The sequence below is a fragment of the Primulina eburnea genome, unplaced genomic scaffold (assembly GCF_022965805.1).
Source record: "Primulina eburnea isolate SZY01 unplaced genomic scaffold, ASM2296580v1 ctg870_ERROPOS947806, whole genome shotgun sequence".
Taxonomy (NCBI): Eukaryota; Viridiplantae; Streptophyta; class Magnoliopsida; order Lamiales; family Gesneriaceae; genus Primulina; species Primulina eburnea.
Window position 1 is genome coordinate 75995 of NW_027331639.1, and position 72089 is coordinate 148083.

At 40.1% G+C, this 72089-nt stretch overlaps 1 protein-coding gene and 1 non-coding gene across 2 annotated transcripts; both read left to right on the forward strand.

Moving 5' to 3' along the window:
- The first annotated feature begins 30890 nt into the window (after positions 1–30890).
- LOC140822491 (small nucleolar RNA R71) lies at positions 30891–30996 on the forward strand. The gene has a single exon (XR_012115971.1). It is a non-coding gene; the product is annotated as a small nucleolar RNA R71 (small nucleolar RNA).
- A 6044-nt stretch (positions 30997–37040) lies between these two features.
- On the forward strand, positions 37041–49891 carry LOC140822490 (uncharacterized). The gene is given in 11 exon segments (XM_073183257.1): positions 37041–37373; positions 37376–37884; positions 37918–38197; positions 38349–38654; positions 38733–40303; positions 40663–41012; positions 41070–41166; positions 48556–48751; positions 48876–48940; positions 49027–49432; positions 49808–49891. Coding segments are annotated over 11 exon segments (4164 nt in total). The 5' UTR covers positions 37041–37073.
- The last annotated feature ends 22198 nt before the right edge of the window (positions 49892–72089 follow it).

Genomic DNA, 72089 nt, shown 5'->3' on the forward strand with positions numbered 1-72089 from the left:
TACGACACCGACTATTCGACAAGAAAGGTATAATTCATGTGGTCTTGGGATTGCACAACTCGATTCAGATTTGATACGAGTTTCCCTAAATCACATACTAGATTGTTATTACATTTGATTATGTAATGTCTTGTTTATTGATTTATATTCGAGTCCTGAGATAGGAGATATTGGCAGATTGGTCAAAACTAGACGTTTCGGTGTATCGACGCATAGGAGTAGATTTGCTCTAAGTGTAGACCCTCGATACAGAGTTGACCGAAGTCTAGGAATAAGACGTACCGTCGCCCCGAGTGGTTGGGTAGGTGACAGACCGTCTTATTCACACCGGGATCCCTAGATTAGAAATGAGTCGAGTCAAGATTTAAATGTTGAATACAGATTTGTATTCTTCTACATGTTTAGATTTTTATTCATGTTACTTGATATATGCTATGCTTTTGTACATGATTATTACATTGCATGCATCCATGTTTTATACTGGGATATGTTCTCACCGGAGTTATCCGGTTGTTGTCGTGTCTGTATGTGTGCATGGCAACAGGTGGGGCAGGCTGGGTCACGAGGAAGGTGAGAGATTGTTGATAGCGTGGAGATCTCGGGCGTTGCAGCTTACTAGTTGTTTGTACTAGACTTGTACCGAAACTTTTAAACACTAGTGTATGATTGTATAAAACAGACATGTATTTCCATTATGTCGTTTATTTAATATAAAGACATGATATGTTTTAATTATACATTTGAATTAATGTTAAAAGCAAAATTTTGACCCACATTTTCGAACAAAGATCCAATTAAATCCCAAAAGAATTGAGTTAGAGCCCAGGTCCCCACGACAGGTGGTATCAGAGCAGTAGGTTCTGTAGACTGAGATAGAAGAGAATGAGCTGGGTAGATCGAGTCATCTTCCTTGCTTTTGAGATGCTAGCATGATTTATTGCTTTCCCTATTATATGTTGTTGTATTATCTGAATTGATTTACAGCATATACTTGTCAAGCCTGAATCAGAACCGATTCTCGATCACAGTCTATGATCAGAGGAGGGCTGAGACAGATGATATTGATTGTATACTAATCAGTTTGATAATCAGATTTATGCCGCCTAGACGTATACCACAGCCAGAGCAGGGTAGCACATCAGGTGCACAGATGGATGTTACCGCTACGCCGATGGAGACCTTATTGAAGAGATTTCAGTCTTTCCATCCGCCTACCCTGAAGGGTACAGAGAGTGCAGTAGAGTGCGAGAGCTGGCTTGATGATATCGAGATGTTGTTTGAGTCTTTGGCATATACTGATGAGCGACGTGTGAAACTGATAGGGCATCAGATGCAAGAGGTAGCAAAGAGCTGGTGGTTGACTACGAAGAGAGCCTTGGAGCACCGAGGTATTGACATCACGTGGAAAGTCTTCAAAGATGAGTTCTATCAGCGCTTCTTCCCCGTCTCCTACGGAAAGATAAAGGAGCTGAATTTGCGAATCTGAAGCAGGGACAGTGGAACATCGAGGAGTATGTGGCTAAAATTTGTGCGTTGCTTCGATTTGCACCGCATGTGGCCGGGAACGACGAGGCAGTGGCCGATCAGTTCATCAACGGATTGAATCCGGATGTCTTTACTTTGGTTAACACGGGACGGCCTAACACTTTTTCAGAGGCACTGAACCGAGCAAAGGGAGCAGAGGCTGGCTTGATCAGGCAGCGAGGAGCTTCCTACGGTGTTCAGGGGCAGAGACCTCCACAGTCCACGACAGTACAGTTTCCACCACCTCCTCCTCGTTTTGACAGTGGAGCTAGTGGTAGTGGCAAGAAGGAATTTTTTAAGGCTAAGGGCAAACAGTTTAAGAAATCCGGGAGTAGTTCATCGAGCTCGAGTGGATCTCGACAGAGAGGTCAGAGTTTAGATTACAGTGGCGTGTATTGTAGCTCGTGTGGAGGACGACATGCGACGGAGCAGTGTCAAGGAGTTATGGGACGCTGCAACATCTGTAGGCAACAGGGACACTTCGCCAGAGTTTGTCCCCAGAGAGGTGCACCACGATTCCAGAGTGCAGGGTCATCAGCACCAGTGCCACAGATGGAGAGACAGGCATCCTCTGTACACTCCTTCCAGCCACCATCTACACAGACCCAGCAGAGACCAGGAGGTAGTCAGACAGTGAGTCAGCCTCCCAGACAGCAGGCACGTGTTTTTGCCCTGACAGAGGAGCAGGCGCAGGAGGCGCCAGATGACGTCATTGCAGGTAACTGTTTTCTTTGCGGTTATCCTGCATATGTGTTGATAGACACAGGGGCATCTTATACATTCATATCTGAACATTTTGCATTGAGACATTCATTGCCTGTTGAGTCTTTGTCTACGGTAATGTCTATAGCTTCTCCGTTGGGAAGTGGTTTGATATCTGTGACTACTGTTAGACACTGTATGCTTCAGTTTGAGGGGCATGAGATTGATCTTGATTGTGTCGTACTTGGTTTAGCTGATTTTGATTGTATATTTGGTATAGATATGTTAACCAAGTACAGGGCCACTGTAGATTGTTTCCACAAGATTGTCAGATTCAGACCCGACATGACAGAGGAGTGGAAATTCTACGGCAAGGGTTCCAGATCTCGGATTCCCTTAGTATCTGCTCTGACTATGAGTAGATTGCTTCAGAGAGGAGCAGAGGGCTTTCTCGTATATTCAGTAGATCTACTGAAGTCGAGCCCAGCATTGGCAGATCTGCCAGTGGTGTGCGAGTTTGCAGATGTTTTTCCTGACGAGATTCCAGGGTTGCCTCCAGTTCGAGAGGTTGATTTTAGCATAGATCTTGTGCCAGGCAGTGTTCCTATCTCGAGAGCTCCGTATAGGATGACACCGATGGAGCTGAAAGAGTTGAAAGTACAGTTGGAAGATCTTCTGTCCAAGGGATATATCAGACCCAGTGTATCTTCTTGGGGTGCTCCGGTGCTTTTCGCTCGAAAGAAAGATGGTTCGATGCGATTGTGTATTGATTACAGACAGTTGAACAAGGCAACAGTGAAGAACAAGTATCCTCTGCCTCGCATCGACGATTTGTTTGATCAGTTACAGGGATCTTCGGTATACTCGAAGATTGATTTGAGATCAGGGTATCATCAGCTCAGAGTTAGAGACGTTGTTATTCCGAAGACTGCATTCCGAACCAGGTATGGGCACTACGAGTTTATTGTTATGCCTTTTGGTTTGACGAATGCGCCAGCGGTTTTTATGAGTTTGATGAACCGTATTTTTCAGAGATATTTAGATGATTTTGTGATTGTGTTCATTGATGATATTTTGGTGTATTCGAAGAGTCTGACTGAGCATGCAGATCATCTGAGGATTGTATTGAAGACTTTGAGAAAAGAACAGTTGTATGCCAAACTGTCCAAGTGTGAATTCTGGCTGCGACATGTTGTCTTCTTAGGGCATATTATATCTGGAGAGGGTATTGCGGTAGATCCGAGTAAAGTTGAGGCTGTGATCAGTTGGTCGAGACCGACTTCTGTGCCTGAGATACGTAGATTCATGGGTCTAGCCAAGTATTATCGTCGTTTTATCCGAGATTTCTCTAGTATAGCGAAGCCTATCACCCAGTTGACACAGAAGAATATGCCATTTGTGTGGTCCGAAGATTGTGAAGCCAGTTTTGTAGAGCTGAAGAAGAGGCTGACTAGTGCGCCTGTCTTGACGATTCCTTCAGGTACAGGTGAGTTCGTTGTATACTGTGACGCATCTCACAGAGGGTTAGGATGTGTTCTTATGCAGCGAGGGCACGTGATAGCGTACGCCTCTAGACAGCTGAAGCCGCACGAGACTCGTTATCCGATTCATGATCTTGAATTGGCGGCGATTGTTTTTGCACTCAAGATCTGGCGCCATTATCTGTATGGCGAGAAATTTGAGATCTATTCCGATCATAAGAGCTTGAAGTATCTCTTTTCTCAGTCAGAGTTGAACATGAGGCAGCGACGATGGCTTGATCTGCTGAAAGATTTTGATTGTGAGATCAAGTACCATCCAGGGAAGTCGAATGCAGCGGCAGACGCCTTGAGTCGAAAGGTATGTGCTCTTTCCTTGTCGACTGTAGGTGTATCGAATTTAGTAGAGGACTGTTGCTTGTCTGGATTGACATTTGATACAGATAGTAGACCGTTGCGACTTACTGAGATTCAGATTGAGCCAGATCTGATTTTGAGGATCAAAGAGGCGCAGAAAACTGATCCGAGCATTCAGAGATCGATTGATATGGTCAGAGCTGGTCATATATCAGAGTATCAGGTTAGAGATTCTGTTCTGTATGTGAATAACCGCTTAGTAGTGCCAGAGATTTCAGATTTGAGACGACAGATCATGTCAGAGGCACACTGTAGTCGGTTCAGCATTCATCCTGGAGGCAGGAAGATGTACAATGATTTGAAGACACAATTCTGGTGGAAGCAGATAAAGACAGATATTGCAGAATTTGTGTCTAGATGTTTGAATTGCCAGCAGGTGAAGGCAGAAAGAAAGAAGCCCGGAGGTTTACTTCAGAGTTTGTCTGTTCCTGAATGGAAATGGGATCACATTTCCATGGATTTCGTGACGAAGTTACCTCGATCTTCGCGGGGCTGTGACGCGATTTGGGTCGTGATAGACAGACTGACCAAATCAGCGTGCTTCATTCCGTACAGAATGACCTATCGACACGATCAGATGGCAGAGTTGTATGTCAGAGAGGTCGTCAGATTGCACGGTGTGCCGAAGTCGATCGTATCAGATCGTGATCCACGATTCACTTCTCACTTTTGGCACAGCTTGCAGCAGGCGTTGGGTACGACTTTACACCTGAGCACTGCTTATCATCCTCAGACAGACGGACAGTCAGAGCGGACTATCCAGACTTTAGAGGACATGCTGAGAGCTGTAGTACTAGACTTTGGTACTAGTTGGCAAGATTCATTGTCGTTGTGTGAGTTTTCATACAACAACAACTATCAGACTAGCATTGAGATGACACCATTCGAAGCTTTATACGGAAAGAAGTGCAGATCTCCGTTGTACTGGGATGATATCTCTGAAGTACCAGAGTTGGGGCCTGATATGATTCGTGAGATGACCGAGAAAGTGAAGATCATTCAGAAGCGAATGAAGACAGCGCATTATAGGCAAGCGAAGTACGCCAATGTCAGACGCAGACCGTTGGTATTTGAGCAGGGAGACAGAGTATTTCTGAAGATTTCACCTTTCAGAGGCGTTGTCAGATTTGTCAAGCGAGGAAAGTTGTCTCCTAGATACGTCGGTCCGTATGAGATCCTTGAGAAGATTGGCGATCGAGCTTACAGACTTGCTCTTCCTCCTTCACTGTCTGGTATACATGACGTTTTTCATGTATCGATGTTACGCAGATATATGCCAGATAGTTCTCATGTCATTCAGCCTGATGAAGCCGAGTTAGATCAGACTTTGAGCTATGTTGAACGATCGATTCAGATTCTTGATCGGAAAGAGAAACAACTCAGAACCAAGACCATTCCGCTTGTGAAAGTTCAGTGGACTCGTCATGGAATTGAAGAAGCAACTTGGGAGACAGAGTCTGAAATGAGACAGAGGCATCCCGAGCTATTCAGTTGATGTAAGTATTTTGTTAGTTTGATTTTACTGCTTTTGTATATACTTGCATAATTACTTGCGTACGAGTTCGAGGACGAACTCTTGTCTAAGAGGGGGAGAAATGTAAGGCTCGAGAATTATCAGCTGTTATGGATGTGAGATTCACAAGTTGGAGAATGCATGACATTTAAATTGAAATTGTGAGGTTTGGGCCGAAGCCATACCGCACCCGCGGTGTTAGAGATACAGCACCCGCGGTGCATTGAGAAGAAATTGGTGAATTTGTGCGAAGCCACACCGCACCCGCGGTGCTAACAGGACCGCACCCGCGGTCATGCAGGGACCGCACCCGCGGTCTAAGAATTTCGGAAAATGCAAGATGTGCCGTGGGCACAGCGCACCCGCGCTACTAGTGTACCGCACCCGCGGTCTTGCGTGCCAAGTGAAAAATAAACCACTTGTCCTTTGTCATGCATATATGATATGTATCTTCTTCCTCTTTCATTTCAGAACCTGAGAGCCGAGGGAATGCTTGGGAGAAAGCTCATGTCCTTTTTGATTTTCAACTTGTGCTTTTGAATGATTTTGTGTTCCGATTTTAATTCCGAGTGTAGAATTGTGATCCTTGCAACAAGAGCTATTCAAGGATGTAATTTTCTTCTATTTTCAACATGTTTCAGATTTTAGATGTTGGGGGAAATTATGGTTTGATTTGTGAAAGGTGTTCTTGATATGTTGCACACTATAGAAATGCGATCGGAACGATTTTTGGATACCATATGATGCTATTTCGAATTTTCAGAATGTATTATTGAAGAGTATATAGATTTTCAGAGTTTGAGAAGATTATGTCATTGATATGATGATGTTGATGAGATTATGTTATTGATATGTGAGTTGTGAATTGGCCAATATCGAAGAATTACGCTGTTATGCCGTCGATTTGTACCGAGATTTATTATTGATTGGAATATGTATTGCTTTGAGTTAGAGATTGATATTGTGTGTATCCACATTGCCATTTCAGAGTTGTATTGGCTACATTGGACTCGAGATTTCGATTACGACACCGACTATTCGACAAGAAAGGTATAATTCATGTGGTCTTGGGATTGCACAACTCGATTCAGATTTGATACGAGTTTCCCTAAATCACATACTAGATTGTTATTACATTTGATTATGTAATGTCTTGTTTATTGATTTATATTCGAGTCCTGAGATAGGAGATATTGGCAGATTGGCCAAAACTAGACGTTTCGGTGTATCGACGCATAGGAGTAGATTTGCTCTATGTGTAGACCCTCGATACAGAGTTGACCGAAGTCTAGGAATAAGACGTACCGTCGCCCCGAGTGGTTGGGTAGGTGACAGACCGTCTTATTCACACCGGGATCCCTAGATTAGAAATGAGTCGAGTCAAGATTTAAATGTTGAATACAGATTTGTATTCTTCTACATGTTTAGATTTTTATTCATGTTACTTGATATATGCTATGCTTTTGTACATGATTATTACATTGCATGCATCCATGTTTTATACTGGGATATGTTCTCACCGGAGTTATCCGGTTGTTGTCGTGTCTGTATGTGTGCATGGCAACAGGTGGGGCAGGCTGGGTCACGAGGAAGGTGAGAGATTGTTGATAGCGTGGAGATCTCGGGCGTTGCAGCTTACTAGTTGTTTGTACTAGACTTGTACCGAAACTTTTAAACACTAGTGTATGATTGTATAAAACAGACATGTATTTCCATTATGTCGTTTATTTAATATAAAGACATGATATGTTTTAATTATACATTTGAATTAATGTTAAAAGCAAAATTTTGACCCACATTTTCGAACAAAGATCCAATTAAATCCCAAAAGAATTGAGTTAGAGCCCAGGTCCCCACAACAGGTGGTATCAGAGCAGTAGGTTCTGTAGACTGAGATAGAAGAGAATGAGCTGGGTAGATCGAGTCATCTTCCTTGCTTTTGAGATGCTAGCATGATTTATTGCTTTCCCTATTATATGTTGTTGTATTATCTGAATTGATTTACAGCATATACTTGTCAAGCCTGAATCAGAACCGATTCTCGATCACAGTCTATGATCAGAGGAGGGCTGAGACAGATGATATTGATTGTATACTAATCAGTTTGATAATCAGATAGTCACATCATAATCTTTGACAAGCTCTAACCACCTCCTCTGTCGCATGTTGAGCTCTTTCTGGGAAAACAGATACTTCAAACTCTTGTGGTCTGTGAAGATCTCACACTTTTCGCCATACAAGTAATGTCTCCAAATCTTTAAGGCGAAAACCACAGCTGCTAGCTCCAAATCGTGCGTCGGATAATTCTTCTCATAATCTTTCAACTGGCGAGAAGCATAGGCGATAACCTTACCTCGCTGCATCAGCACTGCACCAAGGCGTCTCTTCGACGCATCGGTATACACAACGAAATCCTCTGAACCACTCGGCAAAGAAAGAACAGGAGCTGTCGTCAACCTGTCCTTCAACTCTTGGAATGAACTTTGGCAATCAATGGACCACTCGAACTTCACAGCCTTCCTCGTCAGATTGGTCAATGGCAGGGCAATCTTGGAAAAATCTGAAATGAAACGACGATAATAACCCGCCAAACCAAGGAAACTGCGTACCTCTGATACAGTAGTAGGAATAGGCCACTTCTGAACTGCCTCTATCTCCACTGGATCAACTGCTATGCCATCTCTCGAAACAACATGGCCTAGAAAAGATTTCCGATCCAACCAAAATTCACACTTCTTCAACTTGGCAAACAACCTCTTCTCTCTCAACAATCGAAGAACAACTCTGAGATGCTCTGCATGAAGCTCTCTGGTCTTGGAATAGATCAAGATGTCATCGATTAAGACAATGACGAAACTATTCAAATAAGGCTTGAACACGCGGTTCATCAAGTCCATAAAGACTGAAGGAGCATTGGTCAGACCAAAAGACATCACAAGAAACTCATAATGACCATACCTGGTACGGAACGCTGTCTTAGGGATATCAGACTCCCTAACATTCAACTGATAATAGCCAGACTGAAGATCAATCTTCGAAAATACAGTGGCACCATGAAGCTGATCAAACAATTCATCTATCCGTGGCAACGAATACTTATTCTTGACAGTCACTTTGTTGAGCTCTCTGTAGTCGATACACAGCCGCAAAGAACCATTTTTATTCTTGACAAAAAGAACCGGAGCTCCCCAAGGCGAAGAACTCGGACGAATAAATCCATTGTCCAATAAATCCTGCAACTGCGTCTTCAACTCCTTCATCTCGGTAGGAGCCATCCTATATGGAGCCTTAGAAATAGGAACCGTACCTGGAGCTAAATCAATCACAAACTCCACATCTCTATCCGGCGGCAAACCCGGCACATCATCCTCAAACACATTGGCAAACTCGCTCACAACATCGATATCATCAATATTCAACTTAATCATTCTATCAACATCCACAATAGAAGCCAGAAATACATCGCAACCTCTACACATCAACTTCTCAGCCTCAAGACATGAAATAAAAGGAAGGACCAGCGAAGTACCTGCACTGGCGAGAACTCCTCCCTTGCTATCATCTGCAAAAGCCACTGTCTTAGCAACACAATTGATAACTGCACGGTAAGTCGAAAGCCAATCCATGCCAAGAATAACATCAAAGGCAACCATTGGGATGACAATCAAATCAGCAAAAACAACTCGCTCCTCAATAAGAACAGGGCAAGCAAAAACAATAGACGTCGGGCACAACACGTCCCCCGAAGGCAAAACAACACTAAGCTGAAGGGGAAGAACAGAAGGAACTATACCCAAAGATCTCAAAAACAATTCAGACATAAAGGAATGAGTAGCACCAGTATCTATCAATGTCGTAGCTACTCTGTCTGAAATTAAAATGGTACTAGAGATCACAGAAGATTCATGGTTAATACCTTCTTTGGTCATCGTAAAGATACGACCCTGCACCTTCCCTTGGCTAGCTCCTCGTGGACAATCTCTGGCAATGTGGCCTGCAGTGCCACAACGGTAACAAGAATGAGTGCCATATCTGCACTCTCCTCGATGATGTCTGCTGCATTTAGGACACAGCGGCTTCTCGGGATCAACTGGAACTGGCGGTGGTCTAGGACTCGATTCCATCTTGCCCTTCCCTTTGAAACGATCCTTGCCTCTCTGATTCGAGCCCTGGCCTCTCTGAACAACAACTTGGTGCCTCTCTTGCCTCTCTCTGGTGATGTCCTTCTCATCCTGCTCGGCCAACAACGCCTTAGACACAATCTCCTTGAAAGTCACAACCTTGGACATGTTGATATCTCTCCTGATCTCTGCACGAAGGCCTCGAATGAAGTGAGCGCCTTTATCCTTGTTGTTAGAAGCAACATACGGAGAAAAAAGACAACCCTCCTCAAACTTGAGAATATACTCATCAACGTTCATGCCTCCCTGACGAAGCTCCAAGAACTCCGTAACCTTCCTCGCTCGAAGTGCGTCGGGAAAATACTTGTCATAGAACAAAACTGTGAACTCTGATCACTTCAAAGCTGAAATATCGACACCAACCTTAGTAGCATTCCACCAGATACGTGCAGCCTTTACCAACATGAATACTGCACAGCTGATCCTGTCTCTATCCTCATACTGGAGATGGTCGAATATTGCTTCAAGCGCCTTGACCCACTCGACAGCCACTAACGGATCAGTGCTACCTGCGAATTCCGGTGAATCCATCCTCTTGAAAGCAGAAAAGACGGCATCAGTGCCAACTGCCTGAGCTACTTGGCCTCTCACTTGGCCTCTACCCTGTCCTGTTCCTTGCAATCGAAGCAGCTGCTGAATCTGCTCGCTATGAACTTTAGCCTGCTCTTTAAGCAACTTGCCGAACTCATCGACAACTCTCGAGGAAGAACTATCCTCACCCTCTACGGCTTTCCTCTTAGGAGGCATACTCTACAATGTGCTCACAAAACACCAATCAATAGATAACAATGGATAGATGCAAAGAAAACATACCAGGACAGTCGAAAGTAGACGAAGTCATATGCATTGGTCCGAAGAACACTGCTCTGATACCACTAAATGTGACACCCTGACCCGTTACAATTAAAATAATACAGCGGAATTTAAAATTTTCTTGCAAATGGAAGGAGTTTCAAAATACATTTTCATAAAATGAATTAAATGTAAATACATGATCATTCAAATGACATAACAAAAATACAAAATATCATTCGTGTGATCATGTTACAAAATGCTAGCAAAATAACATCTTCCTTCCAACTTCGTATGCATATGACTCCCATCCACAGTCAACGTCCTGGCCCGTCGCTCTTATCTGCATCACATGAAAATAACTGATATGAGTATAAAACTCAGCAAGTGGAATTCTTACATAGCAATGATACATATTATACTCTGTAAAACATGACTTTGAAATCATAAATACCATCAACTCTCAAACATGAATACTGTCGCAATAACATAGCAATAAGATGGTAATTCTCTTTACTCTGGTTGGATTGATATCAATAGTATCTCTGTCTGTGGTGCTCGTATCCCAAATCGATATAAACCGATAACTCTGAGGGATATAAGCCTATGGGCGTTGATCAACTAATTGCATGCAATTCTCTGACTATGTTTCTATCAATCCAATAAAACATTTGAACTCTCTATAGCATTTAAACAATCACTTTGGAAACTCTTTCTTTTCTCTTGTATTCCCTTTTCAAAAATTGAGACATACAATGCCTCCAATAGATAACAAGTGAATCAATACATAACTATGAATCAAATGAAGGGAATAACACTTTGAAATCATTAGAACACCATACATATATCATCATGTGAGCAAAAAGGATGAAATTCCACTTACAAACCACAATAACACCTTGAATCTTACTCTTGGTACACCACCTACAACAATAATCCATAAATAATACCCTCAATAACCAAGAACTCAAGCCAATAAATCCATAAATCCATAAACACAACCAACCTACAATATCTCTTTTCCAAAATCATGAAATAACACAACCAAAAACTTATCTTAGCTTCCTAGAGCAACCAAGAACCTCGATCTCAACTCGAAAATCGAACTAGATCCAAGAATCAAATATGGGAAGTGAAAGAAATGGAGGAAAACCCTTGCTTGAAGAGAGAAAAATCGAGTTTGAAGGGGAAAGAAGAAGGGAAATGAAGTCAACTCATCCAACAAGGTACTTAAAATCTCGCCCATACCTCAATAATGCATGACCGCGGGTGCGCTCCAACCAGCACCGCGGGTGCGCTCTGATCTCGGCAATCCAAACAGTTCTCTGAAAAAGACGATAGCGGGTGCGGTCCTACAAACACCGCGGGTGCGGCACTAACATCACCGCGGGTGCGGTGCCCTCACGGCCAAACCATCAAAATCCAACAATTATGACCGCGGGTGCGGTCCTTACCAAGAGTGCGGGTGGGGTGAAGCCTCGACCAAGAAACAAACCAAAGCAACTACAATCGAACCGAAACGCTGAAACAACGCAACCACCAATAACTAACAATATCAACCAAGCCACAAAACAATAATACCAACTAAACTATAACCCAAAACACAACTCTAAACATCTAAATCATAAAACCCAATAAACAAACAAAGCTTAAACCGTACCGTATACCGGGCTCGACTATTACAGCGCAGATATGCGCGAGTTGCTGAAACGCCGGACAGGAAGCCAGGCGCATATGCGCGGGCCTTGGGCGAGCATATGCGGGACGCATTCATTTTGAAAATCAGCCACGTTTTAATTGCGTGCAAGTTCAGTGTATAAATATATATACATATATATATATATCTATATATATATATATATATATATATATATATATATATATACGATTCTTTCTTCAGAAATAAGAAAGAAAGGAGAAAGCGAAGAAATCCTTACGCCTTTATATTTTGATCCGCCCGTCTGATTTTGAATCTGACTACAGCACCGAGTTCCTAGCGACGACAGCGTCAACAGGACGTAAGTGTTGTTACGTTCAGATATCGTTGAAAAATATGATATTGTCAGAATTGAATAGAAATCATGTATGGTGTTTCTGATACAGTAGACATCGTATATTTGAATTCAGAATAAAGAACAGACTGTTTATGTAATTTTTATGATTTTCGGAGTCGATTTGATTGAGAATCGATATCAGATTTATTATAGTTGAGATTATGATTTTTACCGATATGGATTATGAGTTCTAGTACTATATCTGTGATGTTGGTACTGACGGGGTTATCGATATTATATTATTATGCCGTCGAAACATCCGTAAATTGATATTGATTAGATTCGGTATTGGTTGAGATTGTATTGTGGTACCATATGTCGATTGACATTGATCAGAGTATGTTTTGATTTGAGTATTGATCAGAACGGGTTTTGAACTAAGTTATATACTGATATTGTATCTATTCGATTGTCATTATCAGATTGAGTATGGACAGAGTTGGATAATGTTGAGTTGGGATTGCACAACTCGAGTGAGGTTTGACTCGAGTTTCCCTAAATCACATACTTTATTTTAATTGGATTGTTATTTGCAATTGAATACTATTGATATCTTTGGTCTATGGATTTATAGACAATGTATGTCTTACTCATAGGCGGATGTGCCTAGTCGTAGACATTTGATCTTGTGACAGAAGGGCCGGATAGCGAGGACTCGTCACTGGCCCATTGCACTTTGTCACAGGATAGTGTATTGGTGAAAATGCCAAAGTCTGTGACGGATAGGTCAAGACACCGGACGTTTGGCTATATCGGAGTGGATAGAACTGGAAACGGTATGTTCTATATTGAAGTAAACATTTCAATTAACTCTACTTCTTGGGTATTGGATACCGGCTGTGGCTCACATCTCTGTAATGATTTGCAGGAGATGGGAAGAAGTAGGAGGCTCAGGGAAGGTGAGACCTTCTTGAGGATGGGCAATGGAGCAAGGGTTGCTGCTAAGGCCGTAAGAGATGTTTGCTTGTATTTGAACAATGATTTTAAGTTAATGTTAAGAGACGTTTTGTTTGTACCTGAATTGGTGAAAAACATTATTTCCATTTTTATACTTGATAAAGATGGATTTTCTTGTTTATTTAGCAAAGGTGTTTGATCGAGCAAAACTTGCACTGTGATATCCTCAATAAAAATATGATTTTGTATGCTCAAAATTAATCGCAAGTGCACGATGTCAAGTAATAATATAGTGTACAAGAGTACGAGTATCGTTCCACTGAAGACTGTGTTTAACAATTATTATTTTCAGTTATTTAACATTTAGCAACGAAAATTGAGTTGTGTGATTATTCCTACTATGCTCAAATAATTATGCAATTAAAATGATTCAACAAGTAATGAATGAGAATTTAATCTAAAATGTTGAGTAAAATTCAATGAGAGATGGATTTGTTGGGAATCTCGGTTCACCTACCCCTCGTTACTTAATTAATTCGTTCGATCGTGATCTACGCTTCCGACAGGATTTCCTAATCTATTGAACACACTCTCTCGAGCTATGCCAAACTAATTCTACTCAATGAAGTAATTAAATGTCTTTAATTATTTATCAAGAGCAAATCGCATTTCGATCTATGAAATCCCCTAGTTTTCGACCCTAAGGACTATGACTATCGGCACGTATCCAATTTCATATACCTATGTAAATTGTAGATCCGTGGATTATACTACTCGATCCTATCACTCGTTATTCTCTCGAACTCACTCGTGATATGAAAACGTCGTTAAAGTTAGCTACGCTTTAATGACACGATAAAACAGTAGTAAAATCAAGAATAACGCACAACCGAAATATAAATTAATTCAAACCAACGTTCGGGGTAGGATCCCCTTTAATCCCAATAAATAATAAAGTTAGCTACTAGAATTCATAATTCAACTAAGCAAAACAATGTTTAAAAGATAAAAACTAAGGCAGAAATACTAGAAGTGACGAAAAACGCGAAGAACGGTGCCCGGAAAATGTCGAATCTTCAATCCAAGCGCCACGTGCTCTCCAAAACTCTTGCCGGCTCAAGAATCAATTCTGAATAATCCTCTAATTCGTGCCTCCCCCTTGCCATATCAGCCACCCTCTCCAAATAAGGTAAATAATCGGCTGCAAAAATCTTGCCAAAAATAGGTGGCGCTCGGGCGGTAGAAAAGTACCGCTCGAGCGCCACACCTTCTGTAAACTTCCTTGGGGTGTGCGGCATTCGCGCTCGGGCGGTAGAAAACTACCGCTCGAGCGCCGACTCTTCTGTACATTGGCCATTCTAAACCATCTCCCGCACTCGGGCGGAAGAAAAGTACCGCTCGAGCGCCGACTCTTCTGTCGAGTTTGTGGACTTGATCACCTTTCGCGCCCGGGCAGTAGAAAATTACCGCTCGGGCGTCGCTCATTCTGTCCGTTGCCTTCTCTTTTGTATGCTTTGCTCCATTTTTTGGTTTTCCGGCCACTTTTCCTGCAAATTCGTCATGCCCGAGTGAGATATGATAAAATACAAATGTTTACTCTAAAATGAACAGAATGTGATTGAAACAAACGTATGCGCAATGCAAAAAACACACAGACTAATGCAATAAAACACGTAAAAACGACACACATCAACCCCCTCATACTAACCTTTTGCTTGCCCTTAAGCAAAATAGGTTACAAACCACAATCAAACTACGAAACAAACACCAAATGAGAGAATTAAAATATCGAAACTGATGGTGAAGTAGCAAACTGACATCTCCGCCTTAGCGGGTGTTTGAACCACATCCAATTAGCAAAATCACAACATTCATCAACACCCCTTTTAAAGCACCTTATATCAATTTTGATTTGACTAGAAAATGTGGTCGTGTGTGTACTGTGGGTCTCACTAGCTCGTGCTTCAGACAGTTTTTGTTTGCAAATCATGTGAGTCACCAAATCAACAATTCAATGCAGGTCTTCCTATCCTGAGTTCTGTTTCTAGTTGCGACCAACAAGTGAACACAAAGCGGCAAAATTTCGAGGTTGTATCACGGAAAGTAGGGAGTCAGTATCATGAGGTGTCAAACGGCTCAACAAATGGGATGTACACTGATCATTTTCATTATGCACTTGTCAGAATTTCTTTCTGACATTCCTCAACGCCTTACATCTCCATCTGTTTAGCCTTGGGATAGGATTTCATCCCTTTTTGGCTCCCCCACACCTTACATCCCCTTTTTTCATTCACAACACTATTATTTTTTTTAGTGCATAATTTTCTCAAGTGTACTCCCTAGGTTTTGAGTATATGGAACATTTGTTTATTTGGCTTAGGGATAACTCTTGAGGTATTGTGCATAATTGGGACGAAAATTATTTCGGTGGGTTCAAATGATCTACGCTATTTCATGTCACTGGTCGGTCGCGACTGTCAACAAAATTCATTCAAGTTCGACTTGCATCTCATGTTATTCTAGTTCCTCCCACAGAATCTTAAACTCGACTATCGTGTACACTACTAATAATACCCACAATGTACGCATATACAATAAACATTTCATTTCACTGGGGTATTCATGACGTGTGATAAAACTAAGTAACATGAATTTCATTCACCCCACAATCATCATCGGCTACCAATTCACTAGTTTCACCATCTACGGACACTCATGCACGACAACAAATACGAATATGCAAGACGACCCCCTCATACTAGAAGTGTGCAATGTCCCCATTGCACAAAAGAGTCAAACACAGAAATGCAAACACAAATGCAGACTAATAAACATGAAAGTTAAAACATGCTAGAAATAAACAACGGTGAGAAAGAAAAACAGAAAACAGCGAAAAAATTAAATATGCAAAGGAGGGAAAACAGTAAACTCCCCTGATCAAGTGTCATCCTCATCATGCTCCGGCGGTGGCACTTCTGCGGCCTCCCCCTGCTGAGAATAATCATACTGGAACTGGAATGGGGGAGGAGGTAACAGAGTCGGTGGAATGGTCGACGGGTCAACGCCCTCGTGCACAAGCAAAGTGCGCATCATGGAGTCAATGTGCGATAAATGGTCCGCGACATAGGAGTTGAACTGACTCTGATGTGCTTGGAAGGATAGACTTTCATCCATCTTATCATTCTGAGTTCGCCTGCGGGGTTGTGGTGGGAGGCGGCGTGGGATGGTAGTGCTAGATCCACCGGCTTCCCCCTCCTGAGTGGGGAAGTCCGCCCGTCGTTTCGCTCTTTTTCTCTGCTCATCCTCCTGACAAATCGGCTTCATCGGTTGAAGCCACTCCTCGTCGTCCCGAAACAGTACCCCAGCCCGTGAACACAGTTCGGATATGATCGTCGGAAAGAAAAGCCCGATGTGGCTGTTGTGGGCACTCAACATGATCTGAGAGGTTTTAAGTCTGCCCACATTGATGTTGTACCCTCGGGTCAACGCAAACAGCAGCACCGCTCTTTCCTTCTGAACCTCGCTCTTATGCGAGACTGGCATCATCCGCCAGGCCACAAATAAATACCACATGGCAGCAGTGGTGCGCAAATACTTCTCGTCGAAACAACTCGGGGGTCCCCCTAGTGGTTTCCATGTCGCACCAGGAAGACACAAAGTCTCGATAATCTCAGTGTAGTTGGGCTCCGCAATCAATGCCTGGTAGTTGGAGTCGTCAACCTCAGCTGTTTCTAGGAGGGCGTTAATCGTCGCCGAATCAAACGGCACAAGCTTGCCTCTAACAAAAGCTCTCCCATCAGTTCGCTCACAAGCATTTGCATAAAACTCCCTAACTACCGACACCACTGCAGCTTGAGGGTGCTCACTAAATTTGTCCCATCCCCTTCGACCCAAGTCCACAAGGGGCTCTAAATATCTATCCTCAAATTGGCGACGAAATCCTCTTTCGGGAATGGGGTTTCGGTGAATTTTAGCATGGTTGTATCTAGCACGAGCTTCCGCACCCACGAAACATGTTCTATCAAATGAGGATGAAGAGGAGGAACTGGGATTACCTCTTTGCCTCTTGGGAGCCATTGTGTTGGAAGAGTGGAAAATGATGCCTTGAATTGGAGAAGGGTGTTCTTGCTTCCTGAAGGAGAGTGTGCCTTGCCGCCGGAAAAATGAGTGGAGATGGTGGTGCCTGCACAAGAAAATCGAAAAGGGGGTAGGGGAGAGTTAGGGATTTGGGGAGGATATTTGGGTTGATTTCATGCAGAATGAAGAAAGGGGGAAGGGATTCCGCGTTTTAAAAGCTGTCGTGCTCGAGCGGTAGAAAACTACCGCTCGAGCGCGAACCTCACTGGAATTTATTTTCCATAGGTACGCGCGCGCGCTCGGGCGGTACAAAAATACCGCTCGAGCGCCAACCTCTCGGGAAATTTTTTCACGAGGTAGACGTTCGCGCTCGGGCGGTAAAGAATTACCGCTCGAGCGCGAACCTCTCTGCCTATTTCAAAACTAATATTTTTTTTATTTTTTTTTTAAAAAAACAAGAATAAAATAAAACAAAAACAAGAGAAAATAACTAAATTGACACGAAAGAAAATCTAAATCAAATGCGAGAGAAGGGGAAGAAAATAGTTCTCAATTTATAGTTGAGAGCTTGACTGTCGGTCTGTCTCAGTTCGGCATGTCTTGGGACCGGGTGATTGTGGCTCAATTGTGCCACCCATGTAGTGCTTCAAGCGCTGGGCATTGACCGTAAATGTCCCATCCTTCCCATCTTTCAATTCTACAGCTCCCGATTGATAAACTTTCGAGATCACGAATGGACCAGACCATCGCGACTTCAATTTTCCGGGAAATAGTCGCAACCGGGAGTTGTAGAGTAGGACACTTTCACCTTCTTTGAGTTCTCTTTCGATGATCCGCCTATCATGAGCCTTCTTTGTCTTTTCTTTTTATGACAGTGCTAGATCATAGGCCAGATTCCGGAATTCCTCCAACTGATCTAGTTGAAGCAAACGTCGTTCACCTGCATTAGCAAAGTTAAAGTTTAGTGCTTTTGTTGTCCAATATGCCCGATGCTCTAACTCTATAGGTAGATGACATGCTTTACCAAACAAAAGCCTATACGGTGTAGTGCCTATAGGTGTTTTAAAAGCAGTCCTATATGCCCAAAGAGCATCGTCTAACCTCACCGACCAATCTTACCTATTGACACCTACCACTTTTTCCAAAATCCGCTTAATCTCTCGGTTAGACACTTCCACTTGACCACTCGTCTGGGGGTGATAAGGGGTAGATATCTTATGTGTGACACCGTATTTGCTCAAAAGTTTTTCAAAAAGTTTGTTGCAAAAATGAGTGCCACCATCACTAATGATTGCTCGGGGTGTTCCAAATCGGTTAAAAATGTTTTTCTTCAAAAATTTTAAGACCACTTGAGCATCATTAGTGGCGTACGCTTCCGCCTCTACCCACTTAGACACATAATCCACCGCAACCAAGATGTATTTTTTTGTGAAAGAACTGGGAAACGGTCCCATAAAGTCTATTGATAAACATAAAAATTGTACATTAATTAAATGTTTTATAATATAAATATATAGTTTTTGTTTTATTAAATTTTTAAATATTATATGTTTTATAATAAATTGTATAAAATATAAGTTGTTGTGTAATTATAAGTTTTTACTATTTTTACAGGTTCGATAAAACAAGAATAACCTTGGCGTTGCAAATGGGATTAAGATGATTCTTGGACCTGTAGAAAGTTGATGTTAATATCTACAATATTGGTGGCAAGCATGAGATAAAAATCCTCTCACAATTGGGATCAAATTAAGCAACAATTAAAGTTACCGAAGGAGTGGCAGTTTTACCATGCTCTAGTATTTTGACCATATCTCTCAAACTACTTGGTCAAATATTCTGAAAAAAATACCACAACTAGACAACTCAATTATCCACATGTTTCATTTTATGTGAAGAAGAAAATTCGGAGAAGATGCTTGTCAAAAGTGATGTGCAATATAATATTAATTTCTTGGAACACCAATGAAGACTTATGTGTAAAAAATAATATTTTATTTGTGGTTGTCTCCCCAAATTTGGCTATAAATAGGGGTGCATTGTAATGTATTGAGATATCCCTCATTCTATGAACAAATCTTTGAGTTCATAATATTTCTCTCTATATTTTATTTCTTCATTTAAATATAATTAGCATGTTAATTTCATATTCAAAGTTTTACACTTTGAATAATGAATAGCTAACTTCCTAAAGTTGAGATGATAAGGTGAAGCTCTTGGCATGATAATAAGGTTATTATAAGGTAAGAATCTATGTTTTATATTATTTAATCATTATTTATTGTTTATGTTATATTTATTTCTTTAAGCATTTTTATACCCTACTTATAAGTGGGAGTTTTGATTTATTGTTGCTATATGTTACACTAAATTCTTGGAACCATTTAAATGTTAGTTTGGTATTACCAACCATTTAAAATGGATGCCTTGAGTTATTATATATAAATATATTATAATATTAAATTCTTGGAACCATTTAAATGTTAGTTTGGTTTTACCAACCATTTAACTTGGATTCCTTGATTTATTATATATGAATATATTATAGTATTAATTTATTGGTACCATTTAAATGTTTGTTTGGTTTTACCAACCATTTAAAGTGGGAACCTTGATTTAGTGTTTACAAATATATATAGCACAATAAATACTTGACCACATTTATAAGTTTTGGTATATATTATGTACTTATAAGATTATAATTTATAACATAATATAAATATGATTATTTAATATATTGGAACCATTTTATTAAGTGGATTTCAATATTGTTCGTTAATGTTAACTTTATTAAAATACCAAGAGTGGATCCTTTAATCTCAACTACTTAAATTTAAATTTGAACAATTAAAATTTACCCATTAAAGATTCAATTAAAATTAAAAAGAAACAAAAACAAAAACAAAAAGACATTGTAGTGGACTTGTAATTACCTTAGCTTCCCTGTGGATACGATATTCGGACTCACCGAATTATACTACTTGTGGACAACCTGCTCTTGGGAGTGCAACAATCAAAGTCGCAACATCTATCCCCCACACATCAAAAACCTCACACTCAATGATATTATTTAAAGGCATTTCATGACGGTTAGAGATGTTACCTGACCGCTGGCATTTATCACAATGTAGCACATAAGAACGAGCATCTTTAAAGAGAGTTGGCCAATAAAAGCCACATTCAAGTACCTTGGATGCCGTCCTTGTTGGTCCGAAGTGACCACCTACCTCACGGTCATGGCAATGGTTGAGAATTTGATCAAACTCTTCCTCCGCGACACACCGTCTTATCATGGAATCTGCACAAATTTTAAACAAAAACGGTTCCTCCCACAAATAGTATTTCACGTCAGAAAAGAATTTATTTCGTTGGTGAAACGATAGGTTTGGTGGAGGTGTGCCTGTGACAAGAAAGTTAGCGAAATTTGCATACCATGGACAATCTTTTATCTCAAACAGTTGCTCGTCAGGAAACCAATCATTAATAGCTTGATCTACACAGTCATTACTAACAAGCTCTAGTCTAGATAAATGATCCGCCACCACATTCTCAACACCTTTCTTATCTCTTATTTCCAAATCAAACTCTTGTAACAGTAAGATCCACCGAAGTAAGCGTGGCTTTGCATCTTTCTTAGCAAGCAAATATTTCAGTGCAGAGTGGTCTGTGTAAATAATGACCTTTGACAAAACAAGATATGCATAAATTTATCAAGTGCAAACACTACTGCAACTCTTTTTCAGTGGTGGCATAATTTAATTGCGCTTCATCTAAAGTCTTACTTGCATAGTATATAGTGTGGAATACCTTGTTCCGTCTTTGGCCGAGGACAGCACCAACCGCAGCATCACTGGCATCGCACATGATCTCGAAGGGCAGGTCCCAATCCGGTGCCACCAAGACAGGAGCCGTCACCAAGCGCTCCTTTAAATCCTCGTATGCTTGCAAACAGTTAGAATTAAAATCAAAGGGCATATCTTTCATAAGTAGAGAAGATAGAGGTTTGGCAACTTTAGAAAAATCTTTGATGAACCGGCGATAGAAGCCGGCGTGGCCTAAAAAACTTCTAACTCCCTTACTGAGGCTGGTGGTGGTAGGTTCTTTATGAATTCAATTTTTGCTTTGTCCACCTCAATTCCTTGCTCCGAAATCTTGTGCCCTAAAACAATTCCCTCTTGTACCATGAAATGGCACTTTTCCCAATTGAGCACCAAGTTTGTCTCCTCGCATCTTCTCAACACGGATCTCAAATTCTGCAAGCACTCATCAAACGTTGCACCAAAGATAGAAAAATAATCCTTAAATATTTCAAGAAAGGTTTCAATCATATAATGGAATATAGCAGTCATACAGCGCTGAAATGTAGCAGGTGCATTACAAAGACCAAAAGGCATTCGGCGAAAAGCAAACGTGCCATAAGGACAAGTGAAAGTGGTTTTCTCTTGGTCCTCAGGTGCAATTGTGATTTGATTATACCCCGAATACCCATCTAGAAAACAATAAAATTCATGCCCCGCTAATCTCTCCAACATTTGATCAATAAAGGGAAGGGGAAAATGGTCCTTACGGGTGGCATCATTCAACTTCCTATAGTCAATACACACTCTCCACCCCGTAACAGTTCTCGTGGGAATAAGTTCATTCTTTTCATTGGTGATCACCGTAATCCCACATTTCTTAGGCACACATTGAACCGGACTTACCCAAGCACTATCGGAAATAGGGTAGATAATACCTGAATCGAGAAGCTTAATAGTTTCCGCTTTCACTACCTCTTGCATCTTTGGATTTAGTCGTCTTTGAGGTTGCACGAGAGGTGAGTACTTCTCTTCCATCAAGATTTTATGCATGCATATCGATGGACTGATTCCCTTGATGTCTGCCACCTTCCAAGCGAATGCCCTTTTGTGCTCTTTGAGAACTTGCAACAATTTGTCCTCCATAGCATCTGTCAAAGCAGCAGAAATAATGACAGGCAATGTGTTATTCTCACCTAGGAATACGTACTTTAAGTGCGGAGGTAAGGGTTTGAGTTCAAGAGTCGGTAGCTCCTCGATGCTCGACTTTGGAGGGATCAAATCTCTGCGTTCTCCTAGGTCCTCCAGTCGCATCTTCATTGGCTTTCTCCATGGATGGTTGGCATTGAGATGTGCCACAATTTCAGTTTTTTCATCATCCAATTCCTCTTCTCCCAAATCAGTAGTGATAGTGGCCTCCAAAGGGTCCCTAAAAGCATCCAGCACATAGTGAGACACAAGAGAGTCAAAAGCATCAATTCTAAAACAGCTATCAGAATGCAGTGTGTGCTTAAGTGCATTAAAGACATCAAAAGTAATCTCCTCCTCGCCCACTCGCAATCTCAACTTCCCTTCTTGTACATCAATCAGTGCCTTGCCAGTCGCAAGGAATGGTCTCCCCAAAATGAGAGGCATCTATGTATCCTCCTCCATGTCGAGCACCACGAAATCTGCAGGAAAAATGAATTTGTCCACTTTCACTAGCACATCCTCAATCACTCCGCGGGGGTACTGAAAGCGGACCGGTTACGGTGGCCGGAAGCGCAACGGAAGTCAAAAATTTTTATTTTTATACACAAATTTCGGCCACCACTAGTTTGTGCAATATTTACAAAAACTTCATACATAGGGTGTTTGAAGAAGGTTACCTATCAACCTCTTGAGGTTGATGTTTGGCTCCAACTTTGTTGTTAAACAACAAAGCTCTTGAATGGATGAAGATCTTCAAGCCTCCTCCTTACTCCAAAATTAAGCCCACCACCAACTAGGTAAATCCCCTCAAATATTGCACTAGAAATATTTGAGGATTTATCAAAGAGAAGTGAGTATTCTCCAATAATTGAAGAACACAAGAGAGAAGAATTTTTGGGAGAAAATTGTCACACAAATTTCGGCCAACCTAGGAGAATGAGGAGGGAAAGTTGAGTCTTGGTAGTCCAAAAAGTGATCCACATGCCATGCATTATTTTATTAAAAAGTATTCAAGACTCTTGATCTCCCAAGCATGCAAACCCTAGTGGGCTTGCAACTTTTGCAAGGCCCATGGACTCTTTTCTAATTGTCTCAAACATATTTGAGCCCAATTATATTTTACTTGATTTTACTCAAGCCCACTAGTTAAATAATTAATTCCAATTGGGCTCTACAAGGCCCATTGTAATTTAATTAATCCAACACTTGAATTAATTTAATTATTTGGACTCTACTAGGCCCACTAGTGTTTAATTAATTCAACACTTGAATTATTTTAATTTAGTCCATAATAATGTTTATGAAAATCACAATTTTCAAATACATTATTCACTTGGCCAAATTTTAATCTAGGAACACTTCCATAAATTAAAATTTATATTTCTCTCATAGAAGTCATACTTCTATTTTTCTTTACGCTTATAAACTCCTTTATAAGCCGTTCAACACATTGAACTATTTTTACTTCTCATCGGGATTTACAAAGCTAGTACTTGTGTGGCCCTCAATGGTTCATTGATACAACTAGCCGTGGGTTCACATCTTTATGTGATTCGGACTAAACATGTCCTTATTCGAGCATACCCCAAGTGCTCCATTCTTACTTATCAACTCCTTGATAGTAAGAACGTCAGAACTCAAGTCTGATAGTACCCAACCAATTACGTTAAACGCCTAGCAGCATCGCTTACGTGATTCCCTAGGTATCACATGATAGTGCCTGCAAGAACCATTCAATTATGGTTAGCGTACAGTACGGTCCCTTCAACTCATATATCCCGACCGATTCGACAACTATTGGTTTATCGAGAGTTGTCAATGAATCGATACTATGTGTCATGTTGTGGTTGCATCGATGGTGTAATCTATGAAACCCCTTTCATAATTACCACCATACTCTGATCAGAGATTTCAACCCACAAATACATGAAAAACACATAGGATATCCATACCCATAGGTAAGCGGTGAATCCCCGGCTACAATGCATCGACTCCTATGTGTTTCGACAGAACACCCAACCTTGCCACCTGATGACCCCATGAGAGTCGGTAAACAAGTCAAAGTGTAATTCTAGCACATAGAGTCTCAATGTTGTCCCGGGTCATAAGGACTAATTCTGTACAACCATAAACCAGGACTTTTCCACTCGATAAGTGAGAACCACTTGGAAAGTCCTTTTATGGAGGGTTGTTCAATGCACTCTACAAGGAGCACCTATCTGCATGTTCGGACATCACAATGTCCCATACCAATGAAACATGGTACTCACATCGCAGATACTAGTCTCTAACTCGAGCGGCCTATATCTTTCTTAGTGGCGGCTGAATCGACTAGGAACCGTTTAGAATATACAGTATTACAAATATGAGTTTCATGATACTCATCATATGAGAATCTCATATTCTTTCTACTATTTGTATATTCAAGGGCTTTATCTATGCAACTAGCATGGGTATACAGATAAAGATTTGCCAAAATAATAATTTCAAATATTATTAAAATAAAGATTGCTTATACATAGAGTTTCATTGTGAACACTCGGCCAACACTTGGCTCGACGGGCACCTACTCTAACAATCTCCCACTTGCACTAGAGCCAACTACCCATATGCTTAAAACCCATTGATTCGCGATGCTTGTCGAATAATGGTCCAGGTAAAGGCCTAATTAGTGGATCAACAACATAATCTGCGGAGCCGACTTTGTCAATAGACACTTCTCTTCTTTCCACAATCTCTCCGAGGATGTGGTACTTTCTCAATACTAGTTTGGATTTCTGATGAGACCTTGGCTCCTTTGCTTGAGCTAAAGCTCCCGTGTTGTCACACAACACCGGGATAGGAGCAACTCCATTAGGAATGACGCCCAACTCTTGGACGAAATTCCTTATCCAAACAGCCTCCCTTGCTGCATCCGATGCAGCAATGTATTCGGCGTCTGTACTGGAATCCGCAGTATTGTCTTGCTTAGAACTCTTCCAAGAGACAGCAGCACCATTGAGCATGAATACAAACCTAGAGGTTGACCTCGAGTCATCGATATCGTTTTGGAAGCTAGAGTCGGTATAGCCTTCCAATTTTAGTTCTCCACCCCATAGACCAAGAACAATTTATTGGTCCTTCTCAACTACTTGAGGATGTCTTTCACAGCTTTCCAGTGTGAAAGACCAGGGTTCGATTGATATCTACTCACTACACTTAGTGCGAAAGCCACGTCAAGACGTGTAGATATCATCCCATACATGATGCTACCAATTGCCGAAGCATACGGAATGCGTGTCATCGCCACTATCTCTGCATCAGTCTTGGGAGACAGACTTGGATAGGGACACGCCATGACACATTGGTAGGTGTCCTCCCTTGGACTCATCCATCGAGAACGGCTTCACGATGGTATCAATGTATGTGGACTGGGTGAGACCAAGCAATCTTCTCGATCTATCTCTATAGATCTGTATTCCCAATACAAAAGATGCTTCACCCAAGTCCTGCATCGAGAACTTACTCGCTAGCCATATCTTAGTTGATTGCAACATTCCTACATCATTTCCAATGAGTAGAATGTCATCAACATACAATACCAGGAATGTCACAACACTCCCACTGACCCTCTTATACACATAGGGTTCCTCAGGATTCTTAGTAAATCAAACTATTTGATTGTACTCTCGAATCTGAGGTTCCAACTCCTAGATGCCTGCTTTAGATCATAAATAGATCTCTGAAGTTTGCATACCATATGCTCACTTCCGATAGATGTAAACCCTTCAGGTTAAGACATGTAAATAACTTTCTTAAAATTCCCATTAAGAAAATCCGTCTTGACATCTATCTGCCATATCTCATAGTCATACCATGCAGCTATGGCTAGCAAAATCCTTATGGACTTGAACATTGCGACTGGGGAAAAGGTTTCCTCAAAGTCAACTCCTTGTCTTTGAGTACATCCTTTTGCCACCAATCGCGCCTTGAAGGTCAACACCTTCCCATCCGCCCCAAGTCCCTATGGGAATAGTTCCCCAGGTGGATCCACAAGATCCTACACTTGGTTCGAATGCATGGAATTCAACTCAGATTCCATTGCTTCAAGTCACTTGGATGAATCGGTATCAGATAACGCTTCCTTGAAGGTCCTTGGATCACATCCATGGTTAGGCTCATCATGGCCCTCTTCAAGAAGCTGACCATACCTCATAGGTGGTCTCGAGACTTTCTCGTATCTTCTAGGAGCTTGTATCTCCTCTCTTGGCTCTTCGGGTGTGGGTTCTTCAATTGTGGGTGTGTCTCGAACCTCTTTGAGTTCTATTATCTCCCATTTTCTATCCAATAGAAATTCCTTTTCCAAAAAGGTCGCATTCCTAGAAACAAACACTTTTGTCTCTTGGGGATGATAGAAGTAGTATCCAATTGAATTCATTGGATATCCCACGAAGTAGCATAAAATGGATCAACTATCCAATTTATCTCTCACTACCTGCTCCATAAGCAGGGCACCCCCATATTCTAAGATAAGAATATTTGGGAGGCTTACCCATCCATATCTCATATGGTGTTTGCCTTTGAATGGACATTTAGTGGAATATCTTTTAATTTTAAGTTATAGATATCGTTTTCAAGTTTACCAGTACCAATCAAACATTCATTCATGTAAATGTTGCAAACACCTTTGCAAAATAAACAAGAATATCCATTTTTATCACCATAGAAATGGAAACAATGTTTTTAAACAAATTCGGTACAAACAAAACATCTCTTAAAATAACTTAAAATCACTGTTCAACAATAAGTAAACATCTCTTAAGGTCTTGGCAGCAACTCTTGCTCCATTGCCATTCCCAAGAAGGTCTCACCTTCTCTAATCCTCTAACTTCTTCCCATCTCCTGCAACACATTACAGAGATGTGATCCACATTAGGTATCCAATACCCAAGAAGTAGAGTTAATTGAAATGTTTACTTAAATTTAGAACATACCATTTCCAGAACTTTTCTGGGCCAGATATTCCTTGCAATTTCGCCTCCAATGTCCAGGCTTCTTGCAGTGATGACAAACATCACTAGTCTTGTCAGCCCTAACTGGTGTGGCTGCCACAACGTGATTCGGAGATTGCCTCAACAAGGGCACGTTCTTCTTGGGACGTTGGAAAGAACGCTTCTTTTCATTCCCATGTGGATCAATCTTCGTACCAGATGAAGAACCCACATAAAGAACCAACTTCTCTTTCTTGATGGTGGACTCAAACGTAACAAGCATATTCACCAACTCCTCAAGGGTCGGCTCTAGCTTGTTCATGTTGAAGTTCACCACAAAAGGATCAAATGAGCTAGGCAGCGATAAGAGCAACACGTCGGTGGTCAACTCCGAAGGCAAGATCAGATCCATGCCAACGAGCTTGTCCACGAGCCCGATCACCTTTAGGCCATGCTCATGGACCGAGGCCCCATCTCGCATGCGCAAAGTGATCAGCTCCTTGATGGTAGCATGCCCTAGAGGTCGTGTTTGCTCACCAAAGAGCTCCTTGAGGTGCAAATGAATTTCAGCAGCACTCTTTGCACCCTCAAAACGCCTCTGCAGCTCATCATTCATAGAAGTCAGCATATAACACCTGGTTATCAAGTCATGGTCACACCATTCCTTGTAAGCCTGCAATTCCTCAGGAGTGCAGTCAGTCGGAGCCTCAACAGGGGGCGACTGAGTCAGTGTATATGTTACCCTTTCCGAATTCAAGACGATTTTTAGGTTTCTTAGCCAAGTGAGGTAATTTGGTCCAGTTAATATGTTTTTGTCGAGTATTACGGATATTGGATTGCGCATCGAAGACATTGTCGATTTGTACTGAAAAGTAAAAACAGATAAATGTTGATGACTATTTTAAATATTTAGTAAGATATGAAGTTTGGACTTTTACTTCATAAATATTTGCTCCCACTGTTTTGACATCTTTCACTACCCTCTAGTGAAAACGGGAAACTCCTTTCCTCAGTAGGTACGTAAGGTCCAATTAGCGAATTATGATCCCGAATAATATCAGCCAATCACAATTCCTAAAAGGTAGTTTCCAATTGCATCACAATGCAACCCTCTACGTAAATTTTTGTCTCACGTTTGATTAGGACCCAATAATATGACGTCGTTCATCTTCACGTGTCAAGCCTTATCCATCGATGTTGAACCTTAATGGACGGTCGCCATGAGTTCCCTCAATAATATGAGCCGAAATCATGGGAGTTCCACGTAGTTCACATCACCATGTCAATGGATGTCACAGCTTTCCGGCACCCAAAGCTCCCCCAATAATATGAGCCGAGCCCCGAGTACGGGTAGCGTTCATCATGCACCCATTGTCGATGGAAGACAAGGAAATTATAAACAAATTTATAATTCCCCTTTTCGGGCTTGATATTAATTTTGAATCTTATTCAAAATGAGGGTTTTTAATTTTGAAAGGTCTCATCATTAATTTTTATTTTAAAAGCTCGCCATGTTTGATCGTATGTTTGCCGGATTCATGCAACTTTGTTATTATCATAATAATAACGCACATACTCATTATTTATAACATATCATGCATATATTATAAATAGAAAACAGTACAAGGATGATCAATTGCCCCAATACTAATGGCCCGTGTGAGCGAAACACGGGCCTAGGTCCAATCCTAGGGTAAATGCAAGGGATGCAAATGCAACTACATTATTACATTAGCATCCAATATTACATGTTTTCGATCTTCATAATCACCAAGGCCACCATCTTCCAATCTTGATCTTCCACTATTCTAATATTTACAATTAAATATCCATGACACATAGGGATACATCTCATGGGGTGGGAACGGGCCATAAACCAAGCCCACTTTAAATTGATAATTATTACAATCATTCAACACAAATATCCTAGCATACACCTAGCAAATTGGGCTTGGGCTTTTGATCATCCTTCATGCATAATATCACATATCATACACCATCAATTAATTATCACAATAATTAATTGATCCAATATTATATATCTTGATCCAATCACTAACCGCCACAATTATAAATTAAATTAACAAAGTATACAAACTCCTTTGTCTACTTTCAAATTAATTTATTTATAATCGAATTTCTTGTAAATCACAATTTACTATAAATAATTAAAGTCCTACTTCAATTATTTATTTTATGAGAAAATATGTGCAACAATTGTAAATTTAAACTTAAGGGCCCAAAAACCATTTTTTCACCAAAAATATTTTGGCCCATTTAAATTTCACAAATTATGTTGGCCATCCAATGGCCCAACATCTCAAGGCCCATGACACTAAGATTGTCCAAAACACTTTTGGAAACCCTAGTCGTCATTGCCGTCGCCGGAGCTCCGTCGCCGGATTCCGGGCACAACAATTTTTTTTTTTTTTATTTAAAAACTGGAACTTTCGGGCAGCCCCTCGGGCTGCCCCTTGCTGCCCGAAATTCTCGGGCAGCCCCCGAAAATTTTTTTTTTTTTTTGTTTTTGCTTCAAAAATTTCGGCCTTCTCATATCCTCGCACCAAAAATTTCTCAAGCGGTTAGAAATCGATCTCAACATAATATTACGTAAATATTACACAAAAACCGTAACCTTAGCTCTGATACCACTTGAAAGCGGACCGGTTACGGTAGCCGAAAGCGCAACGGAAGTCAAAATTTTTTATTTTTATACACAAATTTCGGCCACCACTAGTTTGTGCAATATTTACAAAAACTTCATACATAGGGTGTTTGAAGAAGGTTACCTATCAACCTCTTGAGGTTGATGTTTGGCTCCAACTTTGTTGTTAAACAACAAAGCTCTTGAATGGATGAAGATCTTCAAGCCTCCTCCTTACTCCAAAATTAAGCTCACCACCAACTAGGTAAATCCCCTCAAATATTGCACTAGAAATATTTGAGGATTTATCAAAGAGAAGTGAGTATTCTCCAACAATTGAAGAACACAAGAGAGAAGAATTTTTGGGAGAAAATTGTCACACAAATTTCGGCCAACCTAGGAGAATGAGGAGGGAAAGTTGAGTCTTGGTAGTCCAAAAAGTGATCCACATGCCATGCATTATTTTATTAAAAAGTATTCAAGACTCTTGATCTCACAAGCATGCAAACCCTAGTGGGCTTGCAACTTTTGCAAGGCCCATGGACTCTTTTCTAATTGTCTCAACAGATTTCCACATGCAGCCGCATCTATCATAGTACGGTTAGGAGTAAGTAAAACCATAATAAAATGTTTGAACGACTAACCCAAGTGGTAACTCGTGATGTGGGCATCTTCGTAGTAGATCCTTGAAGCGTTCCCAGGCCTCATATAGAGATTCCTGATCAAATTGAGCAAATGTCGTAATGTCTGCCCGCAGCTTCATGGTCTTGGAGGGAGGGAAGTATTTGATGAGAAAACTTTCGCCATGTCGTCACACGTAGCGATCGAACCTACAGGCAAACAATTTAACCACGCTTTAGCTTTATCACGTAAGGAGAAAGGAAATAAACGCAACCTAACAACATCATCAGAAACTCCATTGAATTTAAATGTATCGCAAATTTCAAGAAAATCTGCGATGTGCGTGTTTGGATCATCTACTGCAGTTCCTCCGAATTGAACTGTGTTCTGAATCATCTGGATTATGGCTGGCTTGATTTCAAAGTGATTTGCCCGCACGATAGGCCTCACAATGCTAGGGCGTGCACCCTTCAAAGAAGGTTGGGCATACTCCAGCATTGGTATGTGACGCGGTATCTCAACTTGTCTATTGTCACGCTGTTCCTCTCCACGTTCTTGCTCGTGTCTTTCCGTCAGTTCTTTAAGTCTTTGTTGTTGTCTTCGCCTTCGGAAGGTTCTTTCAATTTCAGGATCAAACTCAAGCTCCACGTCAAGTGACTTTGGCATGCACTGGAAGAAATATCTGTAATCAAATATGAAGTGTTATCTCAAGAGAAATAAAATAATGCTAAAGGAAATAACTAAAAATAAAATTGTAGATTAACAGTCCCCGGCAACGGCGCCAAAAACTTGATCGAGCAAAACTTGCACTGTGATATCCTCAATAAAAATATGATTTTGTATGCTCAAAATTAATCGCAAGTGCACGATGTCAAGTAATAATATAGTGTACAAGAGTACGAGTATCGTTCCACTGAAGACTGTGTTTAACAATTATTATTTTCAGTTATTTAACATTTAGCAACGAAAATTGAGTTGTGTGATTATTCCTGCTATGCTCAAATAATTATGCAATTAAAATGATTCAACAAGCAATGAATGATAATTTAATCTAAAATGTTGAGTAAAATTCAGTGAGAGATGGATTTGTTGGGAATCTCGGTTCACCTACCCCTCAGTACTTAATTAATTCGTTCGATCGTGATCTACGCTTCCGACAAGATTTCCTAATCTATTGAACACACTCTCTCGAGCTATGCCAAACTAATTCTACTCAATGAAGTAATTAAATGTCTTTAATTATTTATCAAGAGAAAATCGCATTTCGATCTATGAAATCCCCTAGTTTTCGACCCTAAGGACTATGACTATCGGCACGTATCCAATTTCATATATCTATGTAAATTGTAGATCCGCGGATTATACTACTCAATCCTATCACTCGTTATTCTCTCGAACTCACTCGTGATATGAAAACGTCGTTAAATTTAGCTACGCTTTAATGACACGATAAAACAGTAGTAAAATCAAGAATAACGCACAACCGAAATATAAATTAATTCAAACCAACGTTCGGGGTAGGATCCCCTTTAATCCCAACAAATAATAAAGTTAGCTACTAGAATTCATAATTCAACTAAGCAAAACAATGTTTAAAAGATAAAAATTAAGGCAGAAATACTAGAAGTGACGAAAAACGCGAAGAACGGTGCCCGGAAAATGTCTAATCTTCAATCCAAGCGCCCTGTGCTCTCCAAAACTCTTGACGGCTCAAGAATCAATTCTGAAAAATCCTCTAATTCGTGCCTCCCCCTTGCCATATCAGCCACCCTCTCCAAATAAGGTAAAGAATCGGCAGCAAAAATCTTGCCAAAAATAGGTGGCGCTCGGGCGGTAGAAAAGTACCGCTCGAGCGCCACACCTTCTGTAAACTTCCTTGGGGTGTGCGGCATTCGCACTCGGGCGGTAGAAAACTACCGCTCGAGCGCCGACTCTTCTGTACATTGGCCATTCTAAACCATCTCCCGCGCTCGGGCGGTAGAAAAGTACCGCTCGAGCGCCGACTCTTCTGTCGAGTTTGTGGAATTGATCACCTTTCGCGCCCGGGCGGTAGAAAATTACCGCTCGGGCGCCGCTCATTCTGTCCGTTGCCTTCTCTTTTGTATATTTTGCTCCATTTTTTGGTTTTCCGGCCACTTTTCCTGCAAATTCGTCATGCCCCAGTGAGATATGATAAAATACAAATGTTTACTCTAAAATGAACAGAATGTGATTGAAATAAACGTATGCGCAATGCAAAACACACACAGACTAATGCAATAAAACACGTAAAAACGACACATATCAGTGTTTGCAACATTTACAAGAATGAATGTTTAATTGGCACTAGAGAACTTGAAAACGATCCCTACACCTTAAAATTGAAAGATATTCCACTAAACAATGTCCAAGCAATAACAACAAAAAAAAAGCGAAAACAAGATACTCTAAATTCGGCACAATTATGGCATGCTCGATTAGGACATATTTCCCTAAGAAGGATGAACAAGTTAGTGGGAGTGGGCATGTTTGATATGTATGAAGTTAATGCTCTCACGACTTGTGAATCTTATATGAAAGGAAAGATGACCAAAATTTCCTTTAAGGGCCATGTGGAGCGAGCCAAAGGGTTATTGTATTTGATCCATACCGATGTGTGGGGTCCGCTTAGCATCACCACTAAGCATGGAAATGCCTAATTCATCACCTTTACCGATGAATTTTCGAGGTATGGGTATGTGTATTTGATGAAATACTATTCTGAAGTCTTTGAAAGGTTCAAAGAATTCAGAAGTGAAGTAGAGAAACAGTTGGGACGAAGCATCAAGACACTTCGATCGGATCGAGGTGGTGAGTATTTGAGTGCCGAGTTCCAAGAGTATCTTAGATAGAATGGGATTCTCTCGCAGTGGACTCTGCCCGCCACACCACAGTTGAATGATGTTTCGGAGCGTCGTAACCGGACTTTGATGGACATGGTTCGGTCTATGATGGGGTTCACGGAGTTGCCGCCATCCTTTTGGGGATATGCGCTTGAGACAGCGGTACTGTTGTTGAACAATGTCCATTCAAAGGCAGTTGACAAGACACCATATGGGATATGGATGGGTAAGCCACCCAAATATTCTTATCTTAGAATATGGGGGTGCCCTGCTTATGTGAAGCAGGTAGTGGGAGATAAATTGGATAGTCGATCCATTTTATGTTACTTTGTGGGATATCCAAAGAATTCGGTTGGATACTATTTCTATCATCCCCAAGAAACAAAAGTGTTTGTTTCTAGGAATGCAACTTTTTTGGAAAAGGAATTTCTATTGGATAGAAAAGGGGAGATGATAGAACTCGAAGAGGTTCGAGAGACACCCACAGTTATAGAACCCACACATGAGGAGCCAAGAGAGGAGATACAAGCTCCTAAAAGATCCGAGAGAGTCTCGAGACCACCTATGAGGTATGGTCTGCTTCTTGAAGAGGGCCATGATGTGCCTAACTATGGATGTGATCCAAGGACCCTCAAGGAAGAGTTATCTGATGCCGATTCATCCAAGTGGCTTGAAGCAATGGAATCTGAGATGAATTCCATGTATTCGAACCAAGTGTGGAATCTCGTGGATCCACCTGAGGGAATTGTTCCCATATGGTGTAAATGGATTTACAAGAGGAAACTTGGGGCGGATGGGAAGGTATTGACCTTCAAGGCGCGATTGGTAGCAAAAGGATACACTCAAAGACAAGGAGTTAACTTTGAGGAAACCTTTTCTCCAGTAGCAATGTTCAAGTCCATAAGAATATTGCTAGCCATAGCTGCATGGTATGACAATGAGATATGGCAGATGGATGTCAAGACAGCCTTTCTTAATGGGGATATTAAGGAAGAGATTTACATGTCTCAACCCGAAGGGTTTACATCTGTCGGAAGTGAGCATATGGTATGCAAACTTCAGAGACCTATTTATGGTCTAAAGCAGGCATTTAGGAATTGGAACCTTGGATTCGATAGTACAATCAAAGAATTTGTTTTTACTAAGAATCTTGAGGAACCCTGTGTGTATAAGAAGGTCAGTGGGAGTGCTGTGACATTCTTGGTGTTGTATGTTGATGACATTCTACTCATTGGGAATGATGTTGGAATGTTGCAATCAAATAAGATATGGTGATGCGAACACGGGTCGTCAAGCCCCAAGGAAAGCATGGGATCCTTTGCAGTTGCCGGAGGGACCAGTCACGAGGGGTCGATTAAAGAAGTTCAAGTAGGCACTACAAGGAGTCATGAGTAGGCATGAAGGAGTCGTGATGCATGGGAGTGTGTTAGAAGACAAAAGGAATAGTATTCAAGTACTGATAGCATTGGCCCAGTCTGGACGGATCTGTACACGGACCCGCACACGGGGTCCGTGCTCTATACAACCTGAGGTGCCCATTGACAGTATCTACACTGACCCGATGACAGACCCAAGCACGGGGTCCGTGCCCTATTACATTGGCGAAGACAGAGTCTACACGGACCCGTACACGGATGTGAGCACGGGTTCCGTGTTCCTTGTTTCCAACTGAAGTCTATTTACCGAGTGTACACGGACCTAGACACGGAGGTCTGCACGGGGTCCGTGCCTAGTGTTTTTCTGCGCGAATTATTTCCTTCTTTAGAGTTTTATTTTGTTAGGTAACTAGATTCTAGTAATCTTTTTGATATGTAAACCATATTGGATGAAATTTTACACACAATACACATATTATTTAAGTTTTATCAAACTTGTGAGAATTTTCTCTCAACTTTTCAAGGCTTTAGCTTTGCTAAATCAAATCAAACTTATCAAAGTTTATAACTTTGTGGCGTTTGTCGATCGTGCTTGTGCGGATTGTCGTAGGCCTCGTTCTTCGAAGTTTCGTATCAAATTTCGATTGTTATCCTCGTGTTTATTTGTTGCTGAACTTTTATAGTTTAGAGGTGAATAACACATCAATTACTTGATTCAAAAGATCGAGAAAACACACGAGTCTTATTGACGTAATTAAATAGAGGGTGCGATTGCGTTTTAATCGTGTTTGCTATTTATTCGTATCGAGATTCACATCATTTGGTATCAGTGCTTAGGTTCATTGAAATTCAAGTAAGTTATCTTGTTTTTAAATTGCAGATCTATATTATTTCTTCGTTTGTTTTCAGATATGTTTTGTTCTATCGTTCTTCATATTTTTCGTGAATCTGTGATTCTCGAAAATTTGTTGGTGTCTTTTTTTTTTGGATTTTCGACTAGTACTCGGCAAAAAAAAAAACGAGTACAAAAATTCCGAAAATTCACCATTATTTCTTTTTGATATCTTGTTCTATTTTCTCTAGAGAGTCATATTCAATTGCCTCTCACAGTCAAAAAAAAAATAGTTCATACATTCGAATTTCTTGTCTACATAGTCCAAGTGAGTCGGTCGAATTTGTCACGAGTTGAAACTTGATTGTTTGATTTACTCAAAATAAAAAGCTTGACGCTCTTGAGGGAACCCTCAAATTTGAGTGACATTACTTGAGTGTGAGTGTTATTTCTTTGGAGTGACTAGTGAGTATTTGTTGTGAGCAAAAAAATAAGAGAGGAGAGACGAGTGAATTTCTTTGGAGTGACCTTGAGCATTTGGGTGAGGATCATTTGTTTTATACTAACGTTTTCTTGCAGATACAACTTTGAAATTAAATGGAGAGGGAGGTAGGAGATAGTTCGAATTCGGGGTTGTCCAAGGTCCAAATAGATGCGTTGTTTGGGGATTTTAGTAGGATGATGACGACCCAAATGGAGTCGTTGCATGAGAAGTTGGGTAATCTTGAGGTTAGTGTTAGTGGGGGTAAATCTAAGCCTAGGGATTTTGGTAGAGATGATGAGGAATATAATCTGGAAGAAGGCGATGAGAGTCAAAATGAGAATTGGGGTAGGAATGGAAGAGGTAGAGGATTTGGGAGAGGAAAAAGGGAAGCCATGCGGGGTAGATATGAGGAGACTAGGGAAGATGGTCACATGGGTAGCATTAAGATGAAAATTCCATCGTTCCATGGAAATCTGACCCGGAGGCATACCTAGAGTGGGAAAAGAGGGTAGAGTTCGTATTTGAATGTCACCACTACTCCGAAACAAAAGAAGGTGAGGTTGGCGGTGGTTGAATTCTTAGACTATGCTCTCATTTGGTGGGATCAATTAGTGACCACTAGAAGGAGGTATAATGAGAGACCCATTGAGTCTTGGGATGAGATGAAGAGGGTCATGAGAAAAAGGTTTGTGCCCAATCACTATTATAGAGAGATGTTTAAGAGGCTACAAACTTTGAGGCAAGGAGCTAAGAGTGTTGAGGACTACTATAAGGAGATGGAAGTAGTCATGATTAGGGCAAATATTGAGGAGGATAGTGAGGCGACCATGGCACGTTTTCTTTGTGGTTTGAACAGGGAAATTCAAGATCAAGTGGAGCTTCGGCACTACTTGGATCTAGACGAGATGGTGCAAATGGCCATAAAGGTGGAGCAACAACTCAAAAGGCGTGGGGTTGGCCGTACCAGTCAAACTGGGGTGCATCATCTTCTTGGAGATCAAATGTGGGGAAGCGTGAGGAGAACAAGGTGGTGGCCAATCCCAAATTTGAGACCAAACAAGAGGCGCCTAAGCAAGGAGTCCAAGGTAAATCTGAAACTCCTCTCACTCGATCTAGAGATGTTAGATGTTTTAGGTGTCAAGGATTAGGACATATTTCTAGTGAATGTCCTAATAAAAGGCTTATGATTCTAAATGATTATGGTGAGTATGAATCTCAAAGTGAGGGAGATGGCGAGGGTAGTGATGATGATATGCCTGCGTTGGAGGATCCCGATGAGGGATATGGAGCGGTTATAGGAGAAGCGCTAGTGACTAGGCGAATCATGAGTGCCCAAGTCAAGGATGAGGAGGCTAGCCAAAGGGAGAATTTGTTCCACACTAGGTGTTTTGTGAATGGTAGGGTTTGCAATGTAATCATAGATGGGGGAAGTTGCACTAATGTGGCTAGTGTTGAGATGGTGGAAAAATTGGGGTTGCCTACAATAAAACACTCTCAACCATATAGAATTCAATGGTTGAATGATTCTGCGGAGGTGAAAGTAAATAGGCAAGTTCTAGTGTCATTTTCTATTGGGAAGTATGTGGATGAGGTTTTGTGCGACGTGGTGCCCATGCATGCTTGTCATATTTTGTTGGGTAGACCATGGCAATTTGATAGGCACGTTACTCATGATGGGTTCAAAAATCGTTACTCCTTTGTTTTAAAGAAAGAATCCATTGTATTGCTTCCGTTGTCCCCAAAGCAAGTATTGGAGGACCAATTGAAAAAGAAAAAGAGAGATGAGGCCGAAAAATGGAGTGAATTGAAAAGTGAGATGGCCTTTGAAAACAAAAATGAAGTGGCTGAAAAAAAGATTGATCAAAAGAGTGAGATAGTCATAAAAACAAAAAAAAGAGAGGAAAGAAAATGAGGGAAAAGAAAAGGAGAGGAAAGAGTCCAAGAAGAAATCATATATGGCCCAAAAAGGTGAGTTGAAACAATTGTTGCACACACATGAACCACTTGTGTTAATTTTTTACAAGGAGATCCTCCTTAACACAAGTGACATATCCGGGTCCCTTTCGAGCGTTATTGTTTCACTATTGCAGGAATTTGACGACGTATTTCCGGAGGAGCTACCTCAAGGTTTACCACCATTGAGGGGGATTGAACACCAAATTGATTTGGTGCCCGGGAGTGCCTTGCCGAACCGTCCAGCTTATAGGAGAAATCCGGAGGAGACTAAGGAGCTGCAACGACAGGTAAGTGAGCTATTAGATAAAGGGTTTGTGCGTGAATCCATGTCACCTTGTGTGGTGCCCGTTTTACTAGTCCCTAAGAAAGATGGCTCATGGCGTATGTGTGTGGATTGTAGGGCAATCAATAACATAACCATTAAGTATAAGCATCCCATACCTAGACTAGATGATATGTTAGATGAATTGCATGGGTCTTGCATTTTTAGCAAAATTGATTTTAAAAGTGGGTATCACCAAATTAGGATGAGAGAAGGTGATGAGTGGAAAACTGCTTCTAAAACCAAATATGGGTTATATGAGTGGATGGTTATGCCTTTTGGCTTGACTAATGCACCTAGCACCTTTATGAGGTTAATGAATCATGTTTTTCGTGCACACATAGGAAAATTTGTTGTGGTCTATTTTGATGATATCCTAGGGTATAGCAAAAACTTAGATGAGCATGTTAACCACTTAAAACTTGTGCTAATCACATTAAGAGCTGAAAATTTGTATGCTAACTTGAAGAAATGTGATTTTTGTACTAGAAAACTTGTCTTCCTTGGTTTTGTGGTAAGTTCACAGGGTATACAAGTTGATGAAGACAAGGTAAGTGCTATTCGGGATTGGCCAACGCCTACTACTGTTGGTCAAGTTCGAAGTTTTCATGGTCTTGAAAGCTTCTATAGGAGGTTTGTCAAAGATTTTAGCACATTGGCGGTACCAATGACGGCAGTGATCAAGAAGAATGTTCCATTCCATTGGGGCGAGGAGCAAGAGAAGTCCTTTAATCTCATTAAGCAAAAATTGATTAATGCTCCATTACTTGTTTTACCCGATTTTGCTAACACCTTTGAAATTGAATGTGATGCGTCAGGTGTAGGTATTGGGGGCGTGTAGATGCAAGGAGGAAGGCCGGTGGCGTACTTTAGTGAGAAGTTCAATGGGGCAGCGCTGAACTATCCCACGTATGACAAGGAGTTCTATGCACTTGTGAGGACTCTCGAGACGTGGCAGCATTACTTGAGGCCTAAAGAGTTTGTGATTCATACGGACCATGAGTCTCTAAAGCTCCTCAAGGGGCAACAAAAGCTGAACAAGCGGCATGCTAAGTGGGTGGCTTTCATAGAGACATTCCCCTACATGATCAAGTATAAGCAAGGTAAGGAAAATATAGTGGCCGACGCACTATCACGGAGGTATGTGCTTTTCTCTACTTTGGAATCTAAAATCTTGGGGTTTGAGCTTGTTAAAGAATTGTATGTGCTAGATGATGATTTTAAAGAATTGTTTGAAACTTGTATGCATGGTCCACATGGTAAATTCTACTTGCATAAGGGTTTCTTGTTTAGAGAGGATAAATTGTGCATCCCTAGATCATCTATTCGTGAATTACTTGTTAGGGAGGCACATGGGTGTGGCTTGATGGGACATTTTGGTGTGGCTAAGACTTTGAGTGCATTGCATGAACATTTCTACTGGCCACACATGAAACGTGACGTTGAGCATGTTTGTGAGAAGTGTATAACTTGTAGACAAGCTAAGTCTAGGACACAACCACATGGATTATATACACCACTTCCCGTCCCTAATGAACCTTGGGTTGATATCTCTATGGACTTTGTTTTGGGGTTACCTAAGACAAAGAAGGGGAGGGACTCTATATTTGTTGTTGTGGATAGGTTTTCTAAAATGGCACACTTTATTGCTTGTCACAAGAATGATGATGCATCTAACATTGCGGATTTGTTCTTTAGAGAAGTCGTTAGGTTGCATGGCATGCCTAGGACTATTGTTTCTGACCGTGATGTTAAATTCTTAATTTACTTTTGGAAAACACTATGGCTAAACTTGGCACTAAATTACTGTTTTCTACGACCTGTCATCCTCAAACTGATGGTCAAACTGAGGTAGTTAATAGGACGCTAGGAACTTTATTACGTGCTATATTTAAAAAAAACTTAAAGAATTGGGAAAGTTGCTTGCCATTTGTTGAGTTTGCATATAATCGCTGCGTGCATTCTACTACTAATTATTCGCCATTTGAAATTGTGTATGGTTTTAATCCTTTAACTCCGTTGGATTTGATGTCTTTACCTGTGAGTGAAAGGTTAAACATGGATGGCAAAAAGAAGGCTGAATTTGTTAGGGGGTTGCATGAAAAGGCCAAAGCCAATATTGAGAAGCGGAATGAGCAATATGCAAAGCAAGCTAACAAGGGGAAAAAGAAGGTGGTATTCGAGAAGGGTGATTGGGTGTGGCTACACTTGAATAAGGAGAGGTTTCCGGAGAATCGACGCTCAAAGCTATTACCTAGGGGCGATGGACCATTCCAAGTTCTTGAGAGGATCAATGACAACGCCTACAAACTCGACTTGCCAGGTTAGTACAACGTAAGTTCTACATTTAATGTTAGTGATTTGTCGTTGTTTGATGTAGGTGATGAGCAAGATTTGAGGATAAATCCTTTCCAAGAAGGGGAGGATGATGCGAACACGGGTCGTCAAGCCCCAAGGAAAGCATGGGATCCTTTGCAGTTGCCGGAGGGACCAATCACGAGGGGTCGATTAAAGAAGTTCAAGGAGGCACTACAAGGAGTCATGAGTAGGCATGAAGGAGTCGTGATTCATGGGAGTGTGTTAGAAGACCAAAGGAATAGTATTCAAGTACTGATAGTATTGGCGGAGTCTGGACCCGCACACGGGGTCTGTGCTCTATACAACCTGAGGTGCCCATTGACAGTATCTACACGAACCCGACGACGGACCCAGGCACGGGGTCCGTGCCCTATTACATTGGCGAAGACAGAGTCTACACGGACCCATACACGGAGGTGAGCACGGGGTCCGTGTTCCTTGTTTCCAACTGAAGTCTATTTACCGAGTGTACACGGACCCAGACACGGAGGTCTGCACGGGGTCCGTGCCTAGTGTTTTTCTGCGCGAATTATTTCCTTCTTTATAGTTTTATTTTGTTAGGTAACTAAATTCTAGTAATCTTTTTGATATGTAAACCATATTGGACGAAATTTTACACACAATACACATATTATTTGAGTTTTATCAAACTTGTGAGAATTTTCTCTCAACTTTTCAAGGCTTTAGCTTTGCTAAATCAAATCAAACTTATCAAAGTTTATAACTTTGTGGCGTTTGTCGATCGTGCTTGTGCGGATTGTCGTAGGCGTCGTTTTTCGAAGGTTCGTATCAAATTTCGATTGTTATCCTCGTGTTTATTTGTTGCTAAACTTTTATAGTTTAGAGGTGAATAACACATCAATTACTTGATTCAAAAGATCGGGAAAACACACGAGTCTTATTGTCGTAATTAAATAGAGGGTGCGATTGCGTTTTAATCGTGTTTGCTATTTATTCGTATCGAGATTCACATCATATGGTTAGCGAGTAAGTTCTCGATACAGGACTTGGGTGAAGCATCTTTTGTATTGGGAATACAAAATCTATAGAGATAGATCAAAAAGATTGCTTGGTCTCACCCAGTCCACATACATTGATACCATCGTGAAGCGGTTCTCGATGGATGAGTCCAAGGGAGGACATCTACCAATGTGTCATGGCGTGTCCCTATCCAAGTCTATGTCTCCCAAGACTGATGCAGAGATAGCGGCGATGAAAAGCATTCCTTATGCATCTGCGATTGGTAGCATCATGTATGGGATGATATCTACACGTCCTGACATGGATTTCGCACTAAGTGTAGTAAGTAGATATCAATCGAACCTGATCTTCCACATTGGAAAGCTGTGAAAGACATCCTCAAATATTTGAGAAGGACCAATAAGATGTTCTTGGTCTATGGGGGTGGAGAACTGAAATTTGAAGGCTATACCGACTCTAGCTTTCAAAGCGATATCGATGACTCGAAATCAACCTCTGGATTCATATTCATGCTCAATGGTGCTGCTGTCTCTTGGAAGAGTTTCAAGCAATACAGTACAGTGGATTCCACCTCTGAGGCAGAATATATTGCTGCATCAGCTGCAGCAAAGGAGGCTATTTGGATAAGGAATTTCGTCCAAGAGTTGGGTGTCATTTCTAATGGAGTTGCTCCTGTCCCGGTGTTTTGTGACAACACGGGAGCCATTGCTCAAGCAAAGGAGCCGAGGTCTCATCAGAAGTCCAAACATATACTAAGAAAGTACCACATCCTCCGATAGATAGTGGAAAGAGGAGATGTCACGATTGACAAAGTCGGCTCCGCAGATAATGTTGCTGATCCGCTAACTAAGCCTTTACCTGGACCATTGTTCGAGAAGCATCGCGAATCGATGGGTTTGAAGAATATGGGTAGTTGGCTCTAGTGCAAGTGAAAGATTGTTAGAGTTGGTGCCCGTCGAGCCAAGTGTTGGCCGAGGGTTCATGTTTAAACTCTATGTATAAACAGTCTTTATTTTAATAATATTTCAAATTATTATTTTGGCACTTCTTTATCTGTATACCCATGCTTGTTGCATAGATAAAGCCCTTGAATATACATATAGTAGAAAGAATATGAGATGCTCATATGATGAGTATCATGAAACTCATATTTGGAATACTTTATATTCTAAACAGTTCCTAGTCGATTCAGCCGCCAGTAAGAAGGATTTAGGCCGCTAGAGCTCGAGACTAGTATCTGCGATGTTAGTACCATGTTTCATTGGTAGGGGACATTGTGATGTCCGAACATGCAGATAGGTGCTCTTTGTAGAGTGCACTGAACAACCCTCCATAAAAGGACTTTCCAAGTGGTTCTCACTTATCGAGTGGAAGCGTCCTAGTTTATGGTTGTACATCATTAGTTGTAGAACCCGTAACTTAGACTACGTATAAGCCATGCATAATTCTAGTATTTAAATTAAAATGATTTTTATTTCATGAGTATTTAAATGCTTTTCCGTAAGTTAATTATTTTATGCAGTATTTTGATTTTTATCATTTTAGTTAATTCAGTGAGACCGGACTAGTTGGAGTTTAGAGATAAAAATTAAGATTTAGAAAACATTTCCAGAATTTATTTTAGCTAATTAATAAGTTAATTTATGTAAAAAGGAAGTTTAAAGAATTGTTTAAGTTACTTGAGGTGAGGAGAAAATGTGGGGACCCGGACGCTAATAAAGTTCTTAATCATCATTGGGACTAATTAATCGATTATAAAACAGGGTCTAAAAATTTTTCTTTTTAAAATACGGAACGTAGTGAAATCAAGACATATATACATATCAGTATATAAAATACAATACAAGTCCTGTACTGCAAGCATTCAAAATAAACTAAGGTTTAACAACTAATGTCAAGTGTTCAACCCTATCTCTAATCCAAGTCCGGAGCCTCCACTCTAATCACGATCTCTCCTCATCTCCTGGACCCTGATCATGTCCCACCTGTTGTCATGTACACATACAGACAAGACAACAGCCGGATAATTCCGGTGAGAATATAATCCCAGTATAAATCAACGAAACATGCAATCATATAAACAAATATAAAGCATGTAATCAGGTAACAGATATATGTGTCAAACTCTGAAACATAATCAATCATAGACTGTCGACATATACGTGACTCCACGTTTTAGACTAGACTCAATCCTAGTCTAGGGATCCCGGTTTCCAGATGTGGTGTTCCTATATCGAATTCCGTAATAGAAGGAACCGTATTCCTATTACTCGATATAACCAATATCCTGGTATTCCTATATCGAATTCCGTAATAGACGAATTCCCATTTCCTATTACTCGATATAACCAAACATCCGGTGTCCTGACCTAACCGTCATGGACTGTAGCTCTATCACTAATATCCTATCTTGAGACATCGTGCAATGTGCCGTGGCGATACCACCACTATCCGGCACTTCTGTCACAAGATAACTCGTCTAATACCTGTCATCTATAATTCCAGAGAACAAGTACATCAGTCAATTTAATGCAGATATCAATGCAATAAATAAAGTATGTGATTTAGGGAAACCCAAGTCCAAACCGACTCAAGTCCATCTCCCAATACCACATTGACTTATACCTTTCTTTCGTCGGTTTCTGGCTCAGTCGATGTCCTGAACTCACAGCCTGTCTGGAAATGACAATATCAATAATCTCATGTCAATATACCGTTCAACTCAATAACAATCTGATGAATCTGGATTTAATTCAAATCAAAGGTATAACGGTACAATTTCAATATCCCCGTCAATACCAATTCAACAGATAATAGTTACAATCCATAACCCATATCTGATACAATCTGTAATCCAATAACAATTCAGATCTGTCTGGTATAAATCAATATACCCTAAAAATTCATAACAATTCCATAATCAGTCCGTTTCTTAGTCTGACTTCGATTCTATAATGTCTCATATGTCAAGAACAACATATATGAGTTCCATTCAATTCTGAAAATAGTATAATTCTAAAACATGTCAAAACGTAGTAAAACTTACGTCCAGTTGTAGCCTACGTTGCCAGGAACTCAATACCGAAGTCGGATTCAAAATCAGACGGACGGATTTCTCAGAAAAGGCGTAAGGATTTTCTCCTTTCTTCTTCAGACCTTTTCTCGATTTATGTTCTGATTTTTGAAGAACAATGCTATATATATATATATATATATATATATAGACAACTCGGGCATGCATCACAGCAAGTGGCTCATTTTCCGCAAGACACGCAACACCGCGGGTGCGGTTGCGTTAGCACCGCGGGTGCGGTCACGTTAGCACCACAGGTGCGGTCTCCCTACTGTCTCGATGCATAATATTTCCCGAAGCACAACCGCGGGTGCGGTGCTTCCTAGGCCGCGGGTGCGGTGTCCCCTCGGCCTCACCTTCACCATTTCATTTCTAATTCTTTTCTCAATGTCCCGATTAATCCTTTTGTAATCCTATCAATTATAAATCAATTATTACAGATTACTGGGATTAAATTTCCGGGCATTACAGAAAATAAATTCATTTAAGTTCCTTAATTAAGGGAGTAGTGCACTAAATTATTTAAAAATATAGGTAAGGCTTTTAAGGATTATAAATTTACTAAATAACCAACATTTCCCCTCCATTTAATCTATAAATTTCGGCCACCTTAGAATATTAAGCAATTCCATTGCCAACTCACCCTTTGACCCATTCTTTGTTGTGTTAGCATGCTAATCTTTTTAATTATTAGTCAACCTTAATTAATTAATTAATGAGCATCATCCTAGACTAGATTAGCAAGGAAATTCGGCCATCTCATTCAAGAACACCCCAACAAATATTAGATTAGCAACCAAAATTCAAAATTCAAAAAGAGTAGACTTGGTCTTGCATTATCCCTATATTTTGCACCCATCTCCCTCACTCTTCTAACCATCATTCTCCACCCCTCCATCACCGAAATTCAGAGAATTTTAGAGACAAAAATCGTGAGGTGCTAAGGGAAAAACAAGAGAGAAAAATCAGTAAAAACAAGGTAGAAAAAGCGCTCCACCTCCTCCGCGCCGGATCGTCTTATTCATTCGTTTTTCTTTCAAAACGAAACCAGGCATGCATATATTCTTCCTTGACTCTTCAATCAAGTCCTATTATCATTATTTTTACATTTCATGATCATCATTTCCAAGCAAAAACCGAAATCTATCAAAAATTTCAGAAAATAAAACATGCAGATTTTTCGGTTCCATGACAAGCTTCACGGTTTCTTGTGTTTTGATGGTTTCAGGTATCGGATCGATTCCAGGCTCCCAAGGCGGCATATAGACATGTAATAGGACGCATTAGGACCATGATGGTCCATTCATTTAACCCCATGTACGCTGGAAGTCGAGAAGATGACAGCAACTGCCCTCTTGATCCATTTGAGTTTCGAAAATTGTGTTTTTCTGTCAAAGGGAAATGAATCTGATCTTGGCTGCCCCCTGGCCTATAGCCATGGTGAGATCACTTCCCTAGCATGTCTAATACGTGAATAAGTCGCCCTTGTGGAGGCTTGGTCCATGGTGAATCGGTTTTCAATTAAAACAACAAGAACAACCCCTTTCCCTTCCGGCCCCTTCATTTTTCAGCTAGGGTTGTTTCGATTTTAGGGAATGGTGTGGATCTTGGTTGGCCTCCGGCCCTTAGACACGGTTCATAACATACCCATAGATGTCTAGATTGTGCCATGGTCAATCAAATGGCCACTGGAACGACGAGAGACAGCAAACAAAGCAACACACTTCCCACGCGCAGAATTGCTCTTGGCCGTGACGTTTGGCTTGTTTCATGGTGTGGTTCGAATTGTGGTTGGCCTAGAGCCCTTAGCCATTGTTCAAATCATTCCTTAGAATTTTGGTAAGAGGTTCTGGTTGGTGGTTCAAGCCCCAATGGCCGGTAGTCTCGAGAACGACACAAGAAAAACAAATGTGCAGCTGCTGTAATTTTGACAGCAAGTGTGATGTTGTTCTCAAGCGTCGTTTGAGTTCTTGGTTGGCTTGTAGCCCATGGCCTTGGACTGGACAGTGCCTTGTTGAGTTAGGAAGGTCATGTTTTTGGCCGTTCTTGATTCGGATCATTTTTGAGGTCGTACGAGAATTTACGGTGCGATGTGCCAAATTGACTCTCGAAAGAGCGTTTCATGTTTTGGCCTCCATTCACCTAAAATTCTACTTGCATCATTTTAGGAGCATTAATTCATCATTTTAAGCGTATTTTAATCATGACTATATGATGTTTCAGTGTTGGCTCGGGTTGGTTCGGAGTCATGATTAAATACGAAGTCGTTCGGTGTAATTGTCACATTTTCGAATGTTGTTGCATAGTTTGGTCCCATAAATCTATTGCATATTTTTCATGGCATATTTAGGTAGCAGCGAGCCTGGGAGCGATCCAATCCAAGCAGTAAATTACTACAGGATATTTAATTGTGTCTTTAATTATATTACGTGCATAAAAATATAAAATGTTCATTTTTGAGATTATGCGATATTGCTTGTGGCCATTTCACTATCATGGGATTATTGCTAAATCCGGTCGCCAGTTACCGGTTCGATCGCCAGTTACCGGTCAGTTCAGTTTGTACCACCCAGTATACTGTGGCATAGTCTGATCAGAGTTACCGGTCATGGGAGCATTTTATTATCCGGTCGCCAGTTACCGGTCAGTTTCAGTGCAGGGGCCACTTGCGTGGAACATAATCTCAACAGAAAATTTATTACAGGCTATTTCAGTACAGGGCTCCAAGGGGTAAACATTTTCAGTATGACTTTCAATTCAGTTATGCACGTATTATAATCGCTCATGATATGTTATTTTTCACATTGTGCCTCATGACATGATATTTTTACTCCCATGAAATTTTTACTATATTTACTCGTTATTTATGATATATGCATGTTGAGTCTTTAGACTCACTAGATTTGATTGTTGTAGGTACTGATGATGTCGGGGCCGAGGGCGGGGACCGGTGAGCTAGCTTGGGTCGGCAGTAGTGGAACCCGAGGACCTCATTTTAGCATTTACCATTTTTATGCTCAAACAGTTTATCCGTTGTTGGATTATTCTTAAATTGTTCTTTTGCAAACAAATAATTTCTTCCGCTACTATTTTTAACATTTAAACTTTATTTAACGGTCTATTTTATGAATGAGGCATTTTACTTACTTTACAAAGAAAATTTTTAATTTTTCCGCAAATATTCAAACAAGGATTTTTTGGGGCCGTTATAGCTGGTATCTGAGCAATGGTTCTGTATAGGGTTGTACTACTACTGACCACGAGAAGCTCATGAAGTCACGTCTTCGGTCTGTAACTTTACATTTACGCATTTTATTTAAAGCATGAATTATTTTTAACGGCATGATTTCATGAAGCATTTTATGTCCAGATTCATTTTATTTGTTCAGTATTTAAATTTAAATAAATTATGGAATTATGCATGTTAGTTACGTATGGGTAATGTATGGAACAGTATGCCCCCAAGACGCATCCTTGAGTGCCCTAGTGAGGATCAGCCTCGCCGAGAGGACAGGGAGGAGCTGAGGCAGGAGAGAGACTTACCACCTCCACCGGACATGAATGCCCAGATTCTAGCAGAGATGACGCAGTTCTTCGCACAGTTTGCGGGGAACCATGCTGTGGCTACCAGTCCGACAGGGCCCGAGGCTGTCTACGAAAGATTCATGAAGATGCGTCCGAAGGAGTTTTCTGGGACGTCTGACCCCATGATTGCTGAGGGCTGGATCAAGTCCCTCGAGGTTATCTTCGAGTTCATGGAGCTTGGAGATGCAGACAGAGTCTGATGTGCCACCTACTTATTCGGTGGAGATGCCCGCTTATGGTGGGAAGGAGCATCGGTAGCCCTGAACGTGGCTACACTGAGTTGGGTGCGCTTCACGGAGGTGTTCTACTCCAAATACTTTGCTGAGGAAGTGCGCACCAGGTTGACTACTGAGTTTATGAGCTTGAGGCGAGGAGATATGACTGTTACGGAGTTCATCCGTAAGTTCGAGAGGGGTCGTCATTTTGTACCCCTGATCGCAAATTATTCTAGAGCCAAGATGATGCATTTTCTGGTGGCTCTACGGCCGATCTTGCGCCGTGATGTTAGGGTGCCTGACCCTACTTCTTATGAGGTCGCTGTCTCCAAAGCTGTAGCCACACAGCAGGATCAGCGTGATATCGAGAGAGATAGCTTGGGAAAGCGACCAGCCCAGGTACCGCACCGCCCTCCTCCTCAACAGCATCAGCAGCAGAACAAGAGGCATTTTCACGGGCCGCCTAGAAACAGAGGCCAACAGCAGCAGCAGCAGCGGGGACGCCCAACCCCGAGGGCTCTTGAGCACCTAGTCTGTCCTAAGTTCTCACGTCGCCATCCTAGAGCATGTATGTATGGCTTAGGAAAGTGTTATAGGTGTGGTAGTCCAGACCACTTATTTCTGCAGTGCCCTCAGAGGAATCTGCCTACCCAAGGCAGAGTGTTTGCTCTCCATGCCACGGAGACGAACCCAGATACGATGCTTATGACAGGCACCTTAAGCTTTGAGTCTGCATTTGGAACTTAATGTTTTGGGTTAATATTTTGAACATAGAATTGCGATAGAATTGCATGCTCTACTTTGTAATATTTTGGAAATATAAGTTAGAAGAACTTCAACCTTTGCATGTCTATAAGTTTAGTCTTTGTAACTTTTGCGTTCAACTTAGAGTTCTGATCTTTCAAGGAGAATTTTTATATCCGGTTCCGCTACGAAGGCCTTGATAGATTCAGGGACCACTCACTCATTCATTTTAGAGGTCTTTGCTAATTTCCTCAAAGTTAAGACCATTGGGCTAGATATAGCCTATTCCGTAGTACTACCGTCTGGCGAGGAGATGGCAGCCACCAATGTGATCCGAGACATAGATCTTGAGCTCCATGGCAACCTTGTTTATGCGGATCTTATCGTGTTGCCGATGCCAGAGCTAGGGATGGATTGGCTACTGTGGAATAGAGTTTTGATTGACTTCCAGCAGAGATCTGTTCTAGTCCGACCGCCTGGAATGATGCAGTTCTTATTTGAGCCAGACGGGTTCTTTCCCGTACCGTGCATTATTCCATATGTTCAGGCTAGGAAGCTCATGCATAGAGGGTGTCGAGCATTTTTAGCGACTTTTATATCTGTCCCCGAGGAACCCAGTCAGTCAGCTTTAGATGTTCCGATTTTAGAGACTTCTTAGACGTTTTTCCTGAGGATTGAGGTGGAGTTTTCTATCGAGCTTATGCCAGGTACGGCTCCGATCTCAAAGGCACCGTACCGACTTGCACCGACAGAGATGGCAGAGCTTAAGAAGCACATTCAGGAACTTCTTGACAAGGAATTCATTCGCCCTAGTTTCTCACTTTGGGGCGCGCCAGTCTTGTTTGTTAAGAAGAAACATGGCTCTATGAGGCTTTGTATTGACTATCGGGAGTTGAACAGGGTTACAGTGAAGAATAAATACCCACTTCCGAGGATTGAGGATCTATTTGACCAGTTGCAGGGAGCTTCGATTTTCTCTAAGATAGATCTGCGTTCAGGTTATCAACAGTTGAGGGTGAGAGACGCCGATGTTTCGAAGACAGCTTTCACGACTCGTTATGGTCACTACGAGTTCCTTGTGATGCCGTTCGGTTTGACGAATGCGCCAGCGATCTTCATGGATCTCATGAATCGCGTATTTCAGCCGTATCTCGACCAGTTTGTGATAGTTTTCATAGACGACATTCTTGTCTACTCCAAGAATCGGGAGGATCACAGCAGGCATCTGACCACAGTGTTGCAGACATTGCAGAAGCACAAATTATTCGCAAAGTTCAGTAAATGCGAATTCTGGTTAGAGAAGGTGGCATTCTTAGGCCACATTGTTTCCAGCAGTGGCATTGAGGTATACCCAGCGAAAGTTGTAGCAGTCAGAGGTTGGGTTGTGCCGCAGAATGCATCAGAGATCTGCAGTTTTCTTGGCTTAGCAGGATATTATCGGAAGTTCATTAAGGGATTCTCTTCGATTGCAGTTCCACTCACAGCACTGACAAAGAAGAATGTGAAATTTGTTTGGAGCGAGGAGTGTCAGAAGAGCTTCGATACTTTGAAGCAAGCTCTTATCTCAGCACCAGTTTTGGCCGTGCCGTCAGGGTCCGGTGAGTTTGTACTGTATACCGATGCTTCAAAGCTCGGTCTTGGCGCCGTATTGATGCAGCATGGGAAGGTAATAGCTTATGCTTCTAGACAGTTGAAGACTCATGAGAAGAATTACCCTACCCATGATCTAGAGTTGGCCGCAATAGTTTTTGCCTTGAAGATTTGGAGGCATTATCTGTATGGAGAGAAGTGCCAGATCTTTACCGACCACAAGAGCCTCAAGTATTTCTTTACGCAGAAGGAGCTGAATATGCGTCAGAGGCGTTGGTTGGAGCTTGTGAAGGACTATGATTGTGACATTAGCTACCACCCGGGTAAAGCTAATGTAATTGCGGATGCATTGAGCAGGAAAGTTGCAGTGATGGCTCATTTGACAGTTTCGAAACCTCTTCAGCTTGAGATGCAGAGGTTTGATCTAGAGTCATATCCTCAAGGTAGAGTTCTGTTAGAGTAGGTGCCCGTCGAGCCAAGTGTTGGCCGAGTGTTCACAATGAAACTCTATGTATAAGCAATCTTTATTTTAATAATATTTAAAATTATTGTTTTGGCAAATCTTTATCTGTATACCCATGCTAGTTGCATAGATAAAGCCCTTGATTATACAAATAGTAGATGTATCGATTTATCTGTATACCCATGCTAGTTGCATAGATAAATCTTTATCTGTATACCCATGCTACTGTATATTCTAAACAGTTCCTAGTCGATTCAGCCGCCACTAAGAAGGATATAGGCCGCTAGAGTTCGAGACTAGTATCTGTGATGTGAGTACCATGTTTCATTGGTAGGGGACATTGTGATGTCCGAGCATGCAGATAGGTGCTCCTGGTAGAGTGCACTGAACAACCCTCTATAAAGGACTTTCCAAGTGGTTCTCACTTATCGAGTGGAAACGTCCTAATTTATGGTTGTACACCATTAGTCCCTATGACCCGGGACAACATTGAGACTCTATGTGCTAGCGTTTCACTTTGACTTGTTTACCGACTCTCATGGGGTCATCAGGTGGCAAGGTTGGGTGTTATGTCGAAACATATAGGAGTCGATGCATTGTAGTCGGGGATTCATCGCTTACCTACGGGTATGGATATCCTATGTGTTTTCATGTATATATAGTTTGAAATCTCTGATCAAGTATGGTTGTAATTATGAAAGGGGTTTCATAGATTGCACCATCGATGCAACTACGACATGACACATAGTATCGATTCATTGACAACTCTCGATAAACCAATGGTTGTCGAATCGGTCGGGATATATGAGTTGAAGGGACCGTACTGTACGCTAACCATAATTGAATGGTTCTTGCAGGCACTATCATTTGATACCTAGGGAATCATGTAAGCGATGCTGCTAGGCGTTTAACATGGTTGGTTGGGTACTATCGGACTTGAGTTCTGACATTCTTGTTATCAAGGAGTTGATAAATAAGAATGGAGCAATTGGGGTATGCTCATATAAGGACATGTTTAGTCCGAATCACATGAAGATGTGAACCCACGGCTAGTTGTATCAATGAACCATTGAGGGCCACACAAGTACTAGCTTTCTAGATCCCGTTGAGAAGAGAAATAGTTCAATGTGTTGAACGGCTTATAATTATAAAGGAGTTTATAAGCGTAAAGAAAAATTAGAAGTATGACTTCTATAAAGGAGAAATTAGTTCAATGTGTTGAACGGCTTATAAATGAGTTTATAAGCATAAAGGAAAAATAGAAGTATGACTTCTATGAGAGAAATGTAAATTTTAATGTGGGGACCCGGACGCTAATCATCTTCTTAATCATCGTTGGGATTTAATTATCAATTAAGATAAAACAGGGTCTAAAAATTTTTCTTTTTAAAATACAAGTGCGGAAGGTAATGGCATCTAAATAATATACATATCTGTATAAAACTACAATTCAGTAGAAAAGTACAATACTGTACAGCCTAAGTCTAAGGTTCAATTACTAAATTCAAGTAATAAACCAAGTCTGCTACAAGTCCGGAATCACCACGCTAACTCGTCTTCTCTCATCGTCATCTCGACCCTGATCCAGCCCCACCTGTTGTCATGCACACATACAAAACAAGACAACAGCCGGATAACTCCGGTGAGAATAAATCCCAGTATAAAACATGGTAAGCATGTATATAACCAAACTAATTCATAAACCATGCGATCATGTATAAACACAATATATTCCATAATCTATGAAATTAAGCATGCAACTCAAATCAGATAAACATGCATATAAACAATCTAAATCATAAAAACATGCTAGCACAACTGGAAGCAATAACGATGGGTCCCATGATCTAGGAACCACATCCATATAATCATGCAGTCCTAATCAAATCATGTCTAGACTTGACTCGACTAAAACTCTAGGGATCCCGTGATGAATAAGACGTCAATGCCTGTTACCTACTCAACCGATCGTGGTAACCGTACGTCTTATTCCTAGACTTCGGTTCGAGCTGTATCAACGGCTGGCAATAGGAGTAATACCTGCTCCTAAGTTGAGATACACCGAACGTCTAGAATTCTGACAATGACTGTCAAGACTTTCCTATCTTAAATGCAATGAATAACAATCTGTATACAAAGCATAATCAGGTAACAATATAAACAATAATCTAGTATGTGATTTTATTGGGCAACTCAAATTAATCTTATTTGAGTTATGCTTCCCGAATATCACATGAATTATACCTTTGTCTTCCCTGTCTGACGAAGGCGATGACCTGTATTCAACTCTGTCCATATCCAATCTGAAATGACAATATCGAATACACTGTGTCAATGAATAACTCAATACACAACCTGTTCTGATCAATACTCAATTCAGTACATAATCTGACCAATATCTGAACAAGGCACAATCTAATTCACTACTGAATCTGATCAATATACAATCTGATCAATCTAAATCAACAGATGTTTCGACGGCCTAACAATACAATCTAAATAACCCCGTCACTCTGAACATCACAAATATAATACTGAAACTCATAATCGGTGTCAATATAACTCAAAATCTGGATACTAACAAAATTCTGATATAGACTCTCAGTTAAATCAACTCCAAAAATCATAAAAATTACAGAAACAATCTGTTCTTTAATCTGACTTCAATTCTATAATGTCTACGATAGCAGAAACACCATATCTGAATCATATTCAATTCTAGCAACATCATATTTTCAAAACATCTCAAAACGTAACAAAACTTACGTCCAAATGAAGCCTGCGTTGCTAGGAACTCAATACCGTAATCGGATTCAAAAACAGACGGACAGATTGACAAAATCTTTAATCAAAATCAAGAGCTTCCCTCGGTTTCCCTCTGAATTCCCCAAGAAATCTTGCATTTATATATATATATATATACACATGAACATGCAATAGGCCAAGTGGCTCGCCTTTCAAGCTACACGTTACTCGCTCGGGCGGACAAAAGTTTCCGCTCGGGCGGAGAACTCTCGGCCCTCACAAATTATTCAAGCGCGCTCGGGCGAACAAAAAGTTCCGCCCGGGTGAAGGACTCTCGGCTTTCTACCAACACTCAATGGCGCTCGGGCGAACAAACATTTTCGCCCGGGCGCTATACCTTCGGCCCAAATTGTATAATTTCATATACTTGCTCAAATCTTATCTCGAACTGGCCCGGCTATAATTACATCAATTCATAATCAGTAAATCATATCAGATTACAATAATTAAATTCTCGGGCATTACATTTCTCCCCCTCTTAGATCTGAGTTCGTCCTCGAACTCACAACAATCAATTCAGATATATGAGAAGAAATGCGTACAGAGTTTAAACCAAAACTCAAATATCTGATTCCAGTCTGGAATAAGAATTCACGAAGTATAATGTCATAATACCCCTTAAACTAGTTCTGACAAAAACAATTTCATCATACTGGCTATACAACATCCGTATAAACCAATCTATAGCTTATCACATATCAGTATCATCAGCTGTTAACAAATCTGTTTACCTCAAACAAAGACATAAACAATCTTTAGCTTCAACTACCAATCGTCATCATCCGACGTTGGTTTCTTAAATCTGTCTATTCTGAACTATCTGCATCTTCTTTCGAATTGTCTTCAAAAGAAATCTGTAGTACTCATCGTATACTGTCTTGTCTATACTATCTCATTACTCTTCTGATAAGCTGATAGCTATTGTCACACAGTAATACTGAATTATATCAATTAGTGCTAACATCCAGCACTAAAGCTGTACAAAATCTTCCAATCTCTGGATAACACATTCTGACTGCCTGTCAATCTGTGAAACAATCTAAGAGAAACTCATGATATACTCTATCACAAGTACAAAATCAACCAGACAATCACCTTCTGATATACTCTATCTCGACATTCTGTTGATTCTGATCATTCTTCTGACATCAATCTGTGTCATCTAGTTCTGTCTGTACGTTATCTGGTACAAACTAATTGATATAGATTGAAAAATCTGTCAATCATAATCATATTATCTTACAATCTGTAGAAAATTGCGGTAATTTCATTACGAAAGCCATAGAAATGTACTCCCATTTCTATTTAGAACTATACAATTCTGTAATAAATCTTCTGATTTCTATCTTTCTTTCTTTTCTGTTAGCAATTCAGACATATCAGTATAATTTCTGCCAACATTTCAGTACAATTTCTGTCATAACTGATTTAATCTGTCTATACCAACACTGTCTGTTATCCGAATGAAAACTGAATCCACTATTGTGCATGTCTGATACTATCTGTGATATCTGATTCGAACTTATTCGGCACAAACAAATCAGTTAATAATATATATAACAAATAAAGAAAAGTACCTACCTGGTATTCGGCTCTGATTCTCAATGTCAATTATGTTATACAATTCTGAAATATTCTGACATATTCTGATTTCATAACACAATCAGTCTAATACAAAACACAAAATCACATATCTGTTTCTCTGACCAACACTCTGCTCTGATTATCGAAATATACACAACCTATACAGATCTAGTGAGTTTAAGAAACTCATAAAACAGCGATTTCTGGCAATACTGATAATTCTACTACTGATCAATCTTCACAGTGCCCAAATCATCTGCTATATCTCATCCGCAAATAGAATATGCTCACAAACAATATAAGATGTCTCAAATACTGATTTAAATCAATCGCAATACGCAAGCAGATATAACATAATAAGGGAATAAGAGAATAAGAAAATATGCAAAACTCAGCAATTCTGACTTCCTGACATTTCTGCTAATTCTGATATATCTGTTACCTGTGTCTCTAACAGTCGCTGATTTCCGTCTCAACTGTGCAAATAAATCGGTATACAAACTGCAGATATCATATATTCTGAATACAATCTGTTTCAATTATGATTCATACCTGACTAATTTCTGTATACAATAATCACGGTTCTCTGAATATTCAATAAAATCTTCAAATATTCCATTTAATCAATCAGATGCTGTTAATATATAAAATATCATAGATATAACAAGCATCAAATCATCAGAATATCCCTGAATCTAAGAGTTAGCAATCTGTACCCTTCTATTAATCTTCAATATCATTCTGTACTGAATTCTAGTATATAACCATTACCTGGTATCGATTCAATTCTGAAATCTACCTTTCTGATATCAAACACATCTGAAATCTTATCTAGGCAAATATCAATCAATCCTTACGTAACTATCAAATCTGTAGTTGCTAAACTCGATTTCAGTAGGTCTACTGAATACATCAGGATACCATCTGTTCCTTTCTGTAATAATCGAGTCATCAACAATACAATTATTAAAGGAATTCTGACTCTAGAATCCTTATCGGACAATCTCCGTTTATCAGCCAGATCTAGTCTGAATCTTACCATTTCTGGGACAATTTCTACAATATCTCTGTACTTGTTCACCATCTCCATATCAGTAATGCAATTAAATCAGATCATCAACAACACAAGTACAGCACAATCTACTCACCTCATTCTTATCTTACTATAGTATATATATATCATAAAAATCTTAGATATCATCATTTTCCTCAACCATCAAGGAAAGTAATACTACAGTACAACAACCCAATAGGTACAGCATATCTCCATGCTAATCAATCATAGATACTCATAAAAATGCATTAGTACATATCAATACATATGCAATATAATCATAAAAGAGTAGTACCTATGACTTGTTCTGAGTCTGTTCTTCTGTCATTACCACCAATGACTCTGCTCTCTAAAATCTTCGAGGACCCTTCTGGGGACAGACTCTAGCAAAGTGTCCCTGTTTTCTGCAGATATGGCAAGTACCAGTCACTCCCTGGCATTGATCTGTAGGATGTCTTCCCCCACAAGTTCTGCAATACACCCCAGTATAGTTCGGGCTAGAACCGCTGGAACTAGAGGAACCACCTCCTAATTTCTTGAACGGTTTCTTTCGAGCTTTAAGCAACTCTTGCTTTCCACTCGTACTGCCACGTTCAAATCGGAGAGGGGATTGCTGTGTCTGGGATTGCTTCACGCTCAATCTTCCCAGCTGTCTAATCAGACTCGCCTCCGCCCTCCTTGCTTTACTCAAAGCATCAGCAAAATGATAAGGTTGCTGCATGTTCATCAATGCAACTATTTCTGAATTCAATCCTCTGACGAACCGATTCACTACAGCTTCTTCATTTCCAGCCAAATGAGGAGCAAATTGCAGTAGCGTAGAGAATTTCGCAACATATTCCTCAACATTCAGTTGACCTTGTCTCAAATTCTCAAATTCTGCTCTTTTGTCCTCCCGGTATGAAACTGAGAAAAATCTTTGATAGAATTCAGCTTTGAAGACTTCCCATGTGATCATAATACCACGTAGTTCTAATATGCCTTTGATCATAATCCACCAATTTCTGGCAGTCTCCCGTAACTGATAAACTACCAATTTAACTTTCTGTTCATCGGTACAATCAAGTAAATCAACCAGTATTTCTATGTCATCCAACCAGTGCTGACAATCTTCCGATGTCTCAATACCGCTGAGAATCGGCGGCTGAAGTAACTGAAATTCCCTCAACTTCGTTTCCATTGGAGTTTCTGACACATCTATCTGAGATTCTAATCTATCTATCTGATCATACGAAGTACTGCCTTTTTCAGGAATCCTTCGGGGAGCTATATCTGATTACCAAAACATTAGTAATCCAGTACAACCAATCTGTTCTAATCTTTCTCTGCTCATCTTACTGCTGATCAGGAATCAGATCTGATTTATATTCAAGAATACATAATACCCATTCCACTCACATAATCAGGTAAACATGTATCTTAAAGCAGTAACACATAGTCTCATGCTAGCACATAATGTCAATCAACATTAAATCAATCTCATGCTAGCACACACATGCAAGGAAGAAAATTCATCTACCCCGCTCATTCTCTTCTATCTCAGTCTACAGAATCTACGGCTCTAGAACCTACTGTTCTGGAACCTAAGGCTCTGATAATCTAAGTCTAAAGGAACTATCAGCTCTGATTATCTTCTCCTAAAGGATCTATCGCTCTGATACCACCTGTTGTGGGGACCCGGACGCTAATCATCTTCTTAATCATCGTTGGGATTTAATTATCAATTAAGATAAAACAGGGTCTAAAAATTTTTCTTTTTAAAATACAAGTGCGGAAGGTAATGGCATCTAAATAATATACATATCTGTATAAAACTACAATTCAGTAGAAAAGTACAATACTGTACAACCTAAGTCTAAGGTTCAATTACTAAATTCAAGTAATAAACCAAGTCTGCTACAAGTCCGGAATCACCACGCTAACTCGTCTTCTCTCATCGTCATCTCGACCCTGATCCAGCCCCACCTGTTGTCATGCACACATACAAAACAAGACAAAAGCCGGATAACTCCGGTGAGAATAAATCCCAGTATAAAACATGGTAAGCATGTATATAACCAAACTAATTCATAAACCATTCGATCATGTATAAACACAATATATTCCATAATCTACGAAATTAAGCATGCAACTCAAATCAGATAAACATGCATATAAACAATCTAAATCATAAAAACTTGCTAGCACAACTGGAAGCAATAACGATGGGTCCCATGATCTAGGAACCACATCCATATAATCATGCAGTCCTAATCAAATCATGTCTAGACTTGACTCGACTAAAACTCTAGGGATCCCGTGATGAATAAGACGTCAATGCCTGTTACCTACTCAACCGATCGTGGTAACCGTACGTCTTATTCCTAGACTTCGGTTCGAGCTGTATCAACGGCTGGCAATAGGAGTAATACCTGCTCCTAAGTTGAGATACACTGAACGTCTAGAAGTCTGACAATGACTGTCAAGACTTTCCTATCTTAAATGCAATGAATAACAATCTGTAAACAAAGCATAATCAGGTAACAATATAAACAATAATTTAGTATGTGATTTTATTGGGCAACTCAAATTAATCTTATTTGAGTTATGCTTCCCGAATATCACATGAATTATACCTTTGTCTTCCCTGTCTGACGAAGGCGATGACCTGTATTCAACTCTGTCCATATCCAATCTGAAATGACAATATCGAATACACTGTGTCAATGAATAACTCAATACACAACCTGTTCTGATCAATACTCAATTCAGTACATAATCTGACCAATATCTGAACAAGGCACAATCTAATTCACTACTGAATCTGATCAATATACAATCTGATCAATCTAAATCAACAGATGTTTCGACGGCCTAACAATACAATCTAAATAACCCCGTCACTCTGAACATCACAAATATAATACTGAAACTCATAATCGGTGTCAATATAACTCAAAATCTGGATACTAACAAAATTCTGATATAGACTCTCAGTTAAATCAACTCCAAAAATCATAACAATTACAGAAACAATCTGTTCTTTAATCTGACTTCAATTCTATAATGTCTACGGTAGCAGAAACACCATATCTGAATCATATTCAATTCTAGCAACATCATATTTTCAAAACATCTCAAAACGTAACAAAACTTACGTCCAAATGAAGCCTGCGTTGCTAGGAACTCAATACCGTAATCGGATTCAAAAACAGACGGACAGATTGACAAATCTTTAATCAAAATCAAGAGCTTCCCTCGGTTTCCCTCTGAATTCCCCAAGAAATCTTGCATGTATATATATATATATATATATATATATATATACACACACACGAACATGCAATAGGCCAAGTGGCTCGCCTTTCAAGCTACACGTTACTCGCTCGGGCGGACAAAAGTTTCCGCTCGGGCGGAGAACTCTCGGCCCTCACAAATTATTCAAGCGTGCTCGGGCGAACAAAAAGTTCCGCCCGGGCGAAGGACTCTCGGCTTTCTACCAACACTCAATGGCGCTCGGGCGAACAAACATTTTCGCCCGGGCGCTATACCTTCGGCCCAAATTGTATAATTTCATATACTTGCTCAAATCTTATCTCGAACTGGCCCGGCTATAATTACATCAATTCATAATCAGTAAATCATATCAGATTACAATAATTAAATTCTCGGGAATTACATTTAATTTATGGAAGTGTTCCTAAATTAAAAGTTGGACAAACAAATAATGTTTTTGAAAATTGTGATTTTCATAAACATTATTATGGACTAAATTAAATTAATTCAAGTGTTGAACTAATTAAATACTAGTGGGCCTAGTAGAGTCCAAATAATTAAATTAATTCAAGTGTTGAATTAATTAAACAATATTGGGTCTTGTAGAGCCCAATTAAAAATAATTATTAGACTAGTGGGCTTGAGTAAAATCAAGCAATGGTTAAATGGTCTCAAATGTGTTTGGGACATTTAAATAAAAGTCCATGTGCTTTGTAATTGTTACAAACCCAAATAGAAAGGCATGCAAGGGAGGTGAAAGGTTGGGAGACAACTTTTTGTATAACCAAAGCTTGGCATGCAACTTTTTTACTTTAACTTTTCCCACAACCAAACAAATGTCTCTCCTTCTCTCCTAGCATGAATAGTTGCCGAAAATACTATTCATCATCTCCAATTTTTTTGTTCTTCAATTGTTGAAGAAACACTACACTTCTCAAAGAAAAATGCTCTAATTTTTCTAGTGCAAAATTAGAGTGGTTCTAGCTAGTTGGTGGTGGGCCTAATTTGAAGGAAAGATTCAAGAACAAGGAGAGCTTGTAGATAGTTTCTACCATTGAAGAGCTAAGGTGTTTACACCTTAGTTGGAGCCATACATCAATCCTTTTGATTGATAGGTACATTTCTTAACAAACTATGAATGTCATTTTGTGTTTTATTGTATTTGCTACACACTTCCACTAGGTGGCTGAAATTTCTTGATGAAAATTAAAATTTTTAAACTTCCATTGCGCTTCCAGTCACCGTAACCGATCCCCTTTCAAGTTCTCCGTCTATCTACCTTGACCATTCAGTCTTCCCTTTTGGACCGCATTCGCAGTGGTCAGTCAGCAGATGAGGAGTTGGCCAAGTGGAAGCAGAGAGATGAGGCCAAGGTCAGAGTCTTGTATTCAGTCAGTGATGGTATTGTGAGGTACCGAGATAGGATATGGGTTCCTAGCAGTGATTCTATCCGAGCAGATATCTTATCAGAAGCCCATACGTCACCGTACTCTATTCATCCAGGGAGTACGAAGATGTACAAGGATCTGCAGCTATTGTATTGGTGGCCAGGGATGAAAAAGTATATCAGACGATTTGTATCTGAGTGTCTGACTTGTCAGTTAGTGAAGGCCGAGCATCAGAGGCCAGCAGGTTTGCTCAAGCCTCTCCCTATTCCCGAGTGGAAGTGGGAGAATGTTACCATGGATTTTGTGACCGGATTGCCGAGGTAAGCCAGAGGATCGAATGCCATCTGGGTGATTGTTGATCGTCTTACGAAATCAGCGCATTTCTTTCCTATTAAAACGACTTTCACCATGATTCAGTATGCAGAGTTGTACATCCGGGAGATAGTCCGACTTCATGGTATTCCAGTTTCTATTGTATCTGACAGAGATCCCAGATTTACTTCCTCATATTGGAAGAGTTTGCAAACGACTATGGGGACGAAGTTGCTGTTTAGCACAACTTTCCATCCTCAGACAGATGGGCAGTCACAGCGGGTCATTCAGATTTTAGAGGATCTTTTCCGCGTTTGCGTCATTGATTTCTCTGGGAGTTGGGAGTCGAACTTGCCATTGGAAGAGTTCACCTATAACAACAGCTTTCAGTCGTCTATAGGTATGGCTCCTTATGAAGCACTATATGGCCGTAAGTGTAGATCTCCTGTTCATTGGGATGAGGTAGGAGAGAGAGCAGAGTTGGGTCCAGAGATTATTCAGCAGACTGTCGACGTAGTAGCCCGGATCCGTGATAGAATGAGGACTGCTCAGAGCCGACAGAAGAGTTATGCAGATCAGAGGAGGAGAGACCTAGAATTTGCCGTTGGCGACCATGTCTTCGTGAAGGTGGCACCTATGAAGGGTGTCATGCGATTCGGAAAGAAAGGGAAGCTCAGTCCGAGATTCATTGGACCATTTGAGATCCTCGACAGAGTTGGGACATTAGCTTATCGTGTGGCTCTTCCGCCGAGTCTGGCCGGAGTACACAACGTCTTCCACGTCTCTATGCTGAGGAAGTATATGGCGAATCCTTCGCATGTCTTGAACTTTGTGCCGTTGCAGCTTACTCCGAACCTATCTTATGAGGAGAGACCAGTGCAGATCTTAGACAGACAGGAGAAGAAGCTTCGGAACAAGTTGGTTAAGCGAGTCAAAGTCAAATGGCTCAACCATTTAGAGGAGGAAACTACATGGGAGTCTGAGCCAGAAATGAGGAGTCGGTACCCCGAGTTATTCGGTGAGTCTTAATCTCGAGGACAAAATTTTTTTAAGGGGGAAGGATTGTAGAACACGTAACTTAGACTACGTATAAGCCATGCATAATTCTAGTATTTAAATTAAAATGATTTTTATTTCATGAGTATTTAAATGCTTTTCCTTAAGTTAATTATTTTATGCAGTATTTTGATTTTTATCATTTCAGTTAATTCAGTGAGGCCGGACTGGAGTTGGATTTTAGAGATAAAATTAAGATTTAGAAAACATTTCCAGAATTTGTTTTAGCTAATTAATAAGTTAATTTAAGTTAAAAGGAAGTTTAAAGAATTATTTAAGTTACTTAAGGTGAGGAGAAAATAAATTCATTTAAGTTCCGTAATTAAGCGAGTAGTGCACTAAATTATTTAAAAAGATAGGTAAGACTTTTAAGGATTATAAATTTAATAAATAACCAACATTTCCCCTCCACTTAATCTATAAATTTCGGTCACCTTAGAATATTAAGCAATTCCATTGCCAACTCACCCTTTGACCCATTCTTTGTTGTGTTAGCATGCTAATCTTTTTAATTATTAGTCAACCTTAATTAATTAATTAATGAGCATCATCCTAGACTAGATTAGCAAGGGAATTCGGCCACCTCATGATTCTAGAACACCCCAACAAATATTTGATTAGCAACCAAAATTCAAAATTCAAAAAGAGTAGACTTGGTCTTGCAATATCCCTATATGTTTCACCCATCTCCCTCACTCTCCTAACCATGATTCTCCACCCCTCCATCACCGAAATTAAGAGAAATTTAGAGACAAAAATCGTGAGGTGCTAAGGGAAAAACAAGAGAGAAAAATCAGTAGCAAACAAGGTAGCAAAAGCGCTCCACCTCTTCCGCGTCGGATCGTCTTATTCATTCGTTTTTCTTTCAAAACGAAACCAGGCATGCATATATTCTTCCTTGACTCTTCAATCAAGTCCTATTATCATTATTTTTACATTTCATGATCATCATTTCCAAGAAAAAACCGAAATCTATCAAAAAGTTTCAGAAAATAAAACATGCAGATTTTTCGGTTCCATGACAAGCTTCACGGTTTCTTGTGTTTTGATGGTTTCAGGTATTGGATCGATTCCAGGCTCCCAAGGCAACATATAGACATGTAATAGGACACATTAGGACCATGATGGTCCATTCATTTAACCCCATGTACGCTGGAAGTCGAGAAGATGACAGCAACTGCCCTCTTGATCCATTTGAGTTTCGAAAATTGTGTTTTTCTGTCAAAGGGAAATGAATCTGATCTTGGCTGCCCTAAGGCCTATAGCCATGGTTAGATCACTTCCCTAGCATTTCTAAGACGTGACTAAGTCGCCCTTTCGGAGGCTTGGTCCATGGTGAATCGGTTTTCAAATAAAACAACAAGAACAACCCCTTTCCCTTTCGGCCCCTTCATTTTTCAGCTAGTGTTGTTTTGATTTTTAGGGAATGGTGTGGATCTTGGTTGGCCTCCGGCCCTTAGCCATGGATCATACCATAACCCTAGATGTCTAGATCGTGTCATGGTCAATGAAATGGCCATTGAAACGAGGAGAGACAGCAAACAAAGCAACACACTTCCCACTCGCAGAATTGCACTCGGCCGGGACGTTTGGCTTGTTTCATGGTGTGGTTCGAATTTTGGTTGGCCTAGAGCCCTTAGCCATGGTTCAAATCATTCCTTGGCATGTTGGTAAGAGTTTCTGGTCAGTGGTTCAATCCCCAATGGCCGATAGTCTCGAAAACGACACAAGAAAAGAAAATGTGCAGCTGCTGTAATTTTGACAGCAAGTGTGCTGTTGTTCTCAGGCATCCTTTAAGTTCTTGATTGGCTTGTAGCCCATGGCCTTGGACTGGATAGTGCCTCGTCGAGTTAGGAAGGTCAGGTTTTTGGCCATTCGTGATTCGGATCATTTTTGAAGTCGTACGAGAATTTACAGTGCGATGTGCCAAATTGACTATCGAAAGAGCGTTTCAAGTTTTGGCCTCCATTCACCTAAAATTCGACTTGCATCATTTTAGATGCATTAATTCATCATGTTAAGCGTATTTTAATCATGAAAATATGATGTTTCAGTGTTGGCTCGGGTTGGTTCGGAGTCATGATTAAATACGAAGTCGTTCGGTGTAATTGTCACATTTTCGAATGTTGTTGCATAGTTTGGTCCCATAAATCTATTGCATATTTTTCATGGCATATTTAGGTTGCAACGAGCCTGGAGCGATCCAATCCAAGCAGTAAATTATTACAGGATATTTAATTGTGTCATTTAATTATATTACGTGCATAAAAATATAAAATGTTCATTTTTGAGATTATGCGATATTGCTTGTGGACATTTCACTATCATGGGATTAATTCTAAATCTGGTCGCCAGTTACCGGTCAGTTCAGTTTGTACCACCCAGTATACTGTGGATAGTCTGATCAGACGTTCATTATTTTATCCGGTCGCCAGTTACCGGTCATGGGAGCATTTTATTATCCGGTCGCCAATTACCACTCAGTTTCAGTGCAGGGGCCACTTGCGTAGACCATAATCTCAACAGAAAATTTATTACAGGCTATTTCAGTACAGGGCTCCAAGGAGCAAACATTTTCACTATGACTTTCAGTTCAGTTATGCATGTATTATAATCGCTCATGATATGTTATTTTTCACATTGTGCCTCATGACATGATATTTTTACTCCATGAAATTTTTACTATATTTACTCGTTATTTACGATATATGCATGTTGAGTCTTTAGACTCACTAGACTTGATTGTTGTAGGTATTGATGATGCCGGGGCCGAGGGCGGGGACCAGTGAGCTAGCTTAGGTTGACAGTTGTAGAACCCGAGGACCTCATTTTAGCATTTACCATATTTATGCTCAAACAGTTTATCCGTTGTTGGATTATTCTTAAATTTTTCTTTTGCAAACAAATAATTTTTTCCGCTGCTATTTTTAATATTTAAACTTTATTTAACGGTCTATTTTATGAATGAGGCATTTTACTTACTTTACAAAGAAGATTTTTAATTTTTCCGGAAATATTCAAACACGAATTTTCGGGCCGTTATATTAGTCCTTTTGACCCGGGACAACATTGAGACTCTATATGCTAGCATTACACTTTGACTTGTTTATCGACTCTTAAGGGGTCATTAGGTGGCAACGTTGGGTGTTCTGTCGAAACATATAGGAGTCTATGCAATGTAGTCGGGGATTCACCGCTTACCTTCGGGTATGGATATCCTATGTGATATCATGTGTATGTAGTTTGAAATCTCTTATCAGAGTATGGTGGTAATTATGAAAGGGGTTTCATAGATTACACCATCGATGCAACTACAATATGACACATAGTATCGATTCATTGAAAACTTTCGATATACCAATGGTTGTCAAATTGATCGGAACATATGAGTTGAAGGGACCGTACTGTACGTCATAGGATCGGTTCTCGTAATAAGAGTGTTTAGAAAGGGGGGTTGAATAAACACTCACACTTAAAAATGTTCTTTAAGAATATTTTGAGTTCAGTTTGGTGACAAACTAAATCTCGGAATCTTGTTGTTCAATAACAATCAGTTAAACTAGAATAGTTGCGGAAAGTAACTAATTGAAAGATAGAATATGAAACTGAAAGAAATATGCAAGGGTTGTTTCTGGATGTTCGGAGAATTTAATTACTCCTATGTCACCCCTTCTATCACAAGGATAGAATATTCACTAAAAGACTTTGATCAAGTACAACACTTGTACAGACCCACTTCAGTTTGGACTTTACAACTACCAAAACTGAAACTCTTAGTTCTACACAATATTTTCAGTACGTAACTGATATTAGCACAATTGAGTCTAACAACTTTTAGAGAGTGCTAATAAGCTCAGATTGTAGCCTTGATTGCTACGAGTAATTCAAATGAGAGTGAGCTGAGATTTTGACAGAGTAACAGCAAGCTTAAGATTGAATGATCGTCTGTACTTTATCTGCTGTTCTTCAGTTATATTTATACTTCTTTTTCAACGGTAACTTTGATATGCAATTGAATTATAGTATCCGTTGATTGCCACTTCATCATTCCTTGGGCAATGTTCTCTTCATTGATTGTGATGCGGCGTCTTAATTGCAATAGCCGAAACACATTGTTCTATGTTGTAATGATTAAAGTGCGAAGTTCTTGTAATCTGTTATGTCTCCTTTGTTCTTTCCCGAGACGTCTTCAGTTGAGAGACTGATCAGTTTCAACTGATCAGTTTAATTTATATCATTGTATCAACTTACTTCAGTTGCCGAATTTTCTTGTGCACATCAGTTGATTCATATTTTTGTTAATCGATTGGTTTATGTTTTGTCAAACTCCAGAATCTAGTTTCCAACAATTTCCCCCTTTATGGTGTTTGACAAAACCAAGTGATTTAAGATCGAATAACTGAGCTCTTCGTAGATTACGGAACTGAATTATAAAATAACTGGGTTCCTTGTAGATAACATAACATCTGAGAATATAATATCTGGATTCCTTGTAGATAATATAACATCTGAGAATATAATATCTAGATTCCTTGTAGATAATATAAAATCTGATAATATAATATCTGATCATATAAGTAATCTGATTAAATCTTCTTCAGCTGCTTTGTCCTTCCCCCTTTTTGTCAAACATCACCATTTTGTCCGACAGCTTTCGAACGTCAATGGTTAGAAGTTTTACATCTGCTGAGAGACTTGAGGCGACAGTTGTGAAGGAAGTTTGAAGCGATGCTATTCGATTAGAAACAGAGGTTTCCAGTCGCTCAACTCTCTGACTGATTACATTCTGAGTTGTACAGAATGAGCTAACTAGCCCATTCTTCATTTCTTGCACAGTCCTGCTAAGAGAGTCCATGTTGGCTTGAAGATTTTTTAGTTTTGCTGAGTCAAATTCAATCGAAGAATCCAATTTGACAGTATGCGACAGCTGTTCGAGTTGAATTTTCTTGATTTCAGCTAGCATCTGCTGCATACTGTACTGTATGTTCTGAATTTCTTCAAGAACAGTATCCATTTCTGTGGATTGAATTGGAGGTTGCTGGCTGGGTGTGTCTGAATGCTTCGATGGTTGTCCAAAAAGAACTAATGCTTGATTAGTTTCCATTGTTCCAACCGTAGACTGAGCTGGAATGTTTTCTTGAATTTGAGATGATGATGGTTGATTTTGATAAAATAATTGTCTGTCTGGCTGAATGATGGAGATGGGTTGTTCATGCATAGGGGCTTTCTGTGTGGGATTAACTGGAATTTGTTCTTGCTCTTTTGATTTAGTGTGCAACTGACTTTCTGCATGTTCAGCAGTTTCTTGGTTTGATGGTTTTGCGTGTTCGTCAGTTTGAACAACTTGTTCAGCAGAACTTTCGGACTGAACTGGTGCTTCAGTTTGAGCTTTTTCTGATGCAGTTATTTCTTTTTCTGATTTTTGGGTTGGTACTTCAGTTTGAGCAGATATAAATGTTTCATCAATGAGGGACTCTGTTGGTGCTTCAGACAATATCTTAATATCTTGCTGTGGTTGTTCAGCTGAATGAGTAACTGAGTCATACTGAGCTTCTAAGGCAACAGCTTGAATGATTTCATCGATGTTTGCCAAGGATAGTTCTTCTTCAGAGTATAACTGATGTTCTGTCTGAGAGGATTTAGGTATTTCCTGAACTGGTTTTTCAGTTGACTGTTGTGGAGATGGTTCTTTTTGTGGAGAGAATGATAAGTCTTTTTCAGTATTTGAGTTGAATGGTTTTTCATGAATAACTAGTTCCTGATCTTCTTCCCAAAATCTTATATCCCTTTGCAGGCTACTAAGATCTGCGTCCAGTTGAGTGAACACAGTTCTATCATTGTATGCAGTTTGACTTGTTGGATGGTAGTTGGACTTCAGCTTTGCTACCATTCTTGCTAACTTTTTGACGCGAATCTGATCAAAGAAGTATTTCTGCATTTCTAATTCTTGTGAAATTGTAGCAGCTTTGACTACTTTCATCACGATTGCTTCCAGTTTGATGAACTTTTTCAGTTGAGATCTATGCTTCAGTTCTTTGGCAAAGATTTCTGTTATGAAGCTTTTCCAACAGTCAAAAGATTTTAATTGTGATGTGGCAAATGCATTGACTTGTTCCCAAACAAGGTTAATGTGTGTTTGAATGGCATTGGATGGCCGGGGTTCTTCAACTAGCTATCCTTTTCCTTTGTCAGTTGAAAGAGTGTGAAGAAGATCCATTCCTGAGTGTGTTGATTGCACTGGTTCCCTTAATATTATACCTTTAGATCTGGCCCTAGGCAAGATGGTAGGGTGATTTACAAGGGTTAATGGGGCTTTAACCTTAGTTGTTGTCTTGGCTTTGGTAACTGGTTCATCAAGTGAGAGTATCTGCAAAGGTATGGCTTGAATAGGTTGTTGATCAGCTGATTGGATAACTTCCATTGTTGATGTTTTGGTTCTTTTAGTCCTTGGTCTTTTGACAAGCCTAGGTGAAGGAGTTTTCTCTGCGTCTGATTCACTGAGAATCAGTTTCTTTTTTGCTGTTTTGACCTTCATGACTGGTGATGGCTCAACTTCCAATTTGCCTTTTGATTGCAAGATGTTTTTGGCAATAAAGACTTTGAATTTTGATGATATTTCAGCATTTTCAGCTACTAAACCCTTCAGTTTTAACAGATAACTGATTTGGATAGCAAAACCACATGATTGTTTGGATGTCTTGAGCATATTCTTCAAGATGTTAAACAGAATATATCTCCAATTTACTTTCTTTTCACTCATGATTATGGTCATTACCTGGAATTTTTCGAGTGTAAGAGCAGCATAAGAACCGGCTTTTGCTAATATTCCCTTTGCTACGATATCAGCTAGCAACTGAATTTCTGGTTTCAGTTCCTTCTTTGGATCGGAAACCTTGATTTTTCGTCCATCAGCAAATAATCGAGACTGCATTTCTTCAATGTCCTGAGTTTTTACTTCAGAAAAATTTACATAACCTTCAGTTGGTAAAGAAAAGATTTCTCCGAAAGATTCCTCAGAAAGGCGTAGCAGCTGATCATTGATAGTCACAGATATAGTGTCATTATTAGTGATAAATCCTTTCCTGTAGAATTCATTGACCTCTTTGAGATATATCTTCTGGGAGGATTGTCCTAAGAACATCCCGAGACCTGTCGACTCAAGCTTTAGAAATACATTCTTAACATCTGCTTCTTGAATCGATAGAGCCGAGTTAAAATCTATGACCATTGCATTTAATATGTGAGCAGGAGTTTGAGTCGCCATTGAAAGCTGAATGATTTCCTGTAGAAACGAAAAATATAGGTTTTCTTTGAAAAGTGAGGATAATCGTGATTGTAAGGAAGACGAACTGAATCAAAGCGGGTAAAGTACTTTTGTTTGTGACTGTTTGAATTATCGGACACGTGTCAGTCAAGGAAAATTTGAGTAAAAAAATGTGTGTACGTGTGCTGTAAACGTGTGTACAATTTTGAGCGGTTAAAAATGTGTCCACGTTATAAACTGAAATTCATCATGATTTGGCAGACAGTCACGTCATTTGATTTGGAATATGATAGGTTTAATTAGGTAACTTATATGAGAAGATTAGTGGAATTAGCAACTGAACGATCAGTTAGTGAGGCTGAGTTCTTTCAGTTGAGAATACACTAACAACTGTCTTCTCAGTTAACTTCTTAAACAACCATTCCCCCTAAATAGATGCGTTATAAAAAAAATAAAGTCGATTAAATAAGATAATCCTGAGGCTAAGTAGAGTAATCATCACTTAAGAAAGTGTCCTTTCATTTTCCCGACTTGGCCTATAAATAAAAATAAAGAAGTTAGTCACAAGTATTAGTAAAAATAATGGAAGGAGCAAGTAGTTCAAACGTCTTTCCATTTTCGCTTGAAGCTCAAAAGGCTGCCATAGAGGACAAGGTTTTTTATGCCAGTCTTCCCTATTGGGAAGAGTTACAGGAGCTGGAGCTTCTGTACAACTCTGGGAGGGTTACCACCTTCAGGCGAATGGCCCAGCTGAGAGAAGTGCGAAGGCACTTAAACATTTCTGTAGAGGTGGATGCTTTCAAGGAGGGCCATGTGACACCCTGACCCGTAACATTAAAATAATACAGCGGAAGTAAAATTTTCTTTAAAACATGGAAGGAGTTTCAAATTACATTTCATAAAAATGTTTACAAAATAAATACATGATCATTCAAATGACATACAAAATACAAAATAATCATTCTTATGATCATGTCCCAAAATAATACAAAATAATCCTCCTTCCAACGGTGTATGCATATGACCCCCATCCACGATCACTGTCCTGGTCGGTCGCTCTTATCTGCATCACATGAAAATAACTTTAATGAGTATAAAAACTCAGCAAGTGGAACTCTACATAGCAATGATACATAGTATACTCTGTAAAACTGGCTTTGAAATCATAAATACCATCAACTCTGAAACATGAATACTGTAGCAATACTGTAGCAATAGCATAGCAATATGATGGTATTCTCTTTTCTATGGTTGGATTGATATCAATAGTATCTATGACTGTGGTTGCAAATATCCCATCGATATAAATCGATAACTGTGAGGGGATAAAAGCCTATGGTCGATGATCATCTAATTGCATGCAATGCTCTGACTATGATTTATCAATCCAATAGAAACATTTGAACTCTGAATAACATTTAAAGCCGTCGTTTCACAATCTCATAATATCTCTTGTATTCCCTTTTAACAATAGTGAGACATCAATGCCTCCAATAGATAATCAATGAAATCAATACATAACAATGGATCAATGGAAGGGAATAACACTTTGAAATCTTTAAAACACAATACATATATCATCATGTGAGCAAAAAGGATGAAATTCCACTTACAAACCAATAGAACACCTCCAAACTAACTCTTGGTACACCACCTACAATAATAATCCATAA